This window comes from Rhinatrema bivittatum, chromosome 13, assembly GCF_901001135.1.
Source record: "Rhinatrema bivittatum chromosome 13, aRhiBiv1.1, whole genome shotgun sequence".
Lineage (NCBI taxonomy): Eukaryota > Metazoa > Chordata > Amphibia > Gymnophiona > Rhinatrematidae > Rhinatrema > Rhinatrema bivittatum.
This window is the reverse complement of record NC_042627.1, coordinates 55633119-55705207: the sequence shown is the minus strand read 5'-3', so window position 1 is coordinate 55705207 and position 72089 is coordinate 55633119. Positions and strand designations below refer to the sequence as shown.

General features: G+C 43.4%; 1 long non-coding RNA gene across 1 annotated transcript; it reads right to left on the bottom strand.

Moving 5' to 3' along the window:
• Positions 1-30714: 30714 nt before the first annotated feature.
• LOC115075077 lies at positions 30715-50820 on the bottom strand. The gene is made up of 3 exons (XR_003852424.1): positions 50721-50820; positions 34480-34630; positions 30715-32448 (listed from the first exon to the last, which is right to left on the bottom strand). It is a non-coding gene; the product is annotated as an uncharacterized LOC115075077 (long non-coding RNA).
• Between the last annotated feature and the right edge of the window lie 21269 nt (positions 50821-72089).

Sequence of the window (72089 nt, the reverse complement as noted above, 5' to 3'; positions counted from 1 at the left end):
ATCTATCTATATATATATATATGATCTGGAAAGGAATACGATGAGTGAGGTTATCAAATTTGAGGATGATACAAAATTATTCAGAGTAGTTAAATCACAAGCAGACTGTGATACATTACAGGAGGACCTTGCAAGACTGGAAGATTGGGCATCCAAATGGCAGATGAAATTTAATGTGGACAAGTGCAAGGTGTTGCATGTAGGGAAAAATAACCCTTGCTGTAGTGACACGATGTTAGGTTCTATATTAGGAGCTACCACCCAGGAAAAGATCTAGGCATCATAGTGGATAATACTTTAAAATCATTGGCGCAGAGTGCTGCAGCAGTCAAAAAAGCAAACAGAATGTTAGGAATTATTAGGAAGGGAATGGTTAATAAAATGGAAAATGTCATAATGCCTCTATATCGCTCCATGGTGAGACCACACCTTGAATAATGTGTACAATTCTGGTCACCGCATCTCAAAAAAGATATAGTTGCAATGGAGAAGGTACAGAGAAGGGCAACCAAAATGATAAAGGGGATGGGACAGCTCCCCTATGAGGAAAGGCTGAAGAGGTTAGGGCTGTTCAGCTTGGAGAAGAGATGGCTGAGGGGGATATGATAGAGGTCTTTAAGATCATGAGAGGTCTCGAACGAGTAGATGTGACTCGGTTATTTACACTTTCGAATAATAGAAGGACTAGGGGGCATTCCATGAAGTTAGCAAGTAGCACATTTAAGACCAATCGGAGAAAATTCTTTTTCACCCAACGCACAATAAAGTTCTGGAATTTGTTGCCAGAGGATGTGGTTAGTGCAGTTAGTGTAGCTGGGTTCAAAAAAGGTTTGGATAAGTTTTTGGAGGAGAAGTCCATTAACGGCTATTAACCAAGTTTACTTAGGGAATAGCCACTGCTATTAATTGCATCAGTAGCATGGGATCTTCTTGGTGTTTGGATAATTGCCAGGATCTTGTGGCCTGGTTTGGCATCTGTTGGAAACAGGATGTTGGGCTTGATGGACCCTTGGTCTGACCCAGCATGGCAATTTCTTATGTTCTTATGACAAGGTACTGGGTGTTCAAAATAAAAGTTTACTGATTCTTTAAAGTTAAATCAAAGTCCAATTTATCCAAAAGATGTTAATCTTCCTCTGGGCATGTGTCTTTTCTCTCAGGTTCCTGGGGTTAAGTGTATCACTTATGCTTTAAGAGCCGGATTTTAAGAATTATGCGCGGGCGTAGATTTGTGCACGCAACCCGGCATGTACAAATCTACGCCTAATTTTATAACATGCGTGCGCAGCCGCGCGCATGTTATAAAATCCTGGATCGGCGCACGCAAGGGGTGCACACTTGTTAACCTTGTGCGCTGAGCCCTAGGGGAGCCCCGATGGCTTTCCCTGAAATTGGAGCAGCCTCGGAGGGAACTTTCCTTCTGCTCCCCCCACCTTCCCCTCCTTTCCCCTATCTAACCCGCCCCCCAGCCCTACCTAAATTCCTTTATTTTTTTTTATTTACGCCTGCATTTGGGCAGGCGTAGGTTGCATGTGCCGGCCAAGTGCCGGTGCACGATCCCCCGGCATGGTCGCTGTGCCAGAGGCCTCAGTCCCACCCCCACCCCCGGACCGCCCCGTGCAATCCCCGCCCCTTTTTTCAAGCCCCGGGACATACGCACATCCCGGGGCTTGCACGCATTACCGGGCCTTTGCAAAATAGGCTCAGCGTGCACAGGAGTGGGTTTTAAAAGGTTACATGCATATATTACAAGCGTAACCCTTTTAAAATATGCCTCTAAGTGCATAAACTGTCCCAGGGGACCTTGGAGTCCTTACTGGTTTAGGAATCCCCTTAGAATCAGGAAAAATCCTGCCTGAGTCCAATCGCAGACACCCATCCTGTGACCTGGTCTGTTAGGGTGGAGATCCTGGGGGGGGGGGGGGGGGGGGTGTCTCCATGAACTTGGTCCTTCTTCCTGAATTGTGACTTCTCTGAAGGAAAAGTCTGTGGAGAATGGGAAACTGGCTGTCCGAGTCCAGTTTCCCAGTGAGGAGGGGTAGATCAAAAAACCTCCCTACAAACAAAATTGGAGTTCGTAAATCTCTCTGTGGCTGATGTTATGCTGTTGATGGTGCTTGCCTCTTCTAGAGAGTAGATAAAGGCTCATAGGTCTCCAGCCCTTGTCCTTTGGGTCTGGGGGTTTGCATTCTCTAAAAGGGTTCAAAGTTTAAACAACAGTCCCAATCTCACAAAATAGGATAAGTTCAAGCCATCAAAAATCCTACGCTGAGTGGTGCTATCACTGGTGCTTGCCTCCCCTAGGGATCAGAGGGATGACTCACCGGTCTTCAGCCACTGGTCCCGGGACTGGGGATGTCCCTCTCAAAGGAAAGTAATGTTTTCCCACAAAATGAAAATCTAAGAGGAATCCGGCAAAACATCTACCTCTCATCCAAAGATGAGGCAGGCCCTCTCAGACAGGGAGTGTATTGATAGGAGCCTCCTTTACCAAGGGCTAACTAAAATTGACCACATTGAACATACTGATCGCCTCACTGAGACAACCAATCACAGCCCTCCAGATTGGCAGGGGCTGAAAAGGAATGGAAATCTCACTGAGCCGCTATTTCTTGATAAAAGATCTAGGGCCATCTGGTGACAGACCAGGGAGGGTTGGGGGAGGGATTTGGACTTACAGGCATACTTTTGGATTTCCAAACATATGCACCTACTGTGAACATTTTAGCAGCTGTAAGTGTGCGCAGGTAGATTTGGTGGGATAATTTTCAGAGTACACTTATGTGTGTAAGTCTGCTTTGAAAATTGGTGTCACTTGTGTGTGTATTTTCTGGCTAACTTATCCAGGATGTTACAAAATTACTTCTATAATGTATATATTGGTGTGTGATACATCACATCAAGTCATCTTAACCATAAGCTTTTGTTCTCTATGGGTCGCACTAACTGCATTTCACTGTGATAACCTGTGAATTTTATGACAGGGACACATAAATCACTACTGTAAAAATTATGGCCCACACTTTGAAAGACAGGGCAGAGAAAATCATCTGATTTGATAAACCTAGTACCTAAACTAATGCATTATTCACAAAAAAAGAAGTTATAGCCTCTACTGTGATACCTAAGTGAAAGCAAGTCAAATAGATAAACTGCACGAAAGTAAAGAACAGCCTACAATTTAGTTTATTTAAAATTAGTCATCATTTATTCAGAGAAATACATGCACATATATTGGACACATGGGTACCTTACCTAGAATTTCAAAGCAAATTTATATGCATAAATCTGCTTTTAAAATTCCTGGGTTGGCCTGGTATGCATACAAAGAAACACTCAGAAAGTTATTAAGGAAAACCCATTTTGAAATACTTCTTCCACTCCTAGCTTATAAGAAAAATGAGGCTGCGTAGAAAGAACATGGTACAAATCTACTCTTCTTTCACCTTTCATCACTCCAGATCACATTAAATCTTCACTGTTGGTAACTGTGCTGTTCATACGTATGACTGTGCATGTAAAAGTGCCCCCTAGAACGCAAACCTCACCCGGCAGTACTAGTGCCCACTCTTACAGTGGAATAAATAGTTAACATTTTGGTGAGTCTCTCGCTCTCGCTCTCTCTAGCCAGCAGCAGCAGCAGCCCAAAATGCGATAAAAGACTATCCGGGCACTTCTCAGCTTGCGATGTGAAAATATCATGGGTGCGATTAATTTAACGCACGCTGCGGTAAAATAGCCATGCGATGTAGTACCTGAAAAATTCCCCTAACCATGCTCCTGTGTTATCGCAGGTGCTAATCTCGCCAGCTTTATAGCAAAATGATAAATCTAGGCCTTTGTTAGGTATGTGAGGGGAAAAGGTAGCCTTATGGGATTTGCATATATTATACAGCTACTGTGCCTATATCTGCCATCTGCAACAATATCAACTTAAACAGCACCAAAAAGGAACTTCCCTTCTCCTATCATTGATCCTAGAATATAAATGCGTTGACTGAACAACTTTAGACTCTCAAATTGCTGATTTGATTAGCTAAATCTTTTTAAATTTAGTTTCCTGAGTAAGAATTGTTTTCCATTCATGTTCACAGCCTAGGAGCTGAGCTGATGAATTACATCTGATTTAGAAGCTGGTATATAAAATGAAAGTTCAGTGATTTTAAGAGCTCCATGTGTGAATTATGGAGCTCTCTAACAGAGCACTGTGGAAGTATTTTTGTGTTCTTAAACAGCATATTCTGAATCTCATTACCATATTTACTGAATGGAACTGTATTGCAAGAAAATGGGCAAATGCTACTCTTTGACCAGACGATGAAAGTTTGTGCTAAGTCTGCTTTTTTTTAAAGGAGAATGTGGCCACTGACCAGAATGTGCAAAGGTCATCCTTTGAAGTTTTGCAAAACCCTTTTCCTATCGTGCCTTTGTGCCCCCAGCCCAGGGGCGGATTGGCCTATCGGGGGATCGGGCATCCCCGGTGGGCCGATCGCTCCAGTCACGTGGTCTGCCCTGCGCGGCCGTGACAGAGCCGCGCTCGGCAGACCACGTGATGTGTCCTGGGTCAGCCTGGGCGGCGAATACCCAGGCCGGTCCGACATCGTGAATCCGCCGCTGCCCCAGTCCATAACCAGCATGTTATGACTGGAGGAAACGTCCCATTTCTTTCAGTTGCTGTATGTTTTGGTGGGCTTCCTGGCTCTCACAGGCATGCTTGTAATGATAGGTGGGAGGGTCCAGCTCTATTCTATACCAAGCACCTTGTACACCTCAGACTTGAAATTCTGGGGTTTTTTTTTTACATTTTCTATGGTTACCAGAACTGTCCATAATTTGACATACCTATATGCCATAGATCATTTTACATGTTAGTTAAGTGATTTTTTAATAATATACAATGCAATTTGTTCGGGAGAAAAAAACAACATGTTTAATAGGGATGTGAATCGTTTTTCAACGATTAAAATTATCGTCCGATAATGTTTATATCGTCTTAAATCGTTATAGAACACGATACAATAGAAATTCTAACGATTTATCGTTAAAAATCGTTAAATCGTGTTAGTGCGCACTAACTCCCCGTTAGTGCGCACTAACTCCCCGTTAGTGCGCACTAACTCGATTTAGTGCGCACTAACTGAAAATGATACAAATAAACACTTTCCAGGTCACTGAAGGTCAGTTAGGAATGAATATGTGTTCCTATTGGCTGGCTGCCCTCTTATCTATTGATGTTACCAAGGTTACCACTGAGGTGATGGTTGGGGGGATGGGAAATGGAACTGGAAACTAACGAACACCAACAGAAAATGAAACAAAGTGTTCACACTTCCCAAGTCAGTAAAGGTCACTTAGGAATGAATATGTATGTATGTATTCCTATTGGCTGGCTGTGCTCTTATCTATTGATGTTACCAATATGGTTGGGGGGATGTGAAATGGAAACAGTTGGAAGCTTGACAAAAAAAGTAATGTAATGATCAGCACTCACGTGACTAGAACTTGTTTGTTTATTATTTTTGTTAGCAGGCACCTGAAATGCTAGTGCATGTTGAATTTGCCAATCACTGTGCATTTTAGAAAGGTGGTCCTGGCTAGAACTGTACACAGTTCAAATATATGTAATTGATTGTTGGTAAGTGTATTTTTTAAGTAGCCACACTGGCACCAGTATGTTTACTTTTCCTCCTACTTAACTCACTAGCTCAGCTTTGTAAGAAGGGCTTCTCTGCTTGTGTGTTGTTTTTGTTTGGTGTGAGGAGAGCAGAAACATCAGATCTTTATTCAATCTACTACAGTCATCTCTTACAGTGCCCTATCCCTATTAATACCAGGAGTGTTGTGATCTTCCTGCACACAGTGCCCTAACCCTGATACCAGTCTGAGACAGCTCCCTCCCTGCATTACTAGTGAGAGGCTGGCTTCACAGACAGGGGGGAGCTGCCTGACCCTCACTCCTGACTTCCCCCATGTCCCAGCTAGTGAATGGTGTGTGGGTGAGGGGGGGGGGGGGGGAGGGGGAAGTCTGAGACAGCTCCCTCCCTGCATTACTAGTGAGAGGCTGGCTTCACAGACAGGGGGGAGCTGCCTGACCCTCACTCCTGACTTCCCCCATGTCCCAGCTAGTGAATGGTGTGTGGGTGAGGGGGGGGGGGGGGGTAGGATGGTGAAGTCTGAGACAGCTCCCTCCCTGCATTACTAGTGAGAGGCTGGCTTCACAGACAGGGGGGAGCTGCCTGACCCTCACTCCTGACTTCCCCCATGTCCCAGCTAGTGAATGGTGTGTGGGTGAGGGGGGGGGGGGAGGATGGTGAAGTCTGAGACAGCTCCCTCCCTGCATTACTAGTGAGAGGCTGGCTTCACAGACAGGGGGGAGCTGCCTGTCCCTCACTCCTGACTTCCCCCATGTCCCAGCTAGTGAATGGTGTGTGGGTGAGGGGGGGGGGTGGATGGTGAAGTCTGAGACAGCTCCCTCCCTGCATTACTAGTGAGAGGCTGGCTTCACAGACAGGGGGGAGCTGCCTGACCCTCACTCCTGACTTCCCCCATGTCCCAGCTAGTGAATGGTGTGTGGGTAAGGGGGGGGGGGGGGAGGATGGTGAAGTCTGAGACAGCTCCCTCCCTGCATTACTAGTGAGAGGCTGGCTTCACAGACAGGGGGGAGCTGCCTGACCCTCACTCCTCCGGGGTATTGTGATCTTCCTGCACACAGTGCCCTATCCCTGATACCAGGGGTGTTGTGATCTTCCTGCATGCAGTGCCCTATCCCTATTAATACCAGGAGTGTTGTGATCTTCCTGCATGCAGTGCCCTATCCCTATTAATACCAGAAGTGTTGTGATCTTCCTGCATGCAGTGCCCTATCCCTGATATCGGGATGTGTGCAAGAAGATCACAACACCCCCGTTATCAGGAATAGGGCACTGTGTGCAGGAAGATCACAATACCCCTGGTATCAGGGTTAGGGCACAAGTTCTAGTCACATTGACTGATCACATTACTTGTTTTGTCAAGCTACCAACTGTTTCCATTTCCCATCCCCCATATACTGTCAGTAGGAAACTTGGTAACATGAATAAATAAGAGGGCAGCCAATAGGAATACATATTCATTCCTAAACTGACCTTAACTGACCTGAAAAGTGTCAAATTGTATCATTTTCAGTTAGTGCGCACTAACTCCCAGTTAGTGCGCACTAACTCCCGTTAGTGCGCACTAACTTGAGTTAGTGCGCACTAATCGGAAAAAACGATTTTTAACGATTTTTTAACTAAAAAATCGTGCCTAAGACGATTTTCTTGCCCTGCCACACGATTTCTATCGTTAAGACGATATGGAAAACGATTCACATCCCTAATGTTTAATATGAAACTGAATAATTTTCATGGCCGTTTTCTTTTTGACCTAGCAGTTTTCTCCTGCCGTCACTGGCAACTACCTAGGGACTCTGGCTCCTGCAAACAGACCTACAGGTTGATGTACTAACCCATGCTCAGATCATGGAACTGGGTTATTAACATGCACTCATTTTCTTATGACCCAATTGCATGATTATGCAAATCAGGTTGTAGCCAATTTTTGGTGGTAAAGTTCATAAAAAGTGCATTAAAGGTCATGTGAGGTGTAGTTAATATATGGATCCCCACTATCCACTTTGACCTTAGCTTAAGCCTTAGGAGAGGATCTTAGGTAAGAATCTGGAGTTTGCAGACCATCCCTGCAGGCACCTCTTGGGAGATTGCCTGCATTGGTCAGCAGCCTGTATAAAAGCAGGCAGAGTATGAGGAGCTGTGTGGACATTTGGAGTAGCTTTGCAGTGATACCCTTAAAACAAAACAAAAAGAATGTCTCCACAGGCCCCCTTGCTATCTTGTAAGCAGATAGAAGCCTCCCCAGGTTCCCCATCCCCCACAGCTGGGGCATCCCTGGACACCCCCCCCCCCCAAAAAAAAAAAACAAAAAACTGAATCGGAGCCTCTCTGCTCCCCACTTACCCTTTCTGGGGTCTTTTATGTAGACAGGGGCAAGAGCGAGCTCCAGCCACTCCTGTCCCACTGGCTCCTGCTTGATAATGGCTCTAGCAGGCCCCGAGACTAATGCTAATATTTCATATTTGGAAAACGTCCAGCTACAAAACAAAATGGCAATGGAGAAGATACAGAGAAGGGCTACCAAAATGATAAGGGGAATGGAACAGCTCCCCTATGAGGAAAGACTAAAGAGGTTAGGACTTTTCAGCTTGGAGAAGAGACGGCTGAGGGGGGATATGATAGAGATGTTTAAAATCATGAGAGGTCTAGAACGGGTAGATGTGAATCGGTTATTTACTAGGGATGTGAATCATTTTTTGACGATTTAAAATATCGTCCGATATATTTTAAATCATCAAAAATCGTTAGAGCCACGATACAATAACAATTCCCCTGATTTATCGTTAAAAAATCGGGGGAAGGGGGAGGGCGGGAAAACCGGCACACTAAAACAACCCTAAAACCCACCCCGACCCTTTAAAATAAATCCCCCACCCTCCCGAACCCCCCCAAAATGCCTTAAATTACCTGGGGTCCAGAGGAAGGGTCCCGGTGTGATCTTTTACTCTCGGACCTCCGTGCGTTGTAGAAATGGCGCCGGCATGGTGTGGGTGGGGCATGGGTGCTCCAGGGCGGGGCCAAGAGATGTGCAAGCAAATACCTATGCACCATGGTATGAGCCAGATCCAGTGACTCGGAACTTTACTTTTGCTATGGAAGAGGATTAAGTCTTTATAAAACTATTTCCAGGCATCTGTGAGGGGTTTAAGGGGGGGGGGGGGGTAACCGAGGAGGGTGCAGAATAAAGAACCAGGGGGGGGGGGGGGTTGGAGGACCTAGCTTTAGACTGGGAGAACTGGTGAACCTGGCCATGGTGTGGACATGTGCCTGTTATGAAATTCCCTCACTTAGTGGACTCAAACACAATTTACACTGCTGGGCGTACACAATCTAAAAATTAGGTGCACGTATACACGTGCCTAGGTTATTTTAAAGCATGTGCGTGTATGTGGGCACATGTTATAAAATTGCAGCATCTCTGGACGCTCGCCAGCTCACATGCCCATATGTGTACCCACGAGCCGGTTTGAAAGTTGCCCAAGAGTTATGCAAAGGTTAAATAATTGCAATGAAAACTGTAAAGGTACAAGGAAGAGGAAGGAAAAAGAAAAGGCAGGAGAAGGCCAGTCCTTTCTTCCTTGTTTCCTGTGAATTCCTGCCTACAAAAGGAGGCTTATAACATACAGAAAATAGTTAATATCTCTTGAGCTACGTAAATCACTCTCTCATAGGATTTAGTAATAGCCATCTCCTTGCTAATACATCAGCTCCTGACATTTCTCTCAATTTGCAGAGTCTTAATTCAATCAAAGATCTCATAGCATTTTCTGCAGACATTTATGCTTGCTTGACTTTTTTCCTGTGGATGTTTTTTCCCTTTTTCCTTTCCTGAAGTTGCAACACCGTATGACGCTGATTGGCCAAAGGTGCCATCATGTTGCTATTGTAATGTAAGATGTTATAGCTTCGAATATTGAGCGTGGCTGATTTTTTTTTCACACCTTAATAAATTAGGCCCTAAGTCCTGAAACCCCAGCAAGGGAAGGCATTTGTTTATACTTTTCAAACTCGCATTCCTCTCTAAGGGGACAATCATCAAACTGCTTGCATTGATGCACGGATCGGGATGTCTCCACAAATGATTTTCTTCCCCCATCCTAAACATGCACATGCACAAACAGTGAGCTTGCTTTTGTCCACATTTATCGTGGGCAATTTTCAAAGACCCGATTTATACAGGTGACCTGCAGAAATCAGCTTTCAAAATTACCCTCCATAAATAAATGGAGCCTTGTGTAAACACCAGAAACAACATTACTTGTCCTTGTTCCAAGCATCCCTTTTATTCTTGGAGCTGCTTATTAAGGTCTGCTTGTAAAATCAAGCACAAAACCACCTACTGAAGAGATCTAGGTTGGGAGGTCAGAATGAAACTGTGTTTGAGCTACAAAGATCAGCATCGGTGTGTACCGTATGCAGCTGTAATTGCTTCGTAGGATAACCAGTTGCTGGGATGCAGTCATCAAAAACTTGGGCTGGCAAAGACTACAGTGTGTCTAGCAATGCAACCCCCTCAGTCTTTCAGATATGTCTGATTATATATTTGTTCCCCTTCAGTCCCATAATGCCTACTGTTGTCCACTGACAATGCAGTTATATTTACCGTTTTGCATAATCTAATCCTGTTAGATGAATTCAATAAAAGAAGGAAAAGTGAGGTTATACCTTTAATGGGGTCAATTTTTAGACTTTCTACATTAGGACAAAGTCTGCAAATACTTTTTAGGGATGTGCAGGCCCAACATTTTCATTTTGGTGTTGTTCATTTTTGGTTTTTTTCATTTTTTTCAGTTTCAATCATTTTACTAAACCAAAAATAACATTAAAAACACTTAAAAAAAAACAAAAACAAAAAAAGAACAAAATCAGGCCTATACAGCCCTATCTGACAACCTCCCACCCCGCAAAAAGCAAACTGGGTCCTCCACAGACCTCCTTGATCCCCTCCTTCTCCCTCTGCAAAAGAAGATGAGGGATCCAGTCTTCACTGGCTGGACTTAGCCATGCCTAGCTGGGGTCCTTCCAGGCTCCACTGACCTGCTACCTCCCCCTGGATCAAATGCCATGGCTGGGGCAGTTCCTGGTGCTCACTCACCCCATCGTGGGGTCTCCTGGTTGTCTAAAGTGCAGGAAGGATCCCCACTCTCTCCTGCTATGGCTGACAGAACCTTTAAAAATGACGACGATCACATTGAGTCCAATACCAAAATGACATCACTTTGGCACCTGCCTCAGGTGTGGCCAGTCCCTTTATGTTGTACAGCCTTGCAAACATAGGGCCATGGAGGAATTTTTTATAAAATGAATATGAAAATGCCTGAAAATTGTTGGGTATTTCCTTAGATGCTGTTTTCAATTTATTCCATTTGGGTTGTTGGGGTTTTTGCATTTGTTTGTAGAGATGTGAATCGTGTCCTCGATCGTCTTAACGATCGATTTCGGCTGGGAGGGGGAGGGAATCGTATTGTTGCCGTTTGGGTTTTAAAAATATCGTGAAAAATCGTTAAAATCGTGAGCCAACCCCCTAAAACCCACCCCGACCCTTTAAATTAAATCTCCCACCCTCCCGAACCCCCCCCCAAATGCTTTAAATTACCTGGGGATCCAGCTGTGGTCCAGGACGGCGGCGGTCCGGAACAGCCCCCTCAATTGAATCCTTTTGTCTTCAGCCGGCGCCATTTTGCAAAATGGCCGCCGCAAAATGGCGGCGGCCATAGACAAAAACGATTCGACGCAGGAGGTCGTTCCGGACCCCCGCTGGACTTTTGGCAAGTCTTGTGGGGGTCAGGAGGCCCCCCAAGCTGGCCAAAAGTTTCTGGGAGTCCAGCGGGGTTCAGGAAGCGATTTCTTGCCGCGAATCGTTTTCCGTACGGAAAATGGCGCCGGCAGGAGATCGACTGCAGGAGGTCGTTCAGCGGGGGTTCCGGACCGCCGCTGAACGACCTCCTGCAGTCGATCTCCTGCCGGCGCCATTTTCCGTATGGAAAACGATTCGCGGCAAGAAATCACTTCCTGAACCCCGCTGGACTCCCAGAAACTTTTTGGCCAGCTTGGGGGGGCCTCCTGACCCCCACAAGACTTGCCAAAAGTCCAGCGGGGGTCCGGAACGACCTCCTGCGTCGAATCGTTTTTGTCTATGGCCGCCGCCATTTTGCGGCGGCCATTTTGCAAAATGGCGCCGGCTGAAGAGAAAAGGATTCAATTGAGGGGGCCGTTCCGGACCGCCGCCGTTCTGGACCACTGCTGGATCCCCAGGTAATTGAAAGCATTTGGGGGGGGGGTTCGGGAGGGTGGGGGATTTAATTTAAAGGGTCGGGGGTGGGTTTTAGGGGGTTTTAGTGTGCCGGTTTTCCTGCCCTCCCCCTTCCCCCGATTTACGATTTTTTAACGATAAATCGGGGGAATTGGTATTGTATCGTGGCCCTAACGATTTTTGACAATTTAAAATATATCGGACGATATTTTAAATCGTCAAAAAATGATTCACATCCCTATTTGTTTGTTAATGAATGCATAACCCTAATACTTTTTATCCATGGACTTTGCACCAATTTTTAAAGAGAAAGCACATACATACTTTGATGCTTGTGGTGAGTACAAAATACCCACAGATATGTGCACCGGCAGGAAACTGAAAATTAGATTTCTCCCCCAACCTAAACACAATCCTCTAAATACCATCTAAATGTAGGCACATTGTTCCTCAACATGCATACTTTCAGCTGTATTGAGAGAGTACAATTTTCAGATGGCCAGTTTTCTTGGGGAAATAACTATCTGACCACATAATTGTTTAAAATTATGTTCAATATGCCAGTGGCATAGCTATTATTGAGTTCCCAGAAAAGAGACCAGGGTCGCCTGCAGAGGGGTCACATGCCGTTCTCCAGCACAGCCGAGAACAAGAGACTAAGAAGAGGGCAATGGCAGACCTCAACCTGCTGGTAACCCAGAGAAGAAGAGAGGCTCAGCGGTGCCATCAATAGACTCCAACCCACCAGCTGCTAGAGGAAGAAGAGACACCCAGCGCTGTTATTACTGTTTGAGTGCTGGCACTTAGTGCTGTTTTGCTATAGGCGGATTACTATATTGTAATTGTTTATTCTGGCTTTCTGATGGCCAAGCCTATACCCAGCATACATTACAATTTGCCTAATGCTGTATGGGTTCCAAGTGTCTTTTGCACGGGGTTTTCTGGTTGGTACCACAGCAGTGCATGTAGTAATCTTTTAACCTCCGAAGACTATATTTGAATGTCTTTTTTCAAAGTTATGCATTTATAACATCTGTTATAAGTGCATAACTTTTAATTGAAAGGGCTGTAAGGGAGGGGAAGGACTGAAAGGTTTATACCCTTATACCCTTGTACATGGTGTTATGTAGGCTCATCTTAATTTCTCCGCCAGGGGCCCATTCACTGGCAGCTATGCCACTGTGATATGCATAAAGTTCTGATCATAATCAGAACTCCAAATCAAGCAGAAAACATTTTTGAAGGATATCTAAATGAATGCTGTTTGCTACCTAAATGCATGATCTCACAACTTTCTCTCAGCATGACTGTGATGTTCTCTGATAGAGAGTTAGCCATTGCATATGAGTTTAAATCTATGATGACCCTGTGGAAGCCTGGATAATATGCCAGTGGAGAAGCGGGGAGAGGGCATAAAAACATTTTAATTGGCAATCATTGTATCTTTTTACTGTCTTCTTTTATCATCGTTCATTATTAAAATCTATCAACCATCACAGCAGCACTTTCTGCAGAGATCATTGCTGTCTTAGACTGGTATGGAGATATGGAGTAAACGTTGTCCTGTGTTAAACTTAATGAGAAGAAAGGAGAGGGAAATCTTTTATTATCTTCCAGCACTGACTACTTCTAATAAGTTTTTTCATTAGTTCATGAATACATATAGACATTGTAAGGTGAATTTTAAAAGCCCGGTGCAGCCAAGAGATGAGCACCCACCATATTTTAAAAGCTGCCTACTTCTCACTCAGAATCATAAAGGGGTGTGGTGTGGGCGGGGCATGGGCATTCAGGGGCAGGGCCAAGAGATGTGCGCACAATTACCTACATGCCTGGGCGCGCTCCCAGGTCTAGTGCTGCGTAACTTTAAACATAGAAACATAGAAATGATGGCAGAAAATGACCAAATGGTTCATCCAGTCTGCCCAGCAAGCTTATGGTAGTATCTGCTGCACCATGCAGGTTACCCAAATACTTATCAGTTTCCCAGACCGTAAAAGACAGGGCCCATGTTGGTTGCTATTTAATTCCAATTCCCCTTTTCCCCCTGCCATTCAAGCAGAGAGCAATAATGAGTTGTATCAACAGTATGAAGGCTTATTGGTTAAGGGTAGTACTAGTAACCACCACACCAGCAAGTTACCCCCATGAACTCTTTTCTTCATTTCCATCCTCTAGTCTTTAGGGATCCACAGTGTTTATCCCATGCCCCTTTGAAATCATTCACTGTTTTTGTCTTCACCATCTCCTTCAGAAAGGCATTCCAGGCATCCACCACCCTCCATGAAGAAATATTTCCTGACATTGGTTCTGCGTAATCCTCCTTGGAGTTTTATTTCATGACCCCCTAGTTCTACTGATTTCTTTCCAATGGAAAAGGTTTGTCAATTATGCATCATTAAAATGTTTCAGGGATCTGAAGGTCAGTATCAAATCTCCCCTGCACATCCTCTCTTCCAGGGTACATATATTTAGATTCTTCAGCCTCTCCTCATAAGTCATTTAATGGAGATCCCTGCAGCATTTTGGTCGCCCTTCTCTGGACAGCCTCCATCCTCCTTTCTGTCCCTTTTGAGATTCGGTCTCCAGAACTGAACACAGTACTCCAGGTGAGGTGTCACCAAGGACCTAGACAAGGAGACTATCACCTTCTTTTTCTTACTGGTTATTCCTCTCTCTATGCAGCCCAGCATTCTTCTGGCTTTAGATTTCGCCTTCTCACATTGCTTCACTGCCTTGAGATCATCAGACACCATCACCCCAAGGGCCCTCTCTTGCTCCGTGCACCAATGGCATACAGCTCTTTTGTATTTTCTTCTGCCATGGAGGAGGTATAAGTTTATAAAACAAAAAGAAAAGCCATTTCTGATGGGTTTAAAAGATCTCGGGTAACTGGAGCCGTGCAGGCTATTAAATCAGTAGGGTTTGGAGGCCCTAGCTCTACAGTGGGGAAAACTGGTGTGCGAACTGGTAAAACTGGTTTTGGTGAGGACATGTGCCAGTTATAAAATTTCTTGACTTATGTGGCCAAAACTCAATTTGCATGGTCGGGCGTGCCTACTCGCAAAATTACGCACACGCGCGTGCCAAGGCTATTTTACAACATACATGTGCATGCCCGCATATGTTATAAATTCACTGCAGCCCTGGGCGCATTCCAATGCACATGCAGTAGTGTGTGCCTGCGTGCCCCTTTGAAAGTTACCATCCCTGTGTTTATTGAAAGTAAAGATGCATAATTTTGTATTGATAATCAAAGAAGTGGTATATGTTACAAATGTTTGTACTCTGGAAAAGGTAAGCTATAAAAAAAAAATCACCTAATTTACAGTGAGGAAAGTTTTTTAACCTGTTCAGTATCATTTCTCTGGTACATTAATTACAATTTGCTGTTAATATTTTGGAAAGATAAAAACCAGTTTCAGCGCAAACAATATTCATGTACATTCACAAAAATTACTGAATGAAATCTAACTTTCAAGGGCCTAATTGTTATTTTAGCCCTTGCTGAGACAAACAAAAGAAACGAGTTACATTTATTCTTTTTTCTATAATGCATATGAAATCACAGATCTATAGCAATTTGTTCCTACATTCTTCTAAATCAATAACTATAGACAGGTTTTCCAATGATTTGGAAGTCAACAAAGGAATACAAATATGATTCATAAAGTCAGTTGGGCTCTCTAATTGACTGAAAATAGTTGCTATTGAAAAACTACTAAAGCAGATATTATAGGACCAATGTACGAATGGACCACAGCGCTTTTTCAGGTCAAAAAAGTGAGTTTTGCCACAAAAGCATTATTTCCTCTTAAGCACTTGCAGTTGTCTGCTGTTCTCTTGGAGACCCTCCAAATTGCTAATGCACCTGGCAATATCCTTCCAAACGTTGCCCTTGAAGGCCATGAATCTCTTTGCTGTCAGTTTCTCAAACAGCAAGCCACGCTACTCTGCGAATTTCTGCATCAGCATGTCATTTTTTTTTTTGCTGCTAAAGTGCACATTTTGGATTTGTGGCCAGGAGGCCAATGTATGAAGCCAACAAATGCTTCACAAATGCAATTTCATTCATTTAAATGCCAAATAGAGAATGTTTGCAAAATTTTGTGTATGCTCTTTGCTTTTCTAAATATATGATTTAGTATTTGTGATGCTGTTTGCAAAAAATATTAAGTTGCTAATGAGCTGAAAAACCATGCAAATCTGTTATTAGTGATTCAGCATTAGCCGATGGGAGGTGTACTTAGGTTGTTGGGGGGTTTTTTGGTGATAAAGTTCAAAATTCCACGTGGGCTTTTTTGGAAGAAAAATGCTGCCATTCCAATTGGTAAATTATTTAAATGAGCGGGCATCACAAGAAAAACATCCCGCAGTGCTGACTGTTTTCAGAGAAAATATTTACCATTTTGTAAATTGTCCCCCAGGCCTGGGGTTATTTGTTGTTGTTTTCGCTACCAATGTGTGCTGCTTTAAAGTCAGACTAGTCAGACTAGTATATATCTTCCTTCCTGCCTGATGTCTCCTCCCACTCCTCTCTCTTCCTCTCTGCCAGAATCATGCTCCTTTTACACTTACTCTTCTGCACTCTCCAAACCCTGCTACACAAAGCAAAAAACACAACTACCATATACTAAAAATAATACTCTGCCACTCACACACATGCTGTAACACGAATAAAGAAGTCACAGATGAAGGGATCGAGACACACAACTGCCAACAACTGATTTTCTCTCACTATTACTTAATCCTCCAGAATCCAGTAGTTCTCCCGTCCCTCCTCACAACGCTGACAAACTTTCCAGAGAAAAGGCCTTAACTTTCACACTTTTCTTAGGGAATATTTGGCAGATCCTTCCTAATCAGTTTAAGGTACAATTAACACTTTCACTGCGATAAGTGATGTTGCGTTGCATTTAGACAGTAACTTTGATACCAGCGCACAATATACGTGCGTATGACAGCTCGCGGCAAAGGATGAGGCCATTTTATAATAGACGCGCATATATGTACGCACTGTATAGAATAGGCTGTATGCACGTACACGCGCACAATTTTATATGGACGCACACACACGTGTGCACAAATTGTTGCGATCCCCCCTGCTGCTGCGCTGCAGGAGGTCTCTTACCTTCCTCCAGAGGCCGCTCTGAAGCCTGGGCCTCGCCTGCGCATCATCCAGGACTTGCTCCAGGGCCTGAGAGGCCTAGCTGTGCCTGTGGCTTGCAGCCTCAGTGTTTGGACTTCCTGTTGGGCGACGCCCTTCCCTAGGGGCTGGCCCGCAGCTCTCTACCCTAGTTATAGGACCAGCGGTGGGCGGTCCTGGCAAGCTCCTCCCAGGGAGTTGCCTTCTACCTCCAGTATTTAAGGACTTTCTGTTCACTGTGTCTGTGCCTTGGATCTGAGCATTCCAGTCGCCTGTAACCTAGCCGATCCAGGTCCTCCATGTTTGATGGCGCCTTGTCCTGTCTCTGCTTGATGTTCCTGATGTCCAGTGTCTCTGCCTTGATGTCTGTCTCTGACCCTGCCTAGATGTTTGTTCCTGTGCCTGCCAGCCGTAAGGGCTTCGGATGTGAGTTTCCCAGCATCGGAGTCCTGTTTGCCTGGGTCTTCCCCGCGCCCTCCTTCTCAGCGTGGTCCGTGACCAGCCTCCCAGGGCTGTGTAGGGCGCGTCTGGGACAGGGTGGTCCGTGACTCAGTCCCACGGGTGGGCTGAGTAGGGCGCCCTGATGGACAGTGCAATGTTCCCGTCCAGCCTTGTCTCCAGTGTCTGCTTCAGCCCGTACCCTGATGTCTTCCTCTGCCAGCCGAGGGGGCTTCGGATGTGAGTATCCCAGCATCGGAGTTCCTACTCGCCGGGATTCTTCTAGTGTCTCGCTTCAGCCCTTGCCCTGATGTCTCCGTCTTGCTTCAGCCTGCTTCTGCCCCGTCTGATGTCGTCTGTTTAAGGACTCTGTCTGCCCTCGCCTCTGTCCGGCCTGCTGCCCATTGCCGTTCCCTGCGGCAGGTCCGAAAGGGCCGGGAACAGTCGGAGGACCGTTCATTAGTCAACTTCCCCGTGTTGGCTACCATGGGCATGCAGGTCCGGCTGAGGGTCGGACTCCCTGCTTCTGTTCCTGCCTGCCTGGCTCACCATGCCTGCTCAGCTCACCTCCCACGGTGTGGCCCTGGGCTCCTCCTGGGGTCCTGCCGTGGCCCAAGGGCTCACCACCTGCCCGAGATGACCGCGCGCGCGCTCGTAACACAAATGCTGCCTCTACCACGTCAGTGGGGGGATTTTAGTCCCCCCAGTTAGTCCATAGTTTGCCCCAGATAAGACTTCCTACCCCCCCTAGTTATGGAGCCTCCCTTTCACCCTGTTAACACCAATCCTTAATACCCCACTGACTTGCCCTGATTTTTTTATTTTATTACTTACAGGCCATCCATAGCAGTAGTAAAGTTGTGCGCATACCGGGAGACACACGGCGTACATGGGTGGCTTTTAAAATCCTCTCGGTGCATGCCAGCCAGGCATACTCTCGATTCTCCCAGTTTTGGCACGCACCGGGCTTTTAAAATTCACCTTGTATGGCGCCTAATTGTTGCATATTTAGTTTTCAAAGAGATTTCCACAGGTAAATGGATGTGTTTACCCACATAAAAAAAAAAATTCACCTTTGAAATTTCCTCTCCCCTTGTCTATATGGGGGAAAAAGGATGGCACCGGGGGATGGGGGCTAAGACAGACCCTGGAGAAGTTGTGTGTGGGGATTTAATTTTGAAATCTCCACGCACCTGCAAAGTATGTGGGGTAAAGTATCTCCACGGCACCATCTTGCCATGGGAATTTTAAAGGAAAGTTCACAGAGCATTTCCCTTCGAAAAGTAACTTCCAGGCTCACGGTTACAAAGTATCCACAGGCCATTAAGCACAGCAGGATTATAAAAATAGCCCTCTCGATTTTTAAGCACAAGTATGATAATGCTGCAGATTTATGGTGAGATGAGTTTAGAAAAATCGATGCATATTTGAGGAATCTTATAGCCCTCTGGTACATCAGTCCCTATAGGCAGTATTTTGCTATACTATGGGCTTACATTATACTGTGGCAGTTTTGCAGCCTATTATTATATCCCTTAGAACATTTTGTCTGGTCACAAATGTTCATCTAGGAGTTCCTTCTCTTTCAAGGGATTGCAAAACAAGATAGAATTATCTCTGCTGAAACTCAATACACCATTTCTATTAGCTCAGGTTTCTCTCTTTCCATTCACTAGGCCTAAGATTTTGCCAGAGCACATAGACAGACCGAGCCAATCAATCCACCTTTCCCCATTTAAGGTTGTTATATATTTTAACCATGTAATGATTTTGCAGGAACATAAGAACATAAGAAAATGCCATACTGGGTCAGACCAAGGGTCCATCAAGCCCAGCATCCTGTTTCCAACAGTGGCCAATCCAGGCCATAAGAACCTGGCAAGTACCCAAAAACTAAGTCTATTCCATGTAACCATTGCTAATGGCAGTGGCTATTCTCTAAGTGAACTTAATAGCAGGTAATGGACTTCTCCTCCAAGAACTTATCCAATCCTTTTTTAAACACAGCTATACTAACTGCACGAACCACATTCTCTGGCAACAGAAGCAGAAGAATGAGCTATGTTCAGCCGAAACTATTGTTACAAACTATTTACCTAAAAGAAATATAGAGCCATTATTAGCAAACCGAATATCACATTCACAGTCAGACAAAATATGTGTGTTAAAAAATGGTTTAGAACATCAAAACTAGTTTAAAGTTAAAGCTTCAGTTTATTTTTTTGTACTCAAAACACTAGAGCAACACAAAAGAATCTGGGCAAGCTTGAGGCTAAAATCACAATCAGTCATTCCTCAATTTCTTAAGTGGCATTTCTTTGTAAGTACATTGAGGGGTAGATTTTATAAATGTACGCCCGCGCGTACTTTTGTTCGCGCACCAGGCGCAAACAAAAGTAAGCCGGATTTTATAAGATACGCGCGTATCTTATAAAATCTGGGGTTGGCATGCGCAAGGGGGTGCACATTTGTGCACCTTGCATGCGCCGAGCCCTGCGCGCGCTGCCCGTTCCCTCCGAGGCCGCTCCAAAATCGGAGTGGCCTCGGAGGGAACTTTCCTTCGGCCTCCCCCCACCTTCCCCTCCCTTCCCCTACCTAACCCACCCCCCCAGCCCTATCTACACCCCCCCTCCCTACCTTTATCGTGAAAGTTACGCCTGCTCCAGGCAGGCGTAACTCGCACCCGCCACTTGGCCACCGCCGCGCGATTCCCCGGCCCGGGAGTGATTTCGGAGGCCTCGGCCATGCCCCCGAAACGCCCCCAGGCCGGCACCACATCCCCGACACACACCCCCGGAACGCCCTGAACGTCACGCCACCCCCCGACATGCCCCCAACACGCCCCCCCTAGCAAAGCCCCGAGACTTACATGTGTCCCGGGGCTTGCGTGCGACGCCGAGCCTATGCAAAATAGGCTCGGCGCGCGCAGAGGGGTTTTGAAAGGGTTACGCGCATAACTTATGCGCGTAACCCTTTTAAAATCTACCTCAAAGTTCTTAGACTCTCACCTTAGCTGTATCCCCCCTTTCTCGATATAAGCTCATCTTCACATCACATATACTGTAATTCCAAAAGAAAATGTCTTCTGCTAGTTCTTTTGTCCCTAGTGATCAATTTAGCATCCTGTCTTATTGTTTTGCAGAATAAAATAATAATTTCCAAAGTGGTTAGCAGCATGGTGCAACCGGTATGAGTCCCTTCAGCTTTTCAGTATAGCTAGAGGTTGGGGGGGGGGAGGGGAGGGCAATTTTCAAAGGGTTTAGGTGCCTTTGAAAATCGATTAGGGCTAAGCACCTAAATTTAAGAGTCTGGTTTCATCAGGCACCTAGATTTTGGTTCCTAATGAACCCCCCCCCTTTCATGGGTGCATTAAAATTAGGGGGGGGGGGGGGTGTCACAAGGTTTTCTAAGCAGCTCTTTGATATCCTGGACCTTTTCTCATATCTGCCTCACAAGAGTCCATGGAGAGACTGGGGTTCATCCAGTAGGGGGAGGTGTAACCTCCTGGGCCCCCGGTGCAATTGTGGATACAGTCTCCAAATTTACACTCACCCCACTCTTCCTTGTCACTGGTCAGTGGTGTTCTCCCATGGAGAAATATGTCCACTGGGGAATTCAGAAAATTGATCCTAAGGCACCTCTGTACTCAGCATTTTTCTCATAGGCACAAAATAGTGAAAAATACCCTTCATGAACAGGCCCTTAAGTAAGTTCAGCTGATTAGCATAAGTTCTAAGATGCTACAGCTCCTAGATTTTCATCTCACCATGCACAGAATGGTAACTGAGTTCTGCCCTTGTTGGCTTTATATTTATGAGCCTAGCTTGGCAAGCTTGTAGACAAATAGTGGTATAAATTACAGAGGAATTTCTTTATTGACAGGCACTTTGGGTTCTTGCCTGACAATTACCACAGCATTAAGATGATTACTGTGCATGCCTCATATAAAATATGTTTAGGTCACACGATCACCGATGGACAGAAACTGTGCTGTACCAGACTTTTCTATGTATTACTTTATATGTTAAAATTGCATGCATTATTCTTATGGAACTGGCTGTTTATCAGACTTTATAGATTGCATGAAACTCTTTGGTCATTTCGGAGGGCAGCTATTCTTCCCCGTGGCCTGGGAGCAAACCAAAAACCCTTTAAAATAAGGAAAGACGAGCACGTTCTGGCCTCTCAAAGCAGTAGGATCTCTCCCTGACTCACAATCTCTCCAACAAGCCTCCTCAAGACGTGTAACCTCTCAGTCCTGCAGGCTAGAGGGTTGGCCAGCACCTCCCAACTCATCTACCTCACACTCCAAAGAGTTTGCAATGTCAGGGCCTGCAAATTGACCTCCAGCAATAAACTGGTGCTCAGCAGCTTTGCACATCTCTTAGACCGCAAAAAGAAAAAAAAATGTCTCAACCAAGGAGGACAGAGCCCGAGAACCGACCCCCATTTATGCGTCCCTGAAACTCTCCCAAACCACCTCTCACCTCTCAGGGTCCCGTCAGTTTGTGGGGTCCCTTCCTCGCGCTGCCACGTAAATAGCAGATCCTACAGCCCCGTTTCCACTCTGCAGCCCCAGCGCAACACTCCTCACCATGGCTGTGGTTCGGATGGCTCGGCTCACAGGCTGATTCTATCGAACAACGAGAATTCCACTGTGGAGACAACTCCACTCAGTGGCTATTTATGCTGGACGTGAATGTGTGTGATAGTCTAATAGTCTTCCCCTCTCAAAACTTCCAGATACCGATAGCAAAGAGGAGTGGAGATTCGGCGGGCAGCCCTCCAAATCTCCACTCCTCTTTACTGCCGCAGTATCACCGCTCGCGGTCCCACATGGCTCGTGTCCCCTAATGGGGGTGGCGGCGTGACTGGGGAGGGGGGCAGGCACAAGGCAGAAGGTGCCTAAGGTGCCTAATCCCCTTCCACTGGCTCTGATATTATCCACTATGACTTCTAGATCTTTTTCCTGGGTGGTAGCACCTAATATGGAACCTAACATTGTGTAACTACAGCAAGGGTTATTTTTCCCTATATGTAACACCTTGCACTTGTCCACATTAAATTTCATCTGCCATTTGGATGCCCAATCTTCCAGTCTCACAAGGTCCTCCTGCCATTTATCAAATCTGCTTGTGGTTTAACTACTCTGAATAATTTTGTATCATCCGCAAATTTGATTATCTCACTCGCTGTATTTCTTTCCAGATCATTTATATATATATATATTGAAAAGCACTGGTCCAAGTACAGATCCCTGAGGCACCCCACTCTTTACACTTTTCCACTTACAAAATTGACCATTTAATCCTACCCTCTGTTTTCTGTCTTTTAATCAGTTTGTAATCCATGAAATGACATTGCCTTCTATCCCATGACTTTTAGATTTTTTAGAAGCCTTTCATGAAGGACTTTGTCAAATGCCTTCTGAAAATCCAAATACACCATATCTACCAGTTCACCTTTATCCACATGTTTATTAACTCCTTCAAAAAAATGAAGCAGATTTGTGAGGCAAGACTTCCATTGGGTAAACCCATGCTGACTATGTTCCATTAAATCAGGTCTTTCCATGTGCTCTGTGATTTTGATCTTTAGAATACATTCCATTATTTTTCCCAGCACTGAAGTCAGGCTCACTGGTCTATAGTTTCACGGATCACCCCTGGAGCCCTTTTTAAATATTGGGGTTACATTGCCAACTCTCCAGTCTTCAGGTACAATGGATGATTTTAATGATAGGTTACAAATTATAACTAATAAATCTGAAATTTCATTTTTTAGTTCCTTCAGAACCCTGGGTACAACCCATCTGGTCAAGGTGATTTGCTACTCTTTAGTTTGTCAATCTGGTCTACTACATCTTCCAGATTCACAGTGATTTGGTTCAGTTTATCTAACTCATTACCCCTGAAAATCATCTCTGGAACCGGTTTCTCCCCAACATCATTAGTAAACACAGAAGCAAAGAATGTATTTAGTCTTTCTTCAATGGCCTTATCTTTCCTAAGAGCCCCTTTAACCCCTCAGTCATCTACAGTCCAATTGACTCCCTCGCAGGTTTCCTGCTGCAGATATATTTTTAAAAGTTTTTATTATGAGTTTTTGCCTCTACAGCCAACTTCATTTCACATTCTTTCTTAGCCTGTCTTATCAATGTTTTACACTTGACAATGCTTATGTTTTTTCCTATTTTCTTCAGATGGATTTTTTTTTTCCAATTTTTGAAAGATGGTTTTTTTTTGGCTTAAATAGCCTCTTTCACCTCACAACCATAGTGGTAGTCGTTTTACCTTCCTTCCACCTTGGAATACATCTGGACTGCGCTTCTAAGATGGTTTAAAAATACAATGTTTAAAAAGAAACTAACATACCATAATTAGTTATCAACGCAAAATATCAGCACAAAATTGCCAATGACCATTATACATGGGCAAAATGTGTTAAATGAATACACATTATTCAGTGTGCTATGCACATCCAATTGTTGCCACAATGTTTAATCATCAGTCATTTTTAAATTTAAGTGATGCAATATTAAAGTACTTGTGAGAAATAATAAAGTATTTTCCACGTGATAAAGAATTTTCCACGAATTTCATCCACAATGTTATTAATAATAATAGTATCTTGACTTAGCTTGTGTTGTGTTATAAGCCCAACAAACTGATGTCAAGTTTAGACTGCAAAAAATGCCCAAAGATGGGGTGAACTTTCAAGATGTGCCAATATTTTTTAATGAGTCCTACAATAAATATGGCTTTGGTGGAATAGCATAATGTGCATACTAGAGGAGTCTCAGAAGCAGAATCTGAATTATCAAGTAACAGCCATTGTTGTTCAGCATTACTAGCATGTTTATGTGCTGCTTTTATAACTTTGAAAGGATAATCTCTCAATAGTAATTTTCTGGACAATGTATCAGCTTGAAGTTCGAATTCCATTCTGGTAGTACAAAGTCATTGCAGTCATAGGAATTGTCCTATGGGAAGATTTTTCTTCAAATGATATGTGTGAAAAGATGTGAAATGTAGTAACATATTTTTATCAGTCAGTTTTCTGTAGATCGTGGTGATTAAGCTGTTTTCCTTTTTAATAATTTTAATATCCAAAAAATTGATACAATAATCATGATATTGCATGAAGAAAACCAAATTTGAATCTAAGGTGTTAAGCCAGTCCAAAAATTGATGTAGGGTATCAACGCTGTTATGCCATAAAAAGAAAATTTATTTATTTATTTATTTATTTATTTAAATTTCTTATATACCGGCATTCGCGATGGGAGTCGCATCATGCCGGTTTACAAATAACAAGGTGTGACAACAGAATAAATACTTAATAACTTAAAAACATTAACATGTGATAGAAGAATAAGGTAGCAGTTACAATAAAAATATCATCAATGTAACGCGACCAGTGTGAAATATGTGTGAACCATGTAGACGTATACACTTTCTGTTCTTAAAAATTTGATATGTATAAATTGGCTAAACTTGGAGCTATGGTGGCACCCATGGCAGTGCCATGAATCTGTTTGTAAAAATGATGTTGAAATATGAAATAATTCTGACATAATGTGATGGAAGCTAATTTAGTGAGGAACGCCATCGGTACTCGGTGAGGACGTATTCTGGAGTCCAAAGTGAGTTCAATGATGTCTAGCACCTGCTGCTGAGGGATGCTCAAGTATAACGCTCCAGAGGGAAGGAGTAGCAATCTGTTAGTGCTCTCCTCCTCCACGGGGGAGGAGTCAGCAATCTGCTGTCACTCACCCCGCCAGGAGGATGGATTAGCAAACTATTCTGCTTTTCTCTTGAAAGGAGGAGTAGCAGCAATCTGTCATGATCTGCTCCTCCAGAAAGGAGGAGTTAGCTATCTGTAGTGCTGACCCCACCAGGAGGGCAGAGTTAGTAATCTGTAGCGAACTACTGTTAGATATTCCTGTAAGAAAGGAAGGTAGCAAGCTGTTATGGACCAACTCCCCAGGGAAGAGGAGTTGGCAATCTGTTCTATGATATTCTTCTGAGGAGAGAAGCTAACAATAGGATATTGTACTTCGCTACTGAGATAGCAATCAATCATGCCTCCAATATGGAGTAGCAATCTGTTATATATAGGCTGCTGGCAAGTCCCAAGGAAAGAGAAGGTAGTTGTCTATATAATACTTCCGTGAGCGGTGTTAGTGGTCTGTAGTGGTTGGTTCCCACAGAGTGATAGTAGTGTAAGGAACGACCACTAGGAGGAAATGGTGAATCCCTGGGCCGATGGCAGATGACAGTGCCCCCAGGAGGAGAACCTATGGAACTCCATCCCCCCAGATCTTAGAATGGAACCCATCCTCTCAACCTTCAAGAAAAGACTCAAGACCTGGCTGTTCATGCAGGCTTTTCCTAACTCCAATATTATTTAACTCCTAACAATCAACACACATCACCATCAATATCACTATTAGCTACCTCTTACAATGTAATTATATGTAATTAGCTGGTTTTCCTTTCCTTTTTCCTTCTCACTCCAAGTTCTATTTTTCCTTGTTACATGTAACTGCTTTTCCGCACTATTGTTCAAGTTTAAGTTTATTTTGCACTCCTGTTTCATGTGAACCAGCATGATGGGACTATTGTCTTGAATGTTGGTATATAAAAAACTTAAATAAATAAAAAAAATAAATAAAAAAAACCAAACCACCGGCTAGGCTAGAATATGAAGTAAACACAAATAGTTCTTTATTAAGCTGGAAGCTGGACCACCAGAGGTGGCAGTACAGAGTTGAGGTGTCCGGCAGGGCAGAAGTCCTTCTGATACTGGAATGTAATCTCTGGGTCACTGAGCTGTAGAGGGAGACTAGAAAGAGTGAGTAGGCAGGGTATACTGGGTACAAGATGGTACACTCACAATAGTAAATGTCTGCAATGGTCTCTATGCCACAGAGAGTCTTCAGTATATTCAGGAACAGGAGCCATAGGCGAGCACTGGTTCCTCTACACAGCCTGTAATAAGAACTCACAATAGCTGTATATGAAATGGCTGCTAGCATAGAAGAGAGTCTGTAAAGGATTCTAGAAACATGGGCCCTCATGGAGCGAGTACCGGTCCCTGTCTGCAATCTTGCCAATCTAACTCTCGATCTCCGTACCTGCAATAATGTCTTGGACGGAAGGGAGTCTTCACAGCCTTAGGAATGTAGGCCCTCATGGAGCGAGTACAGATTCCTATGTACAATAGAACTCACTGTGTTCACTTCCATGATCGCTTCCAGGCAATGAGGAGTCTGAGTATTCTGGCAATCTGAAATCAAGAATAGAGAGTGGAACCCCCATGGAGCGGGTACTCCTGGTAAGTTTGAAAAGGCCAAGCAGTGGGGACGGATTCCCCGGGCTGACTCGGATCGTTGTTGCAAATATCGTGGATTGCCGAAGCAAGTCCAGTTGGAGTTCCTTGCTAACGCGTTAGAAGTTAGCAAACAAAGACCTTTTAAAGTGCAAATGGATGACGTCACTACGGGGGGACGCCCCCAAGGTTCGCGCCCTTGCTGGTACAAGTCTGGAGCGCATGTGCGCTCCCTTACGTCATCAGGAACATGGCGGATCTGTAGCGTCAAGCCAGCCCAGGGACACTGGGACCAAGAAGCAGAGAGAAGCCGTGGCTGCAACTGTCCATCAGATCCGAAGGGAGTCGATCCCAAGGTAAAGAGGATGGAGCGAGGGGCGAGAAGAGGCATGAACGCAACAGTCAAAGTCCAAGAATCAGTCTGAGGAGTGGTCAATGAAGCAAGGGTCAAGATCCAGATGTCAAGCAAGGTCGAAGAGCAGGCTGAGGTCTTTGGCAGGCGGCAGGCAGGTCAAGAACAAGCTGAGGTCTTTGGCAAACGGCAGGCAGGCAGGTCAGGAACAAGCTGAGGTCTTTACCAGAAAGTCAGTCCGAGGTAAGACCAGGGAGACGAACAACAAACACAGGAACAAGCAAGACAAGGAAGCAGGTACAAGCAGGAACGGAACTGGAACAGAATGATCCTGGAACGAGACTAGGAACAAGCAAGCAGGAACATGAGCAAGGGCAATCTCAGGAACAAACCGACCCGATTGCCAAGGCAAGGAAGTGAGGCCAGGAACTTCCTTATAACATGAGTTCAATCAGGGTGCGCCGTGGAACTAGGCCCCACCCTGGAACCTACATCAGGGTGGGGCCTAGTTCCATGGTCCAAGGTTCTTCTCTCATTTGGGAGGTGATGATAACTCTCTGATTATGAAAACAAACACAGTCTTTTCTCCTCTCTGTGAAAAACAATCTCTTATAAAGTTGTCAAAATCATCACATGGCTGCAAAACTCCATGGGGTAGATTTTCATACAGGGTGCCCTCGCGTACTTTTGTAGGCGCATCAGGCGCAAACAAAAGTACACTGGATTTTAGTAGATATGCGCGGAGCCGAGCGTATCTGCTAAAATCCGGGATCGGCGCGCGCAAGGCTACCGATTTTGTGTAGCCAGTGCGCGCCGAGCCGCGCAGCCTACCTCCGTTCCCTCCGAGGCCGCTCCGAAATCGGAGCGGCCTCGGAGGGAATTCGCTAACGCCCTCCCCTCACCTTCCCCTCCCTTCCTCTACCTAACCCACCCCCCCGGCCCTGTCTAAAACCCCCCCTACCTTTGTTGGGGGATTTACGCCTCCCAGAGAGAGAAGTAAATCCCCGCGCGCCAGCGGGCCGCTGGCGCGCCTAGACACAACCCAGGGGCAGTTCCGGAGGGCGCGGCCATGCCCCTGGACCGCCCTGGGCCGAAACCATGCCCCCAGGCCCGCCCCCGAAATGCCGCCGACACGCCCCGAAAATGCAGCGCCGATCGGCCCCGCCCCGACACGCCCCCCTCGGAAAACCCCGGGACTTACGCGAGTCCTGGGGCTCTGCGTGCGCCGGCAGGCCTATGTAAAATAGGCGCACCGGCGCGCAAGCCCTGCTCACGTAAATCCGGGTGGATTTACGCGAGCAGGGCTCTTAAAATCCGCCCCCATGACTGCATTACTTTAGGCCTGCACCTTTTACTCAATCTGTGTGCATAGCAGTAGGTCTCAAAGGGTTCATGGTGCACATCCTGTTCAGGGTCACTGGTGTTAATCCTACAGTCCCCACTCCAGAATGCCCTTAGGCCATCCCTTTCTTACACCTGTATATATGTGCATGAAAGTGAAAATATGAGTTCATTTTTTTATTTTATAAAATATGGAATGGGCGAGTAAAGGTCATTTATCTGCATAGATCAAACTTTTTATGTGTGGAACACTTTGAAAATTCACCCATTTATGCTTTTTTAAAAAGGGAGGAATAAGAATGCAAGATGTATTGAGGTGATTTTTTGTAATCACCGAAAATTTGCAATGATGGGTTTTCCATCATTGGCATACACTATAAAGAGAGAAGACTTTAGATTAAGCATATAAGAATAAACTAGAAGCAGGTTTTACCACATATCAATACTGTTTATTCTAGACTTAACCTTGGTTTTCTATATGAAAATAAGACATGTCAGTGACAGGCTATATAATTCAAGTCTGACATCAGTTTTGAATTAGATGAACCTAAAAAGGAAGGTGCTAGAGGTTTAGTTGGGTAGAGCAATAATCTTCACATTTTGAAGATCTTTTTAAAAATCTTACCTGAGATTTTCCTAAGATTGCATGTCACGCTATACATATGTCAATATTCTGTTTCCATGAGTTTCTGATGAAGGTCAGTCCAGTAGTGCTCTAATTTAATCAGATTTATAAGGTGAGAATGGCTTCACAAGTTTTTCATACTAGCATCTTCTCAAAAATGGAAAAGAATCAGATTATATTATGATGATTTAATTTGTTTTCAAATGTGAACTGACATTAAACATTTTTGCTAAGCCTGCTACATTTAAGTAATAGTCACAAAAGATATTCCTATTGAAATTCTGAAAAATAGATACTTGTTTTAAATTGTCTTTAATGCCAAAAATTTATGTTCATGGTCCCCATGAGTCAAATGGAAAATGCTATCAATGTGAAAATCATAGCTACTAATCACTACTTATATAACTATACTTATATTCCACTTAAAAGGATCCAAGGAAATTAATCTACAGATATACTACTTGTCATTTTCTTCTATAACAACCAATTATATGTAATAAGCTTGTTTAAAGCACTAGTATGCAAGTGACTTCTCAATTTCTCTGTCTCCTAACTCAGCAATGGAAAATGAGCTCGTTAAAAAGACATACCATGCTAAACTTCAATTATGGCCTTAGCACATAGCTCAGTTTGGCAACTTGCCAAATTGCTCACACATAATCATCCAGTAAGAAGAATTAATGCTGACATTGCATAATCACAGATAAAAATTATAGTCTCAAAATCCTCTTGATATACCTGAGGTGAGTCAGGGAAGAGTGCAAAATGATAAATTCCAGATGAGTTAAATGGACTGGTTTAAAATGAGATGGTACCCACTGTACTGTGAAACATTTCAAATGTGCTCATGGCAAATATTAATATGAACCCTACATTGGACAAAAAAAAAAATTAGAAGTTGCTATATTTTGAAATTCTTTAAACTGCTCCCCTGCCTTTTCCCTGAATTCCTGGCAGAGTATGATCAGAACCATGTCACAAATTACATTGCATACCATGAACCTGAAAGGATTATATTGGTTAGGGTACCATATGTTATTACACAAACAGATACACTAAAGGTAAGATATGAGGACTAGACCAAATAAAGATATCAGGAGAGGAGAAGGAGAGACTTGGGAGGGGGATATGGGAGGAAATGATGCGAGATAGTGGGATGAGAGAGACTGAGGGAGTAAGAAAAGAAGAGGATAGACTGTTAGTCAATAAAGACATTTTCATTTTCATTTCCTTTTTTTTTTTTACAGCTGTTCCATATCCTCACAGGATCCTAATGTTAGTCAATTTCAAATATTGCATTGCAAGACTTCTTTTGTCCTGCATGTGCAAACATATAGGATTTTCATGAAATTTTGGCTGATGTTGTAAGAACTTTATTGCAAACAGAAACTCTTCCATTTAGAATGTTCCTTTTGTCTTATGGTGGTTTCTTATAGATGGCTACCTGTATTTAAAGGAAGTTATTTCTTCCTTCATGGAAATCCATTAACAGCATCTTAAATCCTGAGAAATATCAACTTACAGTCAAAGTGCAGTCAAAAGGGAAAGACTGGTAGAATTTGTCATTAGGTAACTTTTAATTTCCTTGAATATTATGATGTAACAGAAAAACAGTATAATATAGGAAAAATTAGAAAAAAACACTGAACTTGAAAGAGCAAAGAACAATGTAATCTGTTATAAGAAAGCTTGTGGTCCAAGAACAGCAGAATGCAATGAGCACATCACAACAAGGGAGCACATAATGAGGAGATATTTTAATACTGGGGATTTTTACATAGGTAAGATTGGGAATTTAACATGAGAGCAAGGTCAATAATTCAGTGCTTATATTACCAGATCAGAAGGTTCTCTTATATAATGACTTCAAAAGATATTTGCCATAAAAGTAAAGAAACATCTGTCGGTGGGGTTCCAGCAAGCCGGAAGTGCATGCTGTAAGAAAGCCATCGGAGCACTTCGGAACAACCTGTAGCTCAGGAACATTTCAATTAATTCTTTGCTTCTTGTTCATTGGAGAGTGTGCAGAAAACTCCCTCAGTATCCTGGAGATGAAAACACTTATCCCTCAGGCTTATTCAATGAACCTTGTATAAAGGGAGGGAGGAAGAGAATGAGAGAGACAAACAGACAGAAAAAGGCAAAAAAAGAAGGACAAAAACAGACAACAGGAAGGCGACTGAAAATTAACTACAGTACTTGCAAGAAATAGAAGGGGGTCTCGTTTATCAAGTTTTCCCACAGGCATGGAATGAGAGAAAAGCCTTTATCAATCAGGCCCACAGTAGGCAACATATGCATTGCTAACAGATAAAATAGACAAAATGAGCCATGTTTATTGACATATATTATTGACCTCATAAAATGTCAGTTGGCAAACTACAGTACTGCTCCTTGCATTCAATTGTAAGATCTTGAATTGAAATGCTATAGGACGTCTGTCATTCTTGTAGAAGTGAAAGTGCATGGGTAGAATAGGCAAAATATTTATTGAAAACACAGAAGCAGTGTTGGAAAAGATGGATTTAAAAAGACAGCAGCACGATGGAATGTACAGAGACATGCAACCCTCAGGGCAGAGATCACAAATAGTTGTCATGCAATTCTCTGGTAACAAGGTGATGAGAGTATAAGATGGAGTGGTTCAGACAGTCTTGAGGGAAACAGGAGTCACAAAAAAAATAGGATGAGGTGCACTTGAAAGAGAATGGTAAGATAGTGATTACAGAGATGGAATACTGTGGAAAGAAGAAGAGGTTTTTAAATCCTGCATGCCAGCAAATGCAGGACATACCAGTCTTTTATATCATTAAGCAGTTTGAATGACGAGGAACACAAAAGCACTCTGCCATGAACAAAAAACAGGTTCAACAACAAAAAAAAAAGATGACAAGTGAAAAAGCTAAAAAGAAGAACAACCGTAGTATACTATGGTAGTTAATCACAAGTAATATCAAAAGAAACCAAACAGGTAAATATTGAAACCCACATACAAATTTATGAGATCATCACAGAGAAATAAGGCTTGCAAAAATCACTTAGAAGCAGTAATCTGGTGCAGTTATCTTGCACATACTACTTAAATGCAATGCAACCCAAACTTTGCAATCATAGGTCTCGTAAAAGTAATCCACTTTTCTGGAAATGTTTTGAAAATGTTATTGCATATAAAATGGCAGAGACGACAGTCAAATGACACTTATTTTTTTTAAAGTTCATTCAATAAGCCCTGCAATACCAAGCCCGACAATTTGTGTTGCATTTCTTTCTTCATCAGGGATAGGTTGTTCAGGCAAACAGTCAATTCAACTGTGACAGAAATATATAAAATTAAATCAGATTATGAAACTCATTACATTAACAAGAGTTTCTCACCAAAAGGGTACATATCAAAGATGTAGTGTCTTCTCATAAAGTACTAGGTATAGAAGGCAACATCCTAAAATGGGTTTCCTCTTTCTTAACTGACTGATCATTCAAAGTCAGAATTGAAAGATGTACATCAGATACATTTCAATTAGAAACTGGACTACTGCAAGGGTCAGCACTATCCAGCATGTTGTTCAATATAATATATGTGGCCACTCTGTCACTTACTATCAGGTATGGGCATCAAGTATTTTATCTATGTTGATGATATCCAGTTTCTAAATTCCAATTGACTTATCCATTGAGCATTCTTTAAAGTTACTGGAAATGTATTTTTCAACCAAACAACTACTTCGACAAATGAAACTAGTACTGAAAACTGAAAAAACAGAAATAATTCTCCTGAACAGAAAATATCATATGTATCTCCTACACCTATCACATACTTGAATGACCAGACAAAAATAGAACTATCTGAATATGCGCATGACTTAGGCATTATTATAGATAAACTCTCAATTAAAAACATATAAACTTAAAGAATGGTTATTATAAATTAAACATCCTAAAGAGATTAAAACCTCTACTACATCATAACAACTTTAGGACAGTATTACAAATGCTAATTTTCAGTGAATTCGATTACTGTAACTCCCTCCTACTGGGTTTACCACAATCAACAATTCGTCCGCTGCAAATTTTACAGAATGCTACTGCAAGAATTCTAACAGGCTATAAGAAATCTGATCACATAACTTCAACATTACAATCTTTACATTGACTCCCGATCAAATATAGAGCCCAATATAAAATACTGACAATTATTCATAATTCGCTATATAACAATAATGTTCCTTGGTTAAATGCATCGTTACACCTTTACACCCCTAACAGAATGCTCAGATCAGCCAATAAAGGTCTTCTGCTAATACCTACTGTCTAGGATTCTCATCTGAGCGAGGTCAGGGAAAGAACCATCTCGATAGCTGGATCTAAACTCTGGAACTGAGATTGGAACCAGATACTATGCTATTTAAAAAGGGCCTAAAAACATGGCTTTTTGGCATTGTGTTTCTGCTCATAGATACAAGATAGCAGCTAAACACTACAACAGATTGAATGCAACTGGAAATTTGAACATTAACATTTTTTTTGTATTTTTACTGTCATGTATGATTTAAAACCTGTTATATATCTGTAATTTGATTTTATTGTGAACCGCCAAGATTGTTTACCAGATTGACAGTATATAAATAAATAATAATAATAATACCATAACTAATAGTGACATATGGTTAATAGTTGTGTGTCTCTGGATACACCATTTTGAATCTGAATATATACTCAGCATAGGATAAGGTACTGACCAATAATCACATGAAGAAAATCTATTTTAAACTAAGCAATCAAGGTTTGAAAATATGAAAGACAATGTCAAATCCAACTTAAGAATGAACCAAGCTAATATTGAAATTCTCTCTTCATTTCTAAAAGTCCATTTATCCAAAATAAAAGAAAACATTAAAAACAATCAAAAAAAGAAAAAGAAAATAAATAAGGAAATATCATGCAATGCAAAAAATTCTAAATTAGGGAAGATCATTCAATATCATCATTCATCCCAGGTGGTGGTACAGAATTTAAATTGAATATCCAACACTGTTCTTTAAAAATTTAAAACTGATCAAATATCTCCACTACAACTGTATGGACACACCAATTCAATTCTTGTCCACCAAAGCTCTAAAAAGCAGTTTAAACAATGCATAACTATTTGAACACTCAAAAAATTTGATGCTCCATCAGCTTCAATGTTCTCGCAACTATTTTCTTATATGTCTCCGAGTTCTACCAGCATAAATCATTGGGATGTACAGTGTATGACATATAATGTTCTTAGAATTGCAATCAGTGTGCACCTCATATTTACAGTATATTGATCATGAGTTATTGAATGTTCCCATATCTTACCTTGAATGGTAGTGGCACACATACCACACCCTTACAGAGGAAATGTCACACAGGTAATTCCGATGAGTTAGATATTGGATATTATGTAATGATGTTCTCACTATTCAATCTATAATATTTGAGTCGTGTTTATAGGAGATCAGTGGCTCATCTGAAAAAATAGAATGAAATTTAAAGATATGCCAGTAATACTTGATACTTTGAGATATTATAGCTTCTTTATAGGGGTGTGCATTCGTTTTCGCCATATTGGCGATCAACAACGTATATTGCACTATTCGTTGTATTCGTAGGGAAGCGAAACGTATCGCGATTCCCCACAAATACAACAAATTTTTGCCGAATAATTCGGCCGCCAATTTAAACAACCCCCCAACCCCGCCAAAAACTTACCAAAACTCCCTGGTGGTCCAGTGGGGGATCTGGGAACAATACCCTGCACTCAACACACCCTCGGTACCAGTATCAAAATGGCGCTGATAGCCTTTGACCTACTATGTCACAGGGGCTACCGGTGCCATTGGTCAGCCCCTGTCACATGGCCATCTGTGCCATCTTGTGCTCCTACCATGTGACAGGGGCTGACCAATGGCACCGGTAGCCCCTGTGACATAGTAAGGGCAAGGCTATCGGCGCCATTTTGATTCCTGGCACCCGACGGCACGAGTACAGGATATCGCTCCCGGACCCCTGCTGGACCACCAGGGACATTTGGCCAGCTTGGGGGGGGGGCTTCTGACCCCCACAAGACTTGCCAAAAGTCCAGCGGGGGTCCGGGAGTGACCTCCTGCACTCGGGCCGTATTGCCAGTATTCAAAATGGTGTCGGCGCTACCTTTGCCCTCACTATGTCACAGGGACCGCCCTGTGACATAGTGCAACACATACCACTCTAGACTCTAGAGAAACCACAGAGACCGCCCCTGTGACATAGTGAGGGCAAAGGTAGCGCCGGCGCCATTTTGAATATTGGCAATAAGGCCCGCGTGTAGGAGGTCGCTCCCGGACCCCCGCTGGACTTTTGGCAAGTCTTGTGGGGGTCAGGAGGCCCCCCAAGCTGGCCAAAAGTCCCTGGGGGTCCAGCGGGGGTCCGGGAGCGATCTCCTACACTCGTGACATCGGGAGCCAGGAACCAAAATGGTGCCGGCACCACCTTTGCCCTGTCACATGGTAAGGGCAAAGGGCCACCGGCGCCATTTCTATTAACGCAGCCGTGGCCCGAGAGCGGGAGATCGCACCGGGACCCCCCCCCCCACTGGACCCCAGGTAATTTAAAACATTTTGGGGGGGTTCGGGAGGGTTGGGGATTTGTTTTAAAGGGTCGGGGTGGGTTTTAGGGTTGTTTTGGTATGCCGGTTTTCCCGCCCAGCCCCCTTTTATGATTTTTTGACGATAAATCAGGGGAATTCCTATTGTATCGCAGCTCTAATGATTTTTGACGATTTAAAATATATCTGACGATTGTTTTAAATCGTCAAAAAACGATTCACATCCCTAATGGCCAGGCCCCTTTGAAGATGCGCGCAGCATGCATACGGCCTGGCCACGTGAGTAACCCCCATTTTTTGTGCACGTGGGGGATTTAAAATTTGGCCAACAGTGTATGTCAGAGGAGGCAGAAGCAGCACTGCAGGTGGAGGATTTAGCTTCATTTTTGGGTCTATAAACCCTTTCTGGAAGGTATCGAAGAGTTAGCATTCACTAGATCTAGATTTGCTAAAGTATTTCATTTCTGTATCAGGAAATAAAAGAGGATTTGGAGAGTCAACCTTCAGACTTCATGCCTTGCCTATGGATGAAAACATTGCCACAATCTTAGCTTTCTTAGCTAATGCAACTTCCAAACCACTTTTGAGGCCACCACAGGCATTTGCTACTTTTCACTGCATTGAGTAGTTTCTTGAAGTTTTTCTCAGAACTGATCAATATATTTATTTACCTTGAAAAGCAGAGCAACAACAGCAAATCATGAGAAACTTTTTGAGATAGCTAATTTTCTTTCTGTTTGGGGGCAATTGATTGTACTCAGACTACCAGCAGCTACTGAGATGAGTTACAGGAACAGTAAATGAGTTCACTCCCCCAACATGCAGGTGATGTGCAATATCAAAAGTCTTTTTACTAAAGGATAGCTAAGCCTTCTGGCCTATGCCATGATTCTTTCATTTTCACACATTATGGGTTATATCAACTTTTTCAAAATGGCCAGATCAGAAGTAAATTATTTCAATTCGTAAGCGTAGAAAGCTTCTAATCTTTGTGTACCTATTATATTCATAGTCATGTATTTATTGATAGATATTTGATATTCCACCTTTTACCAAGAATGACCTCAAAATGGATTACAATAAATTTAAAAAACAGATGCATTTGGGTTAATTTACAGTAGTGTTCAAATATAGTGGAAAGCCATTGGGAATCTGCAAGTCCCAATCAGATGTGCAGATCATTAGGACAAAGGGAGAGCAGACCCTGCAGGGAAGAAATGCTTGAAAAGCCATGCTTTAGCAGTTTTCCTACAAATAAGATAGCAAGGCTCAAATCAAAAGGTTAGTGATACCTTGTTCCATATTTTCTAATAAACCTTAATCACAATAACTACACAGACGCAACAGAGTGGCTAACAAACACAAGTAAACTGGCAGATGACATTAACCCCACAAAAACTATACAAATACATGAGCCCAAACAAAAAAACCCATGGTTTAATGAAAAAATAAAGGAAATCAAACAAAATCTGAGAAAAAAAGATGGAAAAAAGACAAATCAGCAGATAACAACCAAATTTAGGAAACAACTAGCCTATTATAAAAAAGTAATTCTCGATGCAAAAAAACAATTCTTTAGTTCAAAAACTGAAAAATTCTCAAATAACCCAAGAACACTATTCAACATAGTTAAAAATCTGACCAACAATACAGCAGAGATGCCCCAAACCCCACATGAAAGCAAATGCAACGAATTAGCACACTATTTCTCAGACAAAATCTCAAACCTTAGAGCCAAGATCCCAATCCTAACCAAACAGGAGGTCAAAATGCATAAAAGAGATGTGACACAATTCTCTGCATTTGATGAAATATCACAAACCGAAGTAGAATCCATGATAAAAAAGTTGAACCCTGTACCACATATAATTGACGCCATTCCCACCACAAACATAAAAAAAAACTAGCTGATATAACCTCCTACACACTAGCCAAAATAATTAATTTATCACTCAGTGAAGGAGTTATGCCAGACTCACTGAAAAATGCAATAATTAAACCAATCCTGAAAAAGAGAAACAATGACCCAAACATTTCAAGTAACTATAGACCTGTCTCAAACCTGCCTATGCTCGCAAAGTTAATTGAAAAAGCAGTACAAAAGCAACTAGCAGAACATCTAGACAACAACAACATACTCTACCCATCACAACATGGTTTCAGAAAACACTATAGCACCGAAACATTACTAATCTCTCTTACAGATAATGTATTACGCGGATTTGATAGTGGAAAACACTACATCTTGCTATTACTAGACCTGTCCGCAGCATTTGACACTGTAAACCATAACATACTATTAAAAGGACTGGAAGAAATTGGATTACAAAAAACAACACTTGATTGGTTCACATCCTATCTGACAAATAGATCTTATCAGGTACAGATAAACACAACATCAGACAAGATCAACCTAAAAACAGGAGTCCCCCCAGGGATCAGCAATCTCAGCAACTCTGTTTAACATTTACATGCTCCCCCTATGTCACCTTCTGGCAGGGCTAGGTATCATCCACTTCATATACGCTGATGACATTCAACTGATTCTACCAGTAGAGGAATCAATTGAGAAAACACTCAATTTTGCAATGATGTACATAGACATAATAAAACAACTATTAAACCAAATGGAATTAGTAATAAACATAGAAAAAACTGAATTTATACACCTTGAACGAAACAACATTGTAAGAATCCAAAATCCCATCAAAAAAAAAATTAAAAGTCAGTTGAGCTAACCGATAAGGCTAGAAACCTAGGAGTAATTATTGACACCAAACTCAGCCTTAAGCAACACATATCAATAAAAGTAAGAGAAGGCTATGCCAAACTAATGATCCTTAGAAGACTAAAACCCTTATTAACTCAAGATCACTTTCGCACAGTACTACAGGCACTAATATTTGCTAGCACGGACTACTGTAACACACTTTTCCTAGGTTTACCATACACCACAATCAGGCCACTACAAAAATACTACAGAACTCAGCTGCAAGAATACTAACTGGAAAAGGAAAAAGAGATCACATCACCCAAACGCTTGCAGATTTACACTGGCTCCCAACAGAACAGAGAGTCCAATTCAAAACACTTTGCACAGTTCATAAACTAATAAATGACGAAAATGCTGACTGGCTAAACACTGCTCTACGATTACATGTCCCTCAAAGAAATCTCAGATCAGCCAATAAAGCACTTCTAACCATTCCATCAGTCAAAACAGCAAAACTCACTCAAGTTAGAGAGAGAGCGCTATCCTTGGCAGGACCATTATTATGGAACACACTACCGCTTGAGCTTAGACTAATGAAAGAACTAAAACTCTTCAAAAAGAGCTTAAAAACTTGGCTATTCAAAAAAACATTTCACAGCGAGGTCGCTGAATAACAACAAATACATACAGCTGAAAGTCACCTATAAAAAGCAAATGTTTCTATTTTAATCATAAGTAAATATTAGATTAAAACAGTTTTCACATATGATTACCCCAGGAATCATATAAACAGTATCTCCAACACACTTCTCATTTAGAGTATATTACTGAACTATGTAATCATAAATATTGGCCCACTATGGATAACTTAGATACCAAACCAAACCTATTTCGTGCCTAAATGTAAACCGTTGTGATGGTGCATCACTAAACGACGGTATAGAAACGTTTCTAAATAAATAAATAAAATAAATAAATTTTCAGTGCATAATAATAGAAGGGATGAATTCAAGTGCAGGACAGTCTTGCAGAAGCCATAGGAGGAGAGAAAAGAAGATGAGACATTTAGGGAAGACCGGAGATCACTTGAGGGTGTGTAAGAGGAAACAAGTTGGGCAAGGTATTGGGTGCTTTCTTACTGGTGCACTTTTAGATGAAGCAGAGTTTTGAATGTTACCCTGCTTTTGACTGGGAGCCAATGCAGCTAGTGTATAGATATTATCTGTCAATTGCTCTGACTTCTACCAAAAAATTCTAGTGGTAGTTCTTTGAAGGGGCTGGAGAAGTTTCATACTGTATTGTGTGAGGCTATTAAATAGGGAGTTGCGGTATTCAATTCAGCTGGTGATTACTGCATGAATTACCATAGCGAGCCTGTGTTTGCTAAGGTAGTTGAGCAGTTGGTCCATCTGACACAAGTGCATAAAAAGTCCTAATCATCTTATAGAATGCGTGATTCCATGGTGATGGTTTGTTTGAGTTGCACTGATTCCTGCTGATTCCTTAGGCTGTAACGGAGTACTTATCAGGTAAAGCAATGATCGTAGGGGATGATCTTGTTTGCTGAGCCAGAGGACTTCTGATTTGATGGGGATGTGAGGCAGTGCCCCTAGTGTTCCCCTATGAACCTGTGCAGGACCAGGTCCACCTTAAATGCCTTAAGGAGAGAATGCTCTATGGGCGGGATCCTGCGGGCAGGTGGGGCTCAGAGGGCATAGCCAAAGACTGGGGAATAAGAGAAGGGATCCAGGTGGGGATAACAGACCAGGCCTGAGGTCTCCAGGAGGAAGGCAGTTCCTGTGTGTAACACTGTCCAAACCTTGAGCTGAGACAAAGCTCAACGCACAATTAAACTCTGGAATTTGTTGCCAGAGGATGTGGTTAGTGCAGTTAGTATAGCGGTGTTTAAAAAAGGATTGGATAAGTTCTTGGAGGAGAAGTCCATTACCTGCTATTATGTCTGCCTGCTATTAAGTTCACTTAGAGAATAGCCACTGCCATTAGCAATGGTAACATGGAATAGACTTAGTTTGGGGGTACTTGCCAGGATCTTATGGCCTGGATTGGCCACTGTTGGAAACATGATGCTGGGCTTGATGGACCCTTGGTCTGACCCAGTATGGCATTTTCTTATGTTCTTAACATACACTCTCTGAGGAGAAGACAGTATATTGTTGTGCATCTGTGAAGCTCTAATAAAGAGCCACTATTTTAAAAAGCCTGGAGTCAGACTGCATTCTCTCTCCAGGCATGTGGGAATTACCGCTCGTTCTCACGGGGGGGGGGGGGGGGGGGGGGTTAGTTTGAGTTTGTGGTTGTTAAGCCATTGGGCTGCTTTTGTCAGATAATTGGCAGCATTGTTGTATGGGTTCTACAGTTTTATTAAAGCAAGCAAGCAAATAAATTTTGTTCTTTTATAAAATTTCCCATTTGATATGCAGATAAACGTATGCACCCACTGCTTGTTCATGTGTAAGTTTATTCAGGCTGAGTAGAGGCATTCCCAGAGGTAGAGCTAGAACTTTCAAAAGATCCTGTGTAATTTTCTCCAAAATAGCAGGTATAATTGTGTTTTTAGTTAATTTTTATTTCAAGGATCGGTTAGTTGTTTGGTTGGTTATTTGGGCTATTATATTGATTACCTATATTATTTATTGTTTTGTTAACCACTTTCATTTTATATATATATATATATATATAAATAATATTCTAAACATTGTTTTTGATATATATATAGCGTGGTTTTCTCACTTCTGACTTTACTCTCTCTCGGTCTCTTATAGTTCTGGCTTTACTTATTCTCAGTTTCTTATTACAAACGTAGTTAAATGACTCATTACTGCTTCTTGAAAGATCACCTTCATCATATTTGTAGCGTCATTACTGACTGCTTGAACCATTCTAAAGAAACTGAGAGAGAATACAGTCAGAATTGAGAAAACCACACTAAATATCCCAAAAACAATGTTTAGAATCCCCTGATGAAGCCGCTTGGGTGGTGAAACATCGAGGTCTCCGTGTTGGGGAGTGTCAATACATGAAGATCTGTTATACATCTGTGAAAACCCTGTATATTTGTGAGAACACCGGTGGGGTGTGAATGGAAAAACTTATACTTGAACAATAACATCATTGCAAAAATGCTGCAGGTATATGACCATAGGGGTGTGAATTGAGAAATTTATACTTAAATGTTAATATTGAGAAATTCATGCTGAATAAGATTAATGTATTAGAGAATTTGCGAAAAATCTCTGTGAGTATGTGATGTAGGGAATAACATCTATGAAGATTATTGAGAAGTGGAATAATGGCTTTTTAAGTAGTGAATTCTGAAGAATAATGTGTTTGATTTTAAGAATTGTGGAATAACAAATTGTTCAGCTGGTTGTTTTAGAAATATGAATATAGAAAATATAGAGAAATAAAAGAAAGAATAAAAATTTGATAAAAGTGAAAAATTGGTATGAATCCTCATGATTTGTATATATTGACTTTTGGGGAGGATCAGGTGCAAGAAATAAGTGATCTGTCTTTTGGTGATATATATATATATATATATATATATATATATATATATATATATATATATATATCCTTTTGGCCTTGCTAACAGTAAGGTGAAGAGCAAGGGAGTAATTCTGTAACTGTTCACATTGGTAAAAAGTCCGTGGATCTCTTTTATATATATATATATATATATATATATATATGTATTATAAATGTCTTGATATGATTAGCACTCCTGGATTGAAAACCAATTATTTCCATCAGAACAAAAAATGCTACAAGCAATGCCACATTCAGTTTTTGCAGGTTCAATTTTCATGCTATTCTCACTTATTAAATAAGATGCAAGCTATATAACAAAAAAAAAAGTCAGAAATGTCTAGGCATGAAAGGTTTTCCGGCTAATATTAAGGTTATCCACTGAGAATTTTTTCCTGAGAAACCATCTGTAGCATTAAGCACTGCCTTAGAGTAAATGCTCTGCAGAAGGCAGATGAAACCCTGAACAGCAAGTTTTACTGACGTGGGCTATCACTAATTTCTCAGTAAATCAAACATTCTTCCCTTGCAGCAATATCTGTGTTGTCATGCAAGAAACAGATTGACTCTGCATTGATACTGTTGAATTCCCCTCTGCAGTTGACAAGAGTTCCATTATATCCATATGTTCTGTTTTTTTCTGTCATAGGAAGTTGGAAAGAGCCTTTTTTTTAATTCTACTTATTTTGCAGTTGCTATCTCTTCAAATTTAAAAGAGATAATTTCATATTGAAAAAGTTAATAAAAAAAAGTCAATAAGGTCAATTGTTTAAGGATTTAGATGCCTAACTTTTAGGGAGTTAGGTGCCGAAATTGGCCCTTGTTTAAGACTTCTAATCTAGGTAAAAAAAATAGAACCCTTAAGTTTTCAACCAAAATGTCATCTAAATGTAGGGTCCTAAAACTTAGGTCATAAATTTAAGCCTGCAATTCATTTTCCTTGATTCATGAGTTTAGGTTTAGGACCTAGTGCAGAAAATCAGTGATAAACGCAACTTTTTCTCCTCTTCTAAATCCATCCCCATTGCTGCTCACTTTTTAAGCTCCTAAATTTAGGGACTCAATCCTAGTCAATTGTTGAAGGGATCAAGTTAGGTTCCTAAACCCTTTGGAGTCTGGCCTATATGAGGCTGCATTAAGTGGAGGCAAATACAGTGTTGCATTAGTTACAGTATTCTCCATTCTGTTAAATATAAAATGTAGGCATTTAGCACCATGCCTCATTTCGAGTCTCATATTGGATGTTGCATTCATACAATGGAACTGAACACTTTCAGGGCTCACTCTGTTTATGCGGGTGACATAATAGGAATTCATTTAAAATGCAGCCACATCCTGCAGTCTGTATGAGGTGGCTATGTCAGATGCACTTTTGAATAGATGATACCTTAGTGCATGCTTATTTTAAATGAGGAAAATAATCAAACAGATTTTTTGAGAGGCACCTAGACATGTATGAATACATAAAGACAAGGGACGTTAGTCAGTCATATACAACTAATGGCAGGGTTCCTAGCATGACAGCTGATGTTATTAATCAGCTTTACATGTAATTTGATATACTAACCAAATATTAATGGTACAATACCTCCTTTCTAAAGAAAGGCTTTGTCTTAGTATATCTTGTACAAAGAATCCTATAAGCATTGTAAAATGTTTTACAGTGGTAAGTTAAGCTATTATATCTTCATTTCTAATGCTGTAGATGTTGCAGTCCCAGTCGCAGCAGCCGCAACTGGGCCCTTACCTCCTTGGCCCCGGTCCGTCTCCGAGGGTCTGTGGCCTGTTTCGCGGCATCCCCCTGGGGGGGACGCCACCGAGGAGCCCTGCCTGGACGCCTTCTCCCTAGGCGCGCGCGGGCGGTCCGCACTTATGAAGGCCGTTTCCCGCCACTGGAAGCTCCGTCCCATCGATGACGTCAGACGCCGCGGCCTATGGAAGGCCGCCGCGGAGCCCAGGACTTTGCCTTGCAACGGGGTTCCTTGCAGTTCTCAGTTGCTCTGTGCCCCGGAGTGTGCTATTGCGTTAGCGACTCCGTTCCTGCCTGAGACTTGTGTTCTCTCCGTGCTCAAGTCTTGCTTTTGTCTGGCTTGCTTGCAGTAACCTGTTCTGCTTCAGTTCCAGCTTGGTTCCAGGTTCCAGTGGCCAGTTCTGCTTCAGCTCCTGTCTGGTTCCAGTGGCCAGTTCTGCTTCAGCTCCTGTCTGGTTCCAGTGGCCAGACCTGCCTCAGCTCCTGTCTGGTTCCAGTGGCCAGTCCTGCTTCAGCTCCTGTCTGGCACCAGTTGCCAGTTCTGCTTCAGTTTCTGCTTACTTCAGTCCTAGCCTGCTTCAGTTCCTGCCTGTCACCAGAGACCTGCCTGCCTGCTTCAGCTCCAGCTTCAGTGATCGCCTAAGTCCCAGCGGCCGGGCTCCTACGGGCTCCTCCCGGGGGAATACCGGCTTCCAGGGTGAATCACCTAAGTCCCAGCGGCTGGACTCCTACTGGCTCCTCCCGGGGGAGTACCGGCTTCCAAGGTGAATCTCACCTTCTGCTCCTGCCTGGTATCCGCCTCCCGACCTGTCACTCTCCAGAGACTATAGTACACCTCTCCCCAGTCTCTCACAGGTCGGCCAAAGGGTCCACTAAATACTTCACTCACAACAGAAGAGTTATATTAATAGAATATACTAATAAAATCTTACCACGGCATAAGGTTGTCCCTTTGTTGTTTTTTGCTTTGGCTACATGGGACCGCCTTCCGAGTTTTTATGCAGGCACATTATCAACAGAGACCAAACTGCACACTGAAACAATCGGTCAATACCAAAAAGTAGGGATGTGAATCGTTTTTTGACGATTTAAAATATCGTCCGTTATATTTTAAATCATCAAAAATCGTTAGGGCCACGATACAATACCAATTCCCCCGATTTATCGTCAAAAAATCGTAAATCAGGGGAAGGGGGAGGGCAGGAAAACCGGCACACTAAAACACCCTAAAACCCACCCCCGACCCTTTAAATTAAATCCCTCACCCTCCCTCACCCCCCCCCCAAATGCCTTAAATTACCTGGGGGTCCAGCGGCGGTCCGGAACGGTCTCCTGCAATTGAATCATGTTGTCTTCAGCCGGCGCCATTCTGCGCCGCCATTTTGCAAAATGGCGGCGCAAAATGGCGGCGGCCATAGACCAACATGATTCGACTGCAGGAGGTCGTTCTGGACCCCCGCTGGACTTTTGGCAAGTCTTGTGGGGGTCAGGAGGCCCCCCCAAGCTGGCCAAAAGTCCCTGGAGGTCCAGCGGGGGTCCGGGAGCGATTTCCTGCCGCGAATCATTTTCCGTACGGAAAATGGCGCCGGCAGGAGATCGACTGCAGGAGGTCGTTCAGCGGGGTCCGGACCCCCAGGTAATTTAAGGCATTTGGGGGGGGGGGTGAGGGAGGGTGAGGGATTTAATTTAAAGGGGTGGGTTTTAGGGTGTTTTAGTGTGCCGGTTTTCCTGCCCTCCCCCTTCCCCCGATTTAGCTACGGACCGCCGCTGGACCCCCAGGTAATTTAAGGCATTTGGGGGGGTTTGGGAGGGTGGGGGATTTAATTTAAAAGGTCGGGGGTGGGTTTTAGGGGGTTTTAGTGTGCCGGTTCACGATTTTAACGATTTTCACGATACTCTAAACACCCAAACGGCGACGATACGATTCCCTCCCCCTCCCAGCCGAAATCGATCGTTAAGACGATCGAGGACACGATTCACATCTCTACCAAATAGTGTCTGGAAGCCCAAATCATTCAGCTATAGCAAGACTGAGAACAATGAAATAGATCAGGTAAACCTACATATATTGTAAATGCAGAAATGTATTCCTTTAAAGTAGCTTGCCCAGTGCCCTCTGGGGCCGATGCAATATCATGTGCTCAGCCTAGCGCACAGGTTAGCCCATGATTGCACGTGCGTTTTGAACACGTTAGGCTAACACCCGATGCAAAAAGGGGATTAGTGTATCCAAAATGTGCATCCAAACACGCTCGTTAACTAATAGTGCTCATCTCATGTAAATACCATGTAGATGAGGCTATTAGCTATTGCCCCCGATGAAAAAAATCACTGTGTGCCCGACACGCATGTTTTTATGTGCAAGAATTAACGCCAGCCCCGGAGCTGACGCTAAATCTTGATGCACATCAAGGGCTCAGAAAAAAGAATTTACGCTCAATTTATGAGTGTCTGTTTTCCTAACCCGTGGCCGTGCACGGCTGAGAACAATAGATGCTCGTTAATTGAGCGTCCGCTTTCCTAACCCATATGCAGCTACTTCTCCTGGGTGCCCACTGCCATGAGCGTGCAAGGGAAGCACAATTTATGCCTAGTGCATCCATTTTAGCACAACAGCTCATTTACTATTGCATCTGGTGCCCAGGAGAGGGGGTGTGCATGCATTGAAAAATCATGCGACCAGTTTGGACGCATGTCTTCATGCTTGATATTGCATCGGCTCCTCCATGTGGTAAAAGTATCTGTATTTGAGTAATTTTACCTGCATTATGAAGAGGTGTTCTTGTTGGCAGGATTGGGGTAGGATTTGGAATTCTGTGTACACTTTTGTATTTTCAAAAGCATGGGTATGTGCACACACAGGTGTAAATGTGTGCAGGTATTTTTTGTGAGATAATTTTCAGAAGGGAAGTATATGCATATTTTTCCTTTGAAAATTGGTGTAAAGTCTGTGGATGAAAAAGTACCCTTTGGACTTTACATCAATGCGAGCAGTTACAAAATTACCTCCCTAGAGATAGATATTAAAAACCCCACTGAATGGATAAGATAATTAGGTAACTGTATTATCTCTAGCAATATATTTAGCCACATTTACCTGATTAGAAGTGCGGCTAAATCAAGCCAGCCAAATCTATGGATATGGAGGACTGTGGAACTGAAAATATTTTGAAAATGCCAATGTGAATGAATAATGCCAAACCCCATTCCAACCCCACCAGCAAGGATGTCTGCTCACACTGCAGAAAGAATTACACACACATCCATTGTAGCAAAGCAGGAGCCTTAGAGTTCATCTTGGCTCACTGGCTTTGTGGTTGTACTGTCTATATCTTCAGTGTAGGCCACCCATTACCAGTACAAAATAAAAGATCAGAATTCTCACAGGCAGCTTAAACATGTCTCGCCTTTCCTCCATTCAGATCCTTGGCCTGACACCTCCGTTTGTTCCTCCTGGGGTAGGTTGCTGGACCAAACGTGTTCCCCCTAATGCCTACAGTGCCTCCTTCTGCCTTGGAGGAGTAGGTTCAAAAGGGCTTCTTCAGGTTAAGCTCCCAGATTAGCACTCATAGCCTGTCTCTGATTATGCGAAGGCCGCTCTTTGCTATGTATTTTTGGAATGGTGCTGGTGTTGCTGGGGAACATGGAGGACACTCCATCCGTTTAAACCCCATAGGCAAATGCCTGCTTTAGAAACAGATGTTTAATGCAGCTTTCCCCTCCATAAGGACTCCAGCACAGTAGCAGCTCTAGTCCTTGGGATTTTTAATCCTTCCAGTTTACCGTCCAGGATATCAAGAGCTCCTACTCTCAGGCACCCGGCTATTAATGTGAATGCTGCCAGCCTCTGTATCAGTTCTCAACCCTCACAAGTCCGAACAGACAGAGATTAGAATAAGGGTTTCTTTATTTCCTTATTCTGGGACTACACAAACAGTTTTCCATTGCAAAAAATACAAATCCATCTAATTTTCCAGGGAACAATCCATTTTCCAGTGTAATCACAGTTCACATGTTTGGATTCAAACACAATAACTGCAACTTCTCCTCATCCAGGCTACTGGTCCTCAGTTCATACATTCTTACACAAAAAGCACATCTACTTGCCCAGCTGTTCTCCTTAATCGAGGCATGAATCACTTGGGGATTTATCTTAGCTAACACGGGATATATTTTAGAAGGTAGGTCTGTTTTCTTCAGGCAGCTATCCCAAAAGGTCCCACTCCACAGATTTCCTTCACTTGGGGCAATTCTCTTTCTGTGTTTAACCCCACCTCCAGGAGCAGGCTGCACACCGGTGGGGGCCACAAAACAATTTGTTGTTTTTTCGGGGCTAACTGAACCACAGTCGCTTTTCTTGGGTGGGGGGAGGGGAGTTTCCTTTCAGGGCTTCGAGTGCTAAGGGTGGTTTGTAGATCTTTATATCCCTGGGAGAGGGATGCACACATGTATGAATCCCACTGTGGGCTATAGGTCCCAAAAATCACTTCAGACTCTGAGTAGTGTCCAAACAAAGTTTACTGATAAATAAGCAGTTTTAAAATGGCAGAAATGACTTCATCCTTAGCTCCACAGGAAAGAGATTTGGTAACAGTTCCTTCTCTCAGTCTGTGCAGGAATGTTCCATAGAGAGAGACCCTGGGTATCTCCATCCTCCAGGGTGTGGAAAAGTGAAGGCCCTAGGCAGTCAAAGTACCCTTTTAGTTTAGCAGGGTAGCCCTCCATCCTTGGAACAAAAACAGTCAAAACCAGACTTGGCACAGAGAGTTGAAATTTACCTCTCTCTCTCTCCCCAGGAGTGAAGACTCCAGGTGGCAGTCCTCTTGGATGTCGAGAAAAGTTCCTTTTCACAGTTTAATCAGGTCCTTGTTCTTTTACTTGTCCCCTGGATCCCGGATGGGAGGGAACCTCACAGGAACAGCACTTTGTGTTGCTTCTCTCACGTAGGAAGGAGTAGCCAAACACGTTCTCCTGATTTCAAAAACAAGGTTTTTCCCCTTCCAACTGAAGTTACCACTGGAAGGTCCTAGCCCCCGGTCACCACCTCCTCGGTCCTCTTATAAGGGTGTAGAGGGGCAGGTCTTCCCTAACATATACAGTCTCCAAACCCAGAGTTCCTGTTGTGCCGGAGGTGGACCCTTGGGCAGAGGTTGGGTTGACGCAACCCGTAGGAAGGATCCTACGGGTCCCCACCATCAGCAGGCGGAGTGGGCTGAAGGACAGAGGCCGGCTGGTGCTTCACCAATACCAGCCCTCTTTCCCCGCAGGTTGAGCCTTTGGGTGCCAGGGCTGGCTGGACTTAGGTGGGCCTCCGTATGTAGTCGTCGATGGAAGGATCGAGGTCAGCCCAGAGGCAGCAACAGGGAAGAGGAGAAGTCTGTACTGGATGAGGCGGAGACCTGGGCGCCAATAGAACCAAAGTCAGCAGGGGGCGCCCAAGCAAGAACAGGCCGAAGCCTGAATGAGCCAAGTCCAGGACGTAGACTGAAGAGGCATCATAGGGCAAGCTGGAGTGAGGGCCAGCAGCAATCTGGAAGCAGTGGCAAGCAAGACTGAGGTCTGGACGAGGAGAAAGGCAATGGAGTAGTTAGGCAATGCAGAGGTCTGGTTCTGGAGGGAGGCAATGATGTGGTCAGGCGATGCAGAGGTCTGGGCTTGGAGAGAGTCAACAGCGTGGTCAGGCAAAGCAGAGGTCTGGGCTTGGAGAGAGTCAATGGCATGGTCAGGCAAAGCAGAGGTCAAGGTCTGAGGAGGCAATCCAAGAGTAGACTGAGGATCAGGAACGAGGAGAATCTCTTAAGAGGCAACGAGTACTCGACTAGTGAGGAGACCTGTTGCAAAGGCAATCCTAGGAAACGGAGGCCGGGCTTATATACGGGAGCTTTGCTGACATCATCATCCAGAGCCGCGGCTTGGTTCCTGCTGTGGGCCCTACTCCAGCTTGTCCTATGATGCCTTGCCCTAAGATACAGTAATGCCCTAAGACACAGTGATGTGCGGTGCTGAGTAGCAGCATCTCTCCATGGGCCATGCGGAGAGGCCCGGCGCAGAGCACAAGGATCAGTAGCTGAGCCTGAGGCACCAGGGGTGGCCCAAGAACAGAGCCGGAGGCCTACCGCTGCCAGGGACGAGGGACCAGGCACTGGATTCACTTGAGAGAGGTGAGGGGGCTGCGCCGCAGGTCTGCCGCAGCCAGCAAGCGTAACAGTTCCCCAGTCCCTGAGCCCAGAAGATGCGCAGGGTTCCACCAGGATATACAAAACCCAGAGGGAAATCCCAACCAGCTAGGGAGGGTCTGGAAGGAATATCTTCCCTGCCCTGATCAGGATACCCAGGATGGTTGAGCCTGGTTCCTCTAATTGAGGCTGAAATGCTAATGGAAAAAACAGCTCCTTATTACCTCTTAATCTTTAGCAAAACCAGATTCCCTCTATGGAGCTGCTTAAATACCTTCTGGGGGATGACCAAGAGGCTGTATTTCCATGGTATCCTCCCCTCACTAACCTATACTGTTCTATCTGGGAATATGAACATGTCAAGAGCCTACTGGTAACGTGACTACAGGGTCTGTTATATCACCTTGATGACTTGACTTGTCACCAGCTGAAACCTAATATATCTGTAGTTTAACTGCAGTACGAGAGACAAGGGCAGAGCTTTTTACTCTCATGTGCTTCCAAGTTCTCCTAGCTAATTTTGGGAACATTTTACTCCACAGTAATTTCCAACTGCAGCTCCCTAATCCAAAAGAGCTTTGCCTATATGTAATTCAATAGTACTGCTGCTTGTTAACTTTACATATCCTTATGCTGCTGCAGTGCCATGCTCTCATTTCTGTCTCTCAGAGCAGTCAGTTCACAGTTCCTCTCTCAAGCTAGCAGTGAAAACTTTCAAGGTTCCTTACAAGCATAGCAAAGCAAATAAATAAACCACTTAGCTTTATGTTTTTGTTCTCTACTAACCCCTGTCTCTGGTTCTGCCTCATCTTCAGAGTCTTCCATCCTGCTCATCTGTGCTCCAAGCCCTGCTCCTCTTGAGGTCTGATCACCACTTGCCTCCTCCTGCTCCATGTCTGGTTTTTGCCAAAAGCCTTCACTTTTATATAGCTAATAGACAATCCATGTGGGGTTAGTGACTCCACCCAGTGCCTACTCTTCCCAGCTGAGTCTCTCAAGGCTATTGATCAAGGGCTGCTGGGAAACTTAATTCTCTAGTGCATCCACCTTGTAGTTTGCTTTAGGCTATTCAGATCCTAACCAGATCTTGCCATCTACTTTGGAGGTGCCAATTTCTGTGTAGGGTCTAGGATAGTTATTAGTAAGGAAATAGAGAGTTATTATCAGCCCCTCATCTCTCACCATGTAGCTTGCGGGATCATGAATACTTCCTACTATGGGCTTGCAAACCAGCTTTCAAAGGGAAACTCCAAAATTCTAATTGCTAGATTTAGCCAGATATCCAGTTGCTGGGTAAGTATAACTGAATATACTGTTAGAGATTACCAGACAAACTTACTCTCTTACCCTCTCAGTAGATTTTTTAATATCTACCTGTTGGAACTGGTGGGGCAGGAGTGAATGAGAATTGTTCTTGTCCCTTTCTTACTTACTCCTCTTGTAAGGAGTAAGTGGGGACTGGAGAGGCTGAGGTTCACTTACAGGAGGGAGCAGAGAGTCTCAGTGAGGTCCTGGCTCATTTGTGGCAGTGATGGCTATGGTGAGGTGGGGCTAGGGGATGCTCCATTTCAGTTCGTTGATTTTTTTTAAATTAATTTAATGGGGGCTTTTTTTTGGTTTGGTAAATGAATCAAACCAAAATAAATATTAAATGAACTGAAACCCCAATAAAAAGCAGAGCGAAACAGAAAACAAACCAAAATGTTAATCTTTGTTGTGTACATTCCTACTTGTTTACATAACTGAATTATAATTACTGTATACAATTCTTGTTGCCGTATCTAAAAAAAGATATAGTTGAGATGGAGAAGATACAGAGAAGGGTGACCAAAATGATAAAGGGGATGGAACAGCTTCCCTATGAGGAAAGACTAAAGAGGTTAGGACTTTTCAGCTTGGAGAAGAGATGGCTGAGGGGGATATGATAGAGGTGTTTAAAATTATGAGAAGTCTGGAACAGGTAAATGTGAATTGGTTATTTGCTCTTTTGGATAACAGAAGGACTAGCGGGCACTCTATGAAGTTAGCATGTAGCACATTTAAAACTAATTGGAGAAAGTTCTTTTTCACTCAACGCACAATTAAACTCTGGAATTTGTTGCCAGGGGATATGATTAGTGCAGTTAGTGTAGCTGGGTTTAAAAAAGGTTTGGATAAATTCTTGGAGGAGAAGTCCATTATCTGCTATTAATCCTATTACTAGCATCAGATGACTTAGTTTTTGGGTACTTGCCAGGTACTTATAGCCTGGATTGGAAACAGGATGCTGGGCTTGATGGACCCTTGGTCTGACACAGTATGGCATGTTCTTATGTTATAGATAAGATAGAAATTCTCATTTATAATAATTTTATTAAGATGATTTTATGATTTAAAAGTCATTGATGAGCTCATTGTAGACAGTCATCAAATATGCACTTTTTTGGAACCTTAAATCGTTTTTTGGTATTGACTCATTCTAGAAGGCCTAAATATGCCTTAAGCATGCACAGGTTAAAGACTTTAACCCTATGCATACAGTTATATGGAGCAACCATGACATGCCTGGGCCCTGCACAGAATATCTCAAACACTTGTGGATCAGGCCCTAAATTCTGGTCCTATGCCACTAGCAATGAATCTTGCCAGGCTGCCTCAATAGTTCATTCCTGTAACACTATCGTGCCATGATTGGTCTGTCACCCCATGAACTGAGGCTGCTATCCTGCTTGACACTTGGTAAGCTGGTTCCACTCAATTGGGTCATTGGGGCATCTGAGTAACCTCCAATGCTCCCTCAAACCCTCAGATAGTGCAGTGCACTGTTCCCACTGTGACACTCACCTTCCTTTTCACTTGCAGGCTAGCAGCAAAGACAGGACCAAGGAAGGAAAAAGCCCCACAGAGAACATCTGATCTGCAAGGTTCCTTTAAGGGGGAAGGCCCAGTTGACCCAAAATGGCACCTTTGACAGTGTTGATAGCTTCTGCTGCACTGGCTCTTTAGGGGAAGTTTGTGTTTGACTCAGCCACAGACTGCCCATCCCTCTCAGAGAAAGGAGAAAGAAGCTGGACCAGCAGACTTATGCTACTGCCGACATTTTTTACCCTGCACCAGTTCTTCACTCCTCTCATACTCCTTGGGACCTACAGCCAATGAGCCTTAATGTACATTAACATCTAGCTAGTGCGCACTAATGCTGAGATAGTGCACACTAACTGGTTGTTAATGCGCATTAAGGCTTGTTAGTGTGCACTAACGCACTTCAGCGGAAATTGCCGGAAAAAAAAATGAACCGTGGGAAAATGAAATTTTTCGTGGAGCAGCCAATCTGAAGCCCAACCCAATATCTTTAAACAAAGCACATCGCTATTAGATTGTGCATATGTATAATATGACATAAAGACTAGAAGAAAGCTGCCATAATAATAATTACATACTGGGGTAGATTTTCAAAGGGGTACGTGCGTAGGATACACGCGTACCCCCCGAAAACCTACCCCAAACCCCCCCTGCGCGCGCCGAGCCTATTTTGCATAGGCTCGGTGGTGTGCACAAGCCCCGGGACACGCGTAAGTCCCAGGGCTTGCATGGAGAGGCGTGCCGGGGGCCGTGGTGCGGGTCATGTGGCATTTCAGTGGCGTGGCGCGGGTGACACAACATTTTGGGGGTGGCACCTCGGGCGAGGTTTTGGCCTGGGGGCATTCCAGGGGCATGGCTGTGCCCTCCGGAACAGCCCCCGGGTCAGGTGATGGCACGCCAGCAGCCCGCTGGCGCGTGCAGATTTACGTCTGCCTTCGTCAGGCGTAAATCCAGCAATAAAGGTAGGGGGGGTTTAGATAGGCCCGGGGGGGTGGGGGTGGGTTAGGTAGGGGAAGGGAGGGGAAGGTGAGGGAAGGGTGAAAGAAAGTTCCCTCCGAGGCCGCTCCAATTTCGGAGCGGCCTCGGAGGGAACGGAGGCAGGCTGCGCGGATCGGCGCGCGCAGGCTGCCCAAAATCGACAGCCTTGCTCGCGCCGATCCCGGATTTTAATGGATATGCGCGGCTACGCACGTATCTATTGAAATCGTGCGAACAAAAGTACGCGCCCGCACAAAATTATAAAATCTACCCTAGTAGGTATATAAATGGTGCTAGCAGTCTGCTCACATGTAAAGGCAATCACTGAAAACAATCTTACTTGATGTTTTTTTCCTGTGGCCTGTTGTGAGTGAAAACTAGAGAAAGGCTTATGACCTGATTTACTAAGACTTTTCTTTCATTCTGTGACCATGAGAAAAAAAAGTGTAGTGAATCAAGCCAGTAGATTCAAAGGCAGACAGCCAGACAGTGACACTACAATTATTTTTTTTTTTACTGACTTGCGTACTAACAATGATACATTAACAGAAGCTACATCAAAGAGAAAAGTTAGCGAACAATAAGCACAAGTGAATCTTGTATATCTGAAACTGCTAGTATGGAACCATTTGATCTTATATATCTATCATCCCCTTCGCAAGAACATCTTGATTGTCATTACCGTAAAGACAAGAAGAAGAATATCAATAAGCCTGTCTCTCCTATCAAGACCAAAAAACCCATAAAATATAGCAAAAAATACAGCAGCACTCAGAGAAAAGCATTCTCACAATGTGAAAGAAGAAGAGAACTCTCAGTTCCTCTCCAGTCAAGGTAGTACCGCTACTACCTGTTTCAGGTTACATCTGTATTAGTTTGTTACTGTGGTTCTTTGTTTAATTATGTATGTAATTTGCTCTTAGATTGTGTTATCTGTATTAGTCTGCCACTGTGTTGTTTGTTTAATTATGTATGTAATTTGCTATGTGAACCGCTTGGGTGTTTCTACATAAGCGGTATATCATTTACGATAAAATAAAATGAACTAATCTGCTCCAGTCATTCTCCTAAGAAATCTGAAGAGGGTAATAATTTTCAAATATCTGAGAGTCAGAGCACTGAAAAACAAGGCTAAATTTGTGTTTCCATCTACAAATAAAATACATCATTTTGCTGAGCCTAACGATGAAAGCAAAAGCAAAATCTGTAATTCATTGAAGTGATATAATTGTACATCCTCTGTCATTCTTTTCATGTAGGTCCTCTGACAATGCTTGGTTTGAGGAGCAGCTGCTAGTGTTGGGTTAGAACACTTCATCACCATATGTTTTTGTCAGCTTTGTTTTTATCAGTGTTACGTATGTCTAAAAAGAACACAGCATGCATTGCATTGGTCAAGGATAATACTGACGTATGTATTTATTGTCTCTACATATAGGGCATTAGGATATTATGTAATTTAAACATCACCAAGAGACTTCTAGGTTATTCATACGCAGGGCTGGCCAGATAATATTTATTTTATTTATTTAGTGTTTTTATATACCGGCATTCGCGATAAAGTTCACATCATGCTGGTTTACATTTAAGCAAGGAGTGTAAAATGAAATAACACAGAACTGTAACAAGTGAGGAGAAGCTCTGAAGTTACAATAAAACAGGGATGTTTAAAACTGGGAGAAGGAGTAAAAGGCGAGAGGAATTTAACAGAAGAGCAAATATTTACAATGTTCTAAGAATGTCTGACTGTGGTTGTCGGTGAATTAGGGATCAGTTGTGGTCTGGGAAGGCTTGCTTAAACAACCACGTCTTAAGCCTTTTTCTGAAAGTTAGCAGGCACGGTTCCTGTCGAAGATCCAGTGGGATGGAGTTCCATAGCGGTGGTCCTGCTGTAGAGAAGGCCCGGTCTCTAAAGGTTATATGTTGAGCAGTTTTGGTGTGTGGTACGTGTAGAGATTCTCTGTAAGCTCTCTGATGGGTCTGGTGGAGGTATGTTTTCTGAATGGGATTTGTAGGTTGAATGGAGCATGGTGATGGATAGCTTTGTAGATAGTGGTAATGGACTTATGTATGATTCTGTAGTGAATTGGCAGCCAGTGTAGGTCTTTGAAGATGGGAGATATGTGTTCTCTTCTCCTCGTGTTTGTCAATATTCTGGCTGCCGTGTTTTGGACCATCTGGAGAGGTTTGGTGTGAGACAAGAGGAGACCTAATAAGACAGAGTTACAGTAGTCTATCTTAGAGAAGATTATTGCTTGCAGAACTGTTCTGTAATCGTGAAAGTAGAAGAGTGGTTTAATTCTTTTCAGGACATGTAGTTTATGAAAACAGTCCTTAGTTGTTTGGTTAATAAATGCTTTTAGGTTTAAACGGTTATCAATAATAACTCTTTTAATAATAACGCCTTTCTTCGGCGTTCTCGGCCACTGGGGAGGACCTGCGCGATCGGCGCCAAGCCCCACCGGGGGAAGGTCAGTAAAGCACGCTCCCCACCCGGAGGGCCTCAGCGCCGACAGCGCGATCAAAATAACAGCAGAACCTGCAAAGAAAAACGAAAATCGCGCCGAGACACAGGACCCGCCCACCACACAGCGCAGCCAATCAGAGCGAGCCCTGCTAGGGCTTTAAATTCCTGCTCTGACCGGCGCCGCGCGCCGAGCGTCGCACGCCGAAGGAGCGCGACAAAGGGGCAGGCCCCTTTGTTCGCCCCTTCGTGCAGCCCCGAGGGAGCCCCGACCCACACCCACGGAGGCAATCACATCCATAATACGGTAGCCGCCAGCAAAAAAAAAAAAAAAATACTGAGCCAAACAGACTTCACTGCCTGGTATAAATCCAGCACCTACCACAGCCACTTCAGCATTCAACCAACCGCTCCTGCTTCCACTCCTGCTGCTCCAGCATCCACTCCAGCTTCCACTCAATTCCAGCCGCTCCAGCTTCCACTCCACTCCAGCCGCTCCAGCTTCCACTCAATTCCAGCCGCTCCAGCTTCCACTCAATTCCAGCCGCTCCAGCATCCACTCCACTACAGCCGCTCCAGCTTCCACTCCAGCCGCTCCAGCTTCCACTCCACTCCAGCCGCTCCAGCTTCCACTCAATTCCAGCCGCTCCAGCATCCACTCCACTACAGCCGCTCCAGCTTCCACTCCAGCCGCTCCAGCTTCCACTCAATTCAAGCCGCTCCAGCTTCCACTCCAGCAATCTGGGAAGAATGTCTCCATCATTCCCAATCCCAATCCTCCCACACTGTCCATCTTCCAAAGGACATTCAACTCGTCACGCCCATCACCACAACCTTAAATCCCTCTCTCCAATCATGATCACTCCCATTACCCAACTGCTAGGCCTCACACTATTCTCATTAACACTGTTCAATGCTCAATCCCTAACTAAGAAAGCAGTAATACTAAACGACTATCTCATCGATGTGAAACCGGATATATGCGCAATTACTGAGACATGGCTCAAACCTTCAGACACTGCAATAATCAACCAATTACCCACAGAGACATACAACTTCTTCTCCATCCCACGCCAGGGAAAAAAGAAAGGAGGAGGAATCCTCCTAGCTACAAAAAAGGACCTCAGATTCACTCAGCATTCCACCAATACTGACTCGAAACTCGAATTTGGCTTCTTCTCGTCAGACAAACTCCAAATTCTACTTGTCTATGCTCCTCCAGGTGTACTGGAAATAGACGCCTCTCCTCTGGTCGAAATAACTACTTCCCTTATCAATCTAGATGCCCCAGCTATAATCTTAGGTGACTTCAACCTGCACGTTGACAACTCCATATTATCACCTAACTGCGAAGCCTTACTCACAGCATACTCCGCTTTAGGTTTCACTCAACTAGTTAACAAATCCACTCACAAAGCCGGACACACATTAGACCTTATCTTCGTCAATACTGCAATCAAACTGGTCCAGCACCCCACCTGCACGAAGGTACCATGGTCAGATCACTCCCTCATAACTTCCTCATTCTCAATAAAAGATACCATTTCATCTCGCATACCCTCACATTGCTTCACTTACAGAAAAACATGCACCATAGAAGATCTTAGCAACCACTTATCATCACATCTCACCCAAATAGACTGCACCAATCCGAACTCAGCGCTTCGTTCGTGGAACAACATCACGGAATCAATAGCCAACAAGTTATGCCCTCTGACAACAAAAAAACCTCACCCCAATTCTTCCAAAAGACAACCATGGTTTACCCTAGAGCTAAGAAAGCTTAAACTACTGCTAAGACAAAATGAGGCCAAATGGCGTAAAAACCCATGCACCATCACCCTATCTACCTATAAATCAACTCTTCACCAATATAAATCCAATACATTAAGATCCAAGAGGAACTACTACGCATCCAAGATCCACCATCTAATCTTCGACGCTAAAGCCCTCTTTAGCTACGTCTCTAACCTCACACAAATAAACCCATCAGAAATCGCTCTCAACCAAGCCAAATCTAAAGCGGAAGAACTAGCGCTATTTTTCAATAACAAAATAAGCAAACTACTAACTCAGCTGCCCCATAACATCACATCTACTTCAACACCACCTCAGACCGCCTTCAAAAATACCCGCTTAGAAGAACTAGAACTCACCTCTTCCATTGAGATCCAAGGTATACTACGGAAAATGAAACCATCTTCTCACCCTTCGGATCACATCCCCTCGAAATTGCTTCTATCAATTCCTGACTCCATCGCCAAATCCCTGTCAGACATCATAAATTGCTCAATATCACAAGGATCTTACCCAGATGACCTAAAATTGGCCTCTCTCAAACCACTACTCAAGAAACCTAATCTAGATCCTAATGACCCAAACAACTACAGACCGATCGCCAACCTCCCCTTCATAGCCAAGATTATGGAGAAATTGGTGAACACCCGACTCTCAAACTACATTGAAGAAAATAACCTCCTATCCCCATCACAATACGGATTCCGCAAAACACTAAGCACGGAGTCCCTCCTCATCTCCTTAACAGATTACCTCATCCTGGGCCTCGATAAAGGTCAAGCCTTCTTATTGATCCTACTGGACCTTTCTTCAGCCTTTGACACCGTCAATCATTCCCTACTCATTAACCAGTTAACCTCCATAGGCATCTCAGGCACAGCACTATCTTGGTTCATATCCTTTCTCAGCAACAGAGGATACAAGGTCAAGATCCAGAACAAAGAATCCTCTCTACACCCGTCTTCAGTAGGAGTCCCACAAGGGTCCTCCCTGTCTCCTACTTTATTTAACATTTACCTTATACCATTATGCCAACTACTCACAGACCTCAACCTCAAACACTTCCTTTATGCAGACGATATCCAGGTCCTGAAACCCATTAAGGATTCCTTCGCAAAAACTCTGGCTTACTGGGATACATGCCTTCAAAAAATTAAACTCCTCCTCACCAGCCTAAACCTGGTATTAAATTCCGGCAAAACTGAACTACTGCTCATCGCCTCAGAGAACAACTCCATTACCTCTGCACAGCAAGCCACGCCAACAATCACACAAGTGAGAGACCTAGGAGTCCTAGTTGATAATCGCCTGAATTTCAAAGCCACTATTAACAAAACCACCAAAGACTGTTTCTATCAATTACAAGTTCTGAAAAGAATTAGACCTCTTTTCCATGCCCAAGATTTCAGAACCATTCTGCAAGCAATCATTTTTTCAAAATTAGACTATTGTAACACCATCCTACTTGGCCTTCCCGCTTCATACACCAAACCGCTTCAGATGGTGCAAAATGCAGCTGCACGAATTCTGACAAATACCAGGAGAAGGGACCATATAACCCCTATTCTAAAGAACCTCCATTGGCTACTGATACACTTTAGAATAATATACAAGGCCATTCTCACCACATACAAAAACATCCACCAACTGGCTCCCATTGACCTACAGATCCCTCTCCGACTACACAATTCGTCAAGACCGACAAGAGATGCATACAAGGGTTCGCTACAGGTACCACCGCCCAAATCTACCAGACACAGCACACTAAGAGACCGAGCTTTCTCTACAGCCATCCCACCGTTATGGAACTCCATACCCTCAAATCTCAGAATAGAACCATGCATCTCAACCTTCAAAAAAAGACTAAAGACCTGGATATTCATACAAGCCTTCCCAGACGTCAATTGATCTAATACTTCCAAGCCACCCCTAATCTCCATCTACACTATGGTCGACCTTATCTCCTATCGTTTACTTGTGTAAATTAATAACCTGTCCTTTCTCTTCCTCTAAGCCAAGTTCTTATCACCTTGTTATATGTAACTGCCTTTTCAGCACCATTGTTATTGTTATGTTTACTTTGCACCCCTGTTTTATGTGAACCAGCATGATGTGACTGCTGTCTCGAATGCCGGTATATAAAAAATCTAAATAAATAAATAAAATAAAACTCCAAAGTCTTTGCTTGTGAGATGTGAAGGTTGGCTGGTGGATTCGTAGTGATTTTGCTGTTTCAGGGGATATAAGAAGGAATTCGTTTTTAGAAGAGTTTAGTATTAAGTTTAAGCTGGTAAGGAGGCAGTTGATTTCTTGAAGGCAGTTTTCCCAAAATTTTAGAGTTTTTGTGATGGATTCTTTAATGGGGATCATGATCTGGACATCGTCGGCGTATAAGAAGTGTTTTAGGTTCAGTTTGGTTAACAGCTGGCAAAGTGGAAGAAGGTAGATGTTGAAGAGCGTGGGGGAGAGGAATGAACCCTGGGGAACCCCTAGGGAGGAAAGATAATGGTGAGATTCTTTATTGTAGATTTTAACCTTGTAGCCTCTGTTCCCAAGGAATGTTTTGAACCAGGCCAGAGCAGTTCCTGTTATGCCAATGTTCGCCAGCTGGTTTAGGAGGATGGAGTGATTAACGGTGTCAAATGCTGCCGAGAGGTCCAGGAGAATCAGTAAGAAGGCATGACCTTTATCGAGGCCCATGATGAGGTAGTCTGTCAGGGAAATGAGTAGTGATTCCGTACTTAATGCTTTTCGGAATTCATATTGGGTGGGGAACAGAATTTTGTGATCTTCTATATAATCCGATAGTTGTGTATTAACTAGTTTTTCCATGACCTTGGCTATGAATGGAAGGTTGGAGATCGGGCAGAAGCTGTTGGGGTCATTAGGATCCAAGTTCGGTTGTTTTAGGAGTGGTTTGATGGAGGCTAATTTAAGATTGTAATATAAAGGACATGAGCCCAAGATGGCAGTTACATTAATATATACTTTAACTTGTGCTACTTATGGGTCCCATTTCATTTCCACATTTACATACATATGCTGTTTTTGATAACAAATGCATACCACATTTATTGCTAAACAGTTAAATTGATAACATGCTAATAATAGCTATGTTATTTGTCAAAACCAAAATTGCCCAATTTCATGTCCTGGGAAAGGCAGTTCTGCTCCCGACTATGAAAATGCGTGGTGCTGAGCAATGTGTACAAGCATGGCATGTGTCTTCCCATGCCATGCCAGCCTGCTGTTATCACAGGAGGGTGTGTGTTAGGGATGTGAATCGGGCTTCGGACGATTGAAAATATCGGACGATATTTTGAAAATCATCAGAAATTGGGGGCTCCCCCAAAACGATAGGAAAACCCCATGATATTGATCGTGGGGGTTCTCATCATTTTGGGGGAGGGCAGGAAAAACGGCACACAAAAATAACCCCTAAACCCACCCTGACCCTTTAAAACTAATACCTTAGCTTCCCCCAACCTCCCGACCCCCCCAAAAACGTTTTACAGGTACCTGGTGGTCCAATGGGGGTCCCTGGAGCTATCTTCTGCTCCTGGGCCGTCGGCTGCCACTAATCAAAATGGCGCCGATGGCCCTTTGCCCTTACCATGTGAAAGGGTATCCGTGCCATTGGCCGGATCCTGTCACATGGTAGGAGCACTGGATGGCCGGCACCATCTTGTGCTCCTACCATGTGACAGGGGCTGACCACCAGGTACCTGTAAAAAGTTTTTTGGGGGGTCGGGAGGGTGGGGGAAGCTAAGGTATTAGTTTTAAAGGGTCGGGGTGGGTTTTTTGTTTATCGGCTCGGGCGCAGCCGATAAACAAAACCGCGATTGGGCCCGATGAAAAAAAACACCACATGTGAATCGAACCGGAATCCGAACCGATTCCGGTTCCGATTCACATCTCTAATGTGTGTATGGGGGGGGGGGGGTGTCAGAGACAGAAAATTCTGACATCATCATCCTGTGTGGCCCAGGCCTTGCCCATGTGATGGCTACCTAGACATCTTTCCAGGTATAGGGCCATTTGACCCAGCCCTTCATGCATGGATCCTGCTGTGGATGGCCTTCCCCATATTAGGGGACTGTGACTGTTAGTGTACACTAAAAAATGCAACTTAAAAAGTAAAAAGTATCAATTTAGAGGAGTTCGTTAGCTAGAAAAACAGTGTGCACTAATTTGTATTACTGCGCACTAACAGATATTTAGTGCACAGTAACTCCGTTAGTGCGCACTATCACGAAATATGAATTTTGCCAAACTTTCGGCAAACATTTCAGCACATCCAATCCATTACGATTTAGACAATATCACTGACATTGTCTAATTCGTAAAAAATGGATGCACATGCCTACAATCTAATTCAAGGTGAAAATTCACTATTGCTCTCTCTGGAACTGGCTAATTATCTGGGGCAAACTGCTGGCCCTGCTTCTGCACTAATAAACTATGGCCTGAATTTTCAGATGCATATATGCATATAAAATGCTGTTTTATACATGTATATAGTCCTTTTAAAAATGATCACTGGGGTTGCTGCATGTGCAAGTCCACACAGAAGCAATTTCACATGTACTTTCATGCATACTTGAAAGAGATGTTCCCAGAGATGGAGTTAGGATGGGGAAACTATTTACGTGCATAGTTTCTAAAATCTGGAGTATGGGTCTGAATTTCAAAAGCATTTACACACTTAAAAATGGGTTTTACACATGTAAATGCACTTTACCTATGTAAGTGGGTTTTTGAAAATTGCTACAGATGAATTTTCAAAAGGAGTTACACATGTAAATGTAACTTCTATCATAGTCATTTTTAAAAGCCATTTACTCAATTAAAGTGCACTTACACATGTAAATCCTACAGGCAATTCAATGGCATATACTCTAGCAATTTTCAAAAGCCCATTTACTTGCGTAAAGTACAATTATGTGTGTGTGTGTGCCATGCAAATGTTCGCACATACCTGCTCATTTTCAAAGCAGATTTACACGTATAACTCCGCTTTGGAAATTATGAATGAAATCTGTGTGTATTTATATACCGCTGTTCAACTAAATAATCACAGCGGTTTACAATAAATATAATAAAACATAACCAGAAAGTATTAAAATTACCAGAAAAAATCAGAGATAATATATCAAAACACATAAAAAGAAATAAAAATTCAAATTTAAAATCAATATAAAAGGAACATAAAATAAAACGCCTCATTAGTATTCTAGTTACATGCCTGTAAAAGAGAATAGAAGCAGCCTTTAAGCCTTTGTACACACAGACTTCAGTCTTAAACACTATGTGGTAAATGTTCAAAACTTTACACAGACAAAAATTTGCCTATACAGAATATTCACGTAGTCTGAATTTTATAAAATTAGAATATATGCAAGCACATATCATTGCATAAAAAAGGGGTAGTCTGGGGCATTTCAGGGTGCGGCCAAAACTTACACGCAATAAGAGGTAGATTTTCAAAGGGTTACGCGCGTAATCCCCGAAAACCTACCTCAAACCACCCCTGTGCATGCTGAGCCTATTTTGCATAGGCTCGGCGGCGCGTGCAAGCCCCGGGATGCGCGTAAGTTCCAGGGCTTTCCTGGAGGTGTGTGTCGGGGGCATATCGGGGGGGCGGGGTGTCGCAGCGGTGCGTCATCTGGAGGCGTTCTGGGGGTGTGGCCGTGGGCATGGTTCCGGTCCAGGGGTGTTCCTAGGGCATGGCCGCGGCATCCGGACCAACCCCCGGACCGGAACCTGGCGCGCCGGCAGCTGGCGAGCAGGCGTAACTTTGGGAATAAAGATGGGGGGGTGTAGATAGGGCTGGGGTGGTGGGTTAGATAGGGGAAGGGAGGGGAAGGTGGGGGAGGTGGAGGGAACGGGCAGCGCACCAGGGCTCGGTGCGTGCATGCACCCCCTTGCGCACTCCAACCCCGGATTTTATAAGATACGTGCGTATCTTATAAAATCCAGCGTACTTTTGTTTGCGCCTGCTGCGCGAACAAAAGTACGCGCTCGCGCTTTTTTATAAAATGTACCCCTAAATACTATTTTAAAAGACGCATGCATTTGCCAGCTTAAAATTTTTTACATCTGCTAATTATCTAGCATATCTGTTTATTGTGTAGTATTGACAGGCTGTGAGTTTTGGGTGAATTGCAGGGGCGTTCAGGCTGAAGAACCAGGAAGGTCTCAATGACCTGCAGAAGGAATAGGTGAACTGGTGGACTCATTGGTAAACTGGTTAAGAACATAAGAACATAAGAAATTGCCATGCTGGGTCAGATCAAGGGTCGATCAAGCCCAGCATCCTGTTTCCAACAGAGGCCAAACCAGGCCATAAGAACCTGGCAAGTACCCAAACTCTAAGAAGATCCCATGCTACTGATGCAATTAATAGCAGTGGCTATTCCCTAAGGGGTAGATCTTTAAAAAATACGCGATCGCGTACTTTTGTTCGCGCACCAGGTGCGAACAAAAGTACGCTGGATTTTATAAGATACGCGCGTAGCCGCGCGTATCTTATAAAATCCGGGGTCGGCGCGCGCAAGGGGGTGCACATTTGTGCAATCTGCGCATGCCGAGCCCAGCGCGCGCTGCCTGTTCCCTCCGAGGCCGCTCCGAAATCGGAGCGGCCTCGGAGGGAACTTTCCTTTGCCCTACCCCCACCTTCCCCTCCCTTCCCCTACCTAACCCACCCCCCCGGCCATATCTAAACCCCCCCTAACTTTACGCGCGCCAGCCGGCAGCCCCGCTCCGTCCTCCAGTCCTGGGGGCTAGTCCGGAGGCCTCGACCACGCCCCCGGGCCGGCGCCACGCCCCCGGACCCGCCCCCGAAATGCCATGGCACGCCGCCGAAATGCCGCGTCGTTTCGGGAACGCCCCGGACACGCCCCCTCCTGCCACTTTTCGAAAGCCCCGGGACTTGCGCGCGAGGGCCCTGCACGCGTAAATCCGGGAAGGATTTATGCGCACAGGCCTTTTAAAATCAGCCCCTAAGTAAACTTGATTAATAGCTGTTAATGGACTTCTTCTCCAATAACTTATCCAAACCTTTTCTGAACCCAGCTACACTAACTGCACTAACCACATCCTCTGGCAACAGAGTTCACATTCCTTTTCTTTGAATTATGTATGTTTATTTTACTGTGAACCGCTTAGACCTACGAAAAATATTTGTATAGGTGGTATACAAAAGATCTTAAATAAAAGTAAATAAATAAATAAACCGACGTATAAAATTGGCTGACTTATGTGAGTAAATCCTACTTTACTTTCATGTGTAAAATATACTTATCTATATTTTTTATATTGGTAGGAAAAGTACATGCATTCAATGCATTGATATACATAGTTTCAATATATTCCATATATTTGCACTCAATATATTCCATATATTTGCACATAAACCTACATAAGCACATATGTTGAGGGGTAAAGATATTCATATTTTATAGAACACACCTCTAATCATACATGTGGGTTATACATGCATATATGTCACCACAAATTTGTTTGAAAGTGATCCTATATGAGGTAGGCAGAGAAAAGTATGAAAGAGAGAATGAGTCAATGGGAGGGAGAAAGGGAGAGGGAGAAAGAAAGAGTGAAAGTGAGAGAGAGGATGGAACCTTGAGTTCTAACAGGGTCATTCATCAAAGTGCATTATGGGGTTAACGCCCACGATAACGTCATAACGCATGCGATGGTTATTGCAGCGCATGGAGTGAATGCAAATTTGGCAAGTTTATTCTAAAGCATGGAATTGGGGAGGGGCTTGGGCAGGTTTAATGAAAATGGGCATTATTGAACAGTGCGATAGTGTAACACACACTATCGCACGCTTTTAATGCCAGAAATAACTACACCTTTTTTCCTGACGTTAAGCTGTGTGATATGCCCGAAACGGCCATAACACGATTTGTGATAAATATTGCAAATTCTGTTTTGGGCATTTTTGGGGAGAGGGAGAGAGGGAGAGAGGGAGAGTGGAGAGGAGGGCGAGAGGCGAGGGAAAGGGAGAAAGAGAATGCCTCTGGGGTGGCACACAACTATTTATTCTGCTATAGGAGGGCCAGCTGGTAACTCGAGGTGAGGTTTTGGTGGTGGTGTAGGGTTTTAGGGCCAGTTTTACATGCAGAGTGAGACGTAGGAACAGCACAGTACACTTCGGTGAAGATTTGACGTCATTTGGAGTGAGGAAAGTCACACATAAATGAGATTTCTACAATGTTCTCTTGCCCTAGCTTGATGGACTCTCTACCAAGGTATTATCAAGCTAGGGCGAGAGAACACTGAAGTAGTCTTATTGCATTTTGATGAATCTAGGGGGAAGTATGCAGAGATTGCTGCCAAACAGTGGGATCCAACCAACTGGGGGAAGCTGATTCATCTATATAAGTGGAATAAGAGTGAAAAAAAATTAGTAAATTTGGATATCAGACAAAATTTTTAGCAGAAAAAAAATTCTGCTTTTGCTGTTGCTTTTGTTTTCTCTTTACTTACTATAGCTCTGTTATTCTTTGTTTTAGTTTCCTTTCGGCCGGATTTTAAAAGGGTTACGTGCATAAGTTATGCGTGTAACCCTTTTAAAAGCCCCCTGCGCGTGCCGAGCCTATTTTACATAGGCTCGGCGGCGCGCGCAAGCCCCGGGACGAGCGTAAGTCCCGGGGCTTCGCAAGGGGGGCGTGTCGGAGGCTTCCCGAGTGGGCGGTGCGATTTTTGGGGCGTTCCGGGGCGTGTCGGGGGCGTGGTGCCGGCCAGGGGAGTGGTCGAGGCCTCTGACCAGCCCCCAGGTTGGGTGATGGTGCGCCAGCAGCCCGCTGGCGCGCGCAAAGTTAGATCTACCTCCGGCCGGCGTAACTTTGCCAACAAAGGTAGGGGGAAGGGTTAGATAGGGCCGGGGGGATGGTTTAGGTAGAGGAAGGGAGGGGAAGGTGCGGGGGGGGGGGGGGGGGGTAGAAGGAAAATTCCCTCTGAGGCCGCTCCGATGTCAGAGCGGCCTCAGAGGGCACCGCGTGTAGGGCTCGGCATGCGCTAGTTGCACAAATGTGCACCCCCTTGCGCGCGCCGACCCCAGATTTTAGAAGATACACGCGGCTACGCGCGTATCTTATAAAATCCAGCATACTTTTGTTCGCACCTGGTGCACGAACAATCTGCCCCTTCATGCTTTGTGTTCCTTCGTACGTATTTTTTTTTTTCCTTTCTAGCTCTGTTTTGGAGCAATGTTTGTAATATTTTTTTTGGGGGGGTGGGGTTTGCTCTTTTTGACTTTTTTCTTTATTATTGCTCTTATTTTGGCCTTCCCGTGTCTCCTTTGACTCTTTTTTTTTTTTTTTTAATTTATTCAAATTTCAACATTACAAGTAAAAAAAATCTCACACCAAAAGAAAAATATCCTAACAAAGAATATAAGAAAATCTCCATAAAAACATATTTTGGAATCCTTAGACCACTACAGGGGGAGATCTAAGAAAAGGAAAAAACCAACAAAGAAATACACTGTCCCATATTTTTCTTATCAATTATTACATCATCATGGTTCTCTATCTCACTACTGTATCTGTAAATTTATCTCATGCACATTCAGTGTAGATAGCCTGAAAACTCAACTGGCTGGGATCCCCCAAGACAGGTTTTGGAACCTCTACCCTAAAAGACTATGGAGTATATACATGACAGATTCTGTACTTAATGAAGCAGAGTTCCTAATGTGCTTTCCAGATTGTAGGAAAGCTCACTTTTTAAGAATTATTTGATTGCAACTATGTTCTAAACACTATAAGGTCGTTATTCAAAGGCATTTATCCGGATAACTCAAAAGCTGTCCGGATAAATGCCAAGGCTTGCATATTGTGGCCATTTATCTGGAAAAAATGTATCTGGTTAAATGGTAGGCATTTTCAGGGGTGTTCCTAGGCTGAATTCAGATAGTTGTCAGAGCAATTACTGGATGCATCAGAAGCCAGACACTAGTTACAAGCTCCCAGTTGCAGTAAATGGATTGGAGGGGTCTGGGCAGGGCGAGATAGTTACAATGGGGGTGATGGAGTGGATGATGTGAGAGGGTGGCTTTTTTGTTGCAGACCTGTGATTACTAGGCCTATAACCATGAACATTCGTTTTGGAGGGGGGGTAGGGGGAATCGGCTGACTGGGCTGGTAATGATTTCACTGCAATGGGGATGAGAGACTGGACCAGGGGCCCACTTACCTGTATATTTTTTTCTAGCACTGCTTAGCCAGCTTTGAATATAGCTGAGAAAGGCCTAGATTAATCAAAATGCTGTAAATAAAGCAGAAACATAACGCGTTAGCATCCTGCGATAAAAAGATGGGCATGGTTAGGGAAATTACTGATATATTGCATCACATATAAGTTTCACAATTCGTGATACTTTATCTCATTGCACGCCGCATTAACACATTGTATTGCGCATTATTTTAAATCTGGTGTGTTATTTTCTTTGTTTATATATATACCTGCTTCCTGCAGCTGCCTCTGAGGGTGTGTGGAGAGAGAGGAGAGGAGATTTGTTGCTTAGTTGGAGTTTAGGAGGAATTATTTTGCGATTACCTGAGTGACTTGTCCTGTTTTGTGTTTTCATTTGTTTTCCTGTACCTTTGTCTCTTGTCTTTATCTGTGTGTAGTGACTGCTGGGTCCATCCTGACTAGAGTTTCTGAGCCTGCTAGATGAAAGAGGACTGCTGGGCCCATTCTGTCTACAGAGTACCTGTGCCAGCTAAATGGAAGAAGACTGCTGGGCTCATCCTGTCTACAGAGTTCCTGTGCTGGCTAGATGGAAGACGACTGCTGGGCCTGTACTGACTACAGAGATCCTATGCTGGCTTGCTGATGTGGATGGTCTACTGTCTGCCTGTGCTGTCCTGCTGCTTACTTGTTATGCCCTCCTCTATGCTCTGCCTGTGGTCCTGCCTCCTTGATGCGGTCTCCAGTCATGGTCCTGCTGGTGTCTCTTCTCATCATTTCTCATCTCCTGGTCCTGCTGCTGGTGTCTCTTCTCATCTAATCCTGCTGCTGGCTCCATGCTGCTGTCTCATCTTCTGGGGCACCTGCCTCCATTCTGCATTCTCCGGTCCTGATCCTGCTTCCTTCCTTGCTGCACTCTCCGGTCCTGGTCCTGCTGCCTCCATGCTTCACTCTCCAGTTCAGGTCTGCTACCTGCTACTTAAACTTTGCTGCCATGGCTCTTAGGCTGTCCCATTTGAGTGCACTCCTTCAACATTGACTGTCTGGGCCTTCTCTTGAGCTTTGCTACAATGGCCCTTAGGCCAGGGCTTCCCTAATCTGTCCTGGGGACCCCACAGCCAGTCATGTTTTCAGGATATCCACAATGAATATGCATGAGATAAATTTGCATATACTGAGTCTCCATGGTATGCAAATGAATCTCATGCATATTCATTGTGGATATCCTGAAAACTTGACTGGCTGTGGGGTCCCCAGGACAGGTTTGGAAAGCCCTGCCTTAGGCTGTCCCATCTGAGTACACACTTTCAACATGGACTGTCTGGGCCTTCTCTAGAACTTTGTTGCCATGGTCCTTAAGCTGTCCCATTTGAGTGCACTCTTTCAGCATGGATTGACTAGGCCTTCTCTTGCCATCACTTGTTGTGCTGGCATCATCTCTAACATTAGAGCTGTATTTTAGCTATTGGGTTGCCACTTCCACTTTCTAGATTCTTTGCAGTAATCATGTTTTTGCAAAAGGATAAGGTCAAAATACTCTATTTGTCATGTTTCCATTTGTAAATGTGCAGGTAACTTCAGTTACAATGTCATGTGTTATTTGATATCTTGTTCTTGCAGAATGAGATTACCAAAGACATTGAATTGTTTTGATTCTGGTGACTACAAATATTGTTAATAAAGTGGTCACAATGCAGATTTAGGGTATCTCTATGTTGTGAAAACTGAGAATATCTATCTGAAGAAAGGGCAACAGGAAAATCTATTTGTTGAGATGAAACCATTGCCTTTTTCTCTAGCAGTGTTTAGTTTGTTTTTTAGAAAATACTTATTTCCCTAGAATCTCCAATTAGTATAATCACTTGCAGAAAAGGGTATGGGGGGAATGCATTCTTGGCTCCCATTGCTCTTGCTATCTTGATGTTGCCTATTCTACCTAATGTTGCCTCTGTTCTGTAATGTACATATTTCCTATTCTTGACACTTGTAGAAAAGATAAGTGTAGCTATGTACAGTACTCCCAGTGGCAAATAGCAATGTATTTGTATGGTGCACTTTATGCATGTGGTTTATCCCATTAACTCCTGATATACTTTCTAGTATTGATGATTGTGACAAGGAGAATGTTACTGGACTTGCTGCATGTGCAAATGCTTTTTGTTAATTGCTGATGAATGAAGAAATAATTTGTCTATTCCTTATGTTTTGTCACATTGTCCCCTCATATGGAGAATAATTTTAAAAAGCATTTAGGAAGGTAAATATCCTCTTGTAAATTGCCTATCTGATATGCAAACAGAATTATGCTTGTATAAACTATACATAGGTACTATTACTCATAGATGTATTTTGGGAGAGAACTGGACTTGCCTATATAGATATATATCTACTTTTTAACTTTAAAAAGAGTGCTTGCAAATTCTATTGGGGAAATTACCCGTACACATTATCAGGTGTGACTGTATATGGGTAGTTTTCCAAGGATAATTTTCAAAATAAAAGTATGTTTGTGCTTTTTGCTTTGAAATTTACTATAAAGTCTGAGGCTAAAAAGTACCTGCAGACCTTACAACTGGCTGAAAAGTACCCCGTATGCCTGCTGGAATGGATGAAGATATATCACTGTGTCATCAATGAATGATTAAATTTTGACAGCTGCTTTTTTGGGGGGCAGATGGAATTCACATTATGTGTTAAATAGTTTTAATGACGGGAGGTAACAACAAATAAATGCATCAATATGAAACAAAAATAATACCCTAAAATATAATCCCATAAAATAGACTGTACTGAGCTTTTCTTCTCATTAATATATGAGGCCACACTAACGCAGAAAATTTCATTTGTTTATTTATTAGGTTACAATGAACAGAGGGCAATAAAAGGAAAGACTTGGCTTTGCAATTCTGCCAAGCCTGACAACATCTAGAGCAAAGCCATTTTCTGAACAGTGGAGAATTTGATGAGCAGTTTCACTTTAGTGCTGCCCAACTAACAATCCAGGGTGAGATTGGTTTAATATTTTGGGAGATGATGGTATGTTCTTCCATCTGGAGAAAAACGGCATTAAGTCCGGGATTAAGTCATTGACATGAGGTAATCATATAACATTACACATTTTATTAGTCTGAATCCTCTAAGCCTGCTAGCATTCTACAATGAAGTAATGCAAAATAGAAAATCCAATTAGTCTATTCCTGTGCTTGCCAAAAAAACAGCTGCTTCAGCCAGACATGTACTGTGGATGGAGTTAACAATGAAGACACAGTTATTTCTATGGAGCTTCTCTCAACATAATCTCACTGCTGCACTGATATGCAGACAAATGCTCTGCTTCATTTACAGAAGATGGAGAGATTCAATTTGAAGACATGAAAGATACTTTCAGGTTAAAAAATATAGACAGTGACAGCAATAGCAAGGGGCATATTTCAAATATCAGCATAAAGAATGAGAAATTGGTCTTTAAAAGCATAAAATGGTTTTTGGATTTGGATGTTAACCTCAGTAGGAAAAAGAATTAAAGTCAGCAAGTCTACATAATATGCTGATATCATTTGCTTTCCATTACCCACCCATATAGAGTTATATGGTTATCCAATATCATTATATCGTATTACAATGAAGGCTTTGTCTAGATATGCAAATGGCATAAAACAATGTCATTTTAGTTGGTAGGTATAAACATAAAAATATTGAAGTAAGGTACATACTAATGAGCCAATAATAGTAGTAGTGAGAAGACAGGGGATTCTGAGCTTTATTATCTGGCTCTGGCTCCTGTCACAGGGGCCCTGCCCCCTTCCTGGATCTTGAAAATAGGTCCCTCATCTGCCTCCATCAGCCCCAGGTGGTCT